Raw genomic sequence first — 72089 nt, forward strand, 5'->3', positions numbered from 1 at the left:
ATGGGGTGCACATGCTTTTAGAAAACTAGCTCATTTTAGAAAAAACACAAATGTGTCCCATTGCGTTTTTTATTCTCATTTTCTAGCAGGATAACATAGGGGTGTCTAGGAATAGTTGCGTCTGGGAAGGAAAAGACAGATTCCATAGATATCCCAACCATACCTCCATGGATATTCCACTCTGTGGCATTTGTCCAGCCAGTTCTTCTCATTTTAGCAGACAATATGGGGGAGGTAGGACAAGTTGTATTTAATAGTTGAATCTTGGACCTACTATTTATCAACAGGATACATCTCTTCTGTGTTACTTTCCCCATCTATAAAACAGGAGCCAAAACAAGATCCGACTAAGTTATTTAGACAATTAAGAGAGAACACAGTTAAAAATAACTCTGGAGTGCCTCAGTGGCTGAGATGGCTAGGCATCTGCCTTCGGCTCAGGTCATGATCCCAGAGTCCTGGAATGGGGTTCTGCATCACATTCCCTGATCAGCAGGGAGCCTGCTTCTCCCTCTCCTCCCCACTCATGCTCTCTCAGTATCTCCGTCTTTCTCTCTCTCAAATGAATAAGTGAAATCTTTAAAACAAATAACTCTGAAACCTATGAAGCTTTAAATAAATGCCAATAATAGCAAAGGCCGTGATAAATAATAATAATAAGTAATAAATCACTTGTCTTCTCACATGATCTTCACGATGACTAAAGAAACAGTTACCATGAACGCCACTTGGCACCAAGCAAGGGCTCAATAAAGATTTTTTGAAGGATTTTCAGAAGAAGAAACAGGCTTACTGGGTTTAACAATGTATCCTTTCCTTCATTCATTGAATGTTCAAATTCATGCATTTAATTTTGCAAATAAAGATTTCGCACTCCCTGAAGGAAGAAAACGAATCTCTCCAGTTCATGGGGATGCCTGGTAGATTTAAATCCGTTTAGATCAGTAGTTCTCAACGAGGGGCAATTTTGCCACCTAGGGGACATTTGGCCATGCCCAGAGACGTTTTCACTTGTCACAACTGGAGGAGGCTCCTGGTATCCAGCAGGTAGGGGGCAAGGACACTACTAAACATCCTACAGTGCACAGGACATTTCCCCTACAATAAAGAATTATCCAGCCCAGGGGTGCCTGGGTGGCTCAGTGGGTTAAAGCCTCTGCCTTCAGCTCAGGTCACGATCTCAGAGTCCTGAGATCGAGTCCCGCATTGGGCTCTCTGCTCAGCAGGGAACCTGCTTCCCCCTCTCTCTCTGCCTGCCTCTCTGCCTACTTGTGATCTCTGCTGTCAAATAAATAAATAAAAATCCTAAAAAAAAAAAAAAAGAATTATCTGGCCCAAAATGTCAGTAGTGTTGAGGTTGAAAAATCCTGATTTAGATAAAATGAAATCTAGGATGTAATACATCAGGTAAATTCTAGACATCAGAAGAGTTCAAGTTCTTTATTGTTTTCTGATTCTAGCCCTCGACATCATTCCTTCGTGCCCCTGATTCCTCCCTTTGTGTTGGAGAAACCTGCTCTCAGCAGAGATGACTGTCCTTCCTCCACTTCGATTGTAGAACAATGAACCAGGCAACCAGTGAGAAATCTTTTCTCCAAAGATGATCTCTCCCCTGCTACCTGAGCCAAAGTCTCATTAGAGACTTTAGAGACGTTAGATCTCGTTAGCCAAAATGAGAAGAGGAACCAATTTCGGCAAGTTTAAAACATGACGCGTTGCTGGTACTTTTGAAATTTCTGTCTTTATTATTCCTTTGACTCAATTTCTGATCTGCTTTTCCTTTGCTCTATCTTTCCAAATTATTCAGATTTTAAGAGCAATCCTTAATAATTTCTGCCACTAGGCAGGAAATGAGAAAATAAATAGTGAAGAGATGTATTCCAATGTAACAGTTCTCAAGCATTTTCATGGATCCACCAGCATTTCTTAGGCAGAGTTAGGAAATTTGTTTTTTTTTCTCTTAAGAATAACTAAACTAGTGTATAAAGCAACCAACAACCAGCCTATGGAACTAGGGGGGGCGGAGAGACTGGGGAGAAACCAGGGTGGATGGTGCAGAATATATTTGAGGTACTATAAATTTTTTAGGAAGAAAGGGGCGCCTGGGTGGCTCAGTCAGTTAAGCGTCTGCCTTCAGCTCAGGACATGATCTCAAAGTCTTGGGATGATCCCGTGTCAGGCTCCCTGCTCAGCAGGGAGTCTGCTTCTCCCTCTCCCTCTTCCTCTGCTCATGCTCTCTCTCTCTCTCTCTCAGAAAAATAAATAAAAAGTCTTTAAAAAAATAAATTTTTGAAGAAAAAAACTACAATTTTGATTAACAAATACAAAAATATAAATGTGCTTCAAGTACATATTATCCAAGGAAATGAGAAGATCCAAGGAAAAGAAAAAGAGGCTAGGAGAAAGAGGAAGAGAAGGAAACTACAAAGCAAATGCATAGGCATGAAAAGAGAAGGCCCAATGCATAGCCAAGGGCAACCTCCCCTGGTTACCCAGAGGCCAGTCTCAGCAATGTCATTCCCTTGTCCTGATGCTCAAAGTTTCTCTCCCCCATCAGGCGACACTTGCAGAGACTATGTGTCCAGACAGATTTATGGTGGGACTTAGGACATAGAAAATGAAAATAATCCTTTGTCACCTTTTCAGTATTTTCTTAACCTTTTATGGCCTACGGGAAGCAGGAGGGCTTTACTCCCTAATTATTTGCTGACTAGTTCCCTCACCCCACCCTCCCTCTAGAGCTACCAACAATCATCTTTCCTTTCAGAGCATGAATTGGGATGACACAAGGCCTGGCCTCCCACCATTTACAGCCTGTAAAACAAATCAACAAAACATACACACACACAGAGAAGTCAACTGAAGGGAAGTCGGAAAAAATTGTTCAAGTTTAAGCAAAAAATTTTTTTAATTCTTTTTTTTTTTTTTTGCAATATAATTATCGCTTTTCGGCAACGTTCAGTTCTTTGGGTAAAAACAGTTGGCAATTTTATGCATACCTCCCTTCACACACACACACACAAACACACACACACACACATATCAATAATTAGCTTGTTGGCTGAACCGCCCAACATTTGAATTAAAATAAATATATACATATATATACACACACATACATACACACACACATATATATATGTAGTCTGTGTGTGTGTGTGTGTGTGTGTGTATCTAGATATATAGAGATATAGATATATATAGATCTAGATATATAGAGATATAGATATCCAGTGTAGAAATTCCCAGCAAATAAATTGCTCTTCTGTGTGACTCTTGAACATTAAATATTTGATTTCCCATATTTTAACGTCAAAGACCTTTTGCAATGTGTTGTGTTTGTATCACCAAAGCAAAATGTTTTTGCCTAACCAAAGACAGGTTTAGCTCTTTCAAGTGGCTGATAATAAGCAACTCTAAAGTAAAACATAAATTCACCCTAATATTGAGTATACAATCGACAAAATAATTTCATGAAAAGATGTCACAGAAATCAAGCAATTCTTTGAGGGAAAAGAATGGTATGTGTATCTTATAATCCTGGGGTAGGAAATCTTGAAGTGCTTTGAATGAATTATTCCTACAAAGGAACGTTTTCCTATGAAGGTAAGGGTGGTTCTTTGTTCCCTTGTTCCTAATCTTCAATGATAACCTCAGGATGAACAAACCACATTACAAGACATCAGATAGAAATCTTATAAGCCACAATTATTATCTGATGTGTACCTGTGGTTACTATCTGTGACCCAGCCTCTAAAAGTGTCTCTGTGCCTTAGACAAGTAGATGGTCCAAGCCTTTGTTGGAAAAGGGTTGCCCAGGCCCTCCACGATGATTCCAGACTCTTGCTGCTGCTTTAATTTCCCATTAGGTGTTCATTATTAATCGATGCTTCAGAGAGGGCCCTACTCGCCAAAGATGTTGCATGTCAGTGATTGCTAAGATATGGAAATGTCATGACTAGTCATTCTTTCACACATTCCATAAATATTGACCGAGTGCCTCCTCACACATGTGAAGACAAATCACAATCCCCTTAAAGGGTTTGTGGATCCAGTGTTGGAAGTAAGGCAAAAACGGACTTTAAAAATTCCTAGTAGGCTACGTACTGGATGACTCCAACTACATGACTTCCTAGAAAAGGCAGTAAAAAAAAAAAAAAAAAAAAAAAATCAGTGGTTTCCAGGGATCGGGGGAGGAGGGAACACATAGGTAGAACATGGAGGAATTTTAGGGCAATGAAACTGCTCTGCAGTGGTGGGTACTTGTCATTATATATTTGTCCAAACCCATAGAGTCTACAAGGAGCTAATTCTTATTCACTATTCTTATTCTTTTGTGTTGAAGTAGGCTCATCAATTTATCAACTGGCCCACTCTGATAGGGGATGTTGATAACAAAGGAGGCTGTGCATGTGTGGGGGTGGGAGTATATGGGAAATCTCTGTGCCTTCCTCTCCATTTTGCTGGGACCCTAAAAGTGCTCAGAAAAATAAAGTCTATTTTCTAAAAAGTCTACTGGTAAAATGGAATAGATCTTAGAGAGGGCAAACCTTCCACTGGTCAGCTGTTCTGAATTCCAAGTACCCACCAGTTTATTCCGTGTTTTCCCACTGCCACTAGCAAATAGTTGGATATCTGAAGGGGCCTTGGTGAAAGAAGATTGGTGGGGGGACTTTTAGAAAGCTATCTCTTGGGTGTAGAGAGCCATCCAGAGAAAGAAGACCTAAATAGACCATCGTAGGTAGGCAGTGAGCAGGGAACATTTGTTGGAGGAGGTAGGGTTATGGGGGTGGAGGGCAACATCTGAATTTGAGTTCCACAAAAGGCAAGGTGGTTCAAAAGACAATGTGACTCAAAATGGATCAAAGACCTAAATATAAGAGCTGAAACTATAAAGCTCTTGGAAGAAAACAGAGGGGTAAATTTTCATGACCTCAGATTTGGCCATGGTTTCTTAAATATGACACCAAAAGCACAAGCAACAAAAGAAAAAAAAAATAGATAAATTGGATTTTGTTAAAACGAAAAACTTTCGGTCATGAAAAGATACCACGGAAAGAGTGAAAAGGCAACCCACAGAACAGGAGGAAACACTTGCAAATCCTACACGAGTGTCTAGTATTCAGCATAGATGAAGAACTCTTACAATACAACCATAAACAAACAACTCAAACAATGGGCATTGGTGGGGCGCCTGGGTGGCTGGCTCTGTTGGTTAAGGATTCGACTCTTGAGATGACGTCATGATCTCAGGGTCCTGGGATTGAGCCCTCCATCAGGCTCCACGCTCAGCATGGAGCCTGCTTGAGATTCTCTTTCCCTCCGCTTTTCCCTCTACCACTCCCTTCATACCATGTGCATGCTCTCGCTCTCTCTCTCTCTCTCAAAAAAAAGGGCATTGCATGAATAGAAATATTAATAGCTTACTGTTGATCAGAAGTCTTACCAATAACACATATAGTTGATGAACATACATTTGCATATTGTATATATTATATGTTTACAACAAATTAAGCTAGAGAAAAGAAAATGTTATTAAGAAAATCATAAGGAAGAGAAAATACATGTATGGTACTTACTATATTTATGGGGAAAATATCTATATAAAGGTGGACCTGTGTGGTTCAAATCCATGTTGTTCAAGATCACCTGTAGTTATCTTGTTAATCTATCACTTTGCACACGTAGAGTCTAGAATCCAGCTTAATACTTGCAGATATATAGTCTCAGCTAGAGTGTAATACTTGTATGACTCCACATATGCAGATGATCTTAAGTAGTGTTGAATAAATTAATAGAAGTAGTCCACGAAGTGCAATAAAAAATTACAATGTGATCATTTATTCTTTTGCCTGGCTTTTGACAAGGATGTTAGACAACCCAGTACTGGGGTTGCATTGAAGGAATGGCTTGCAGGTTGGAGAATTGTCTGGTTCCTTCCTGAATGGACGAATGCCTCAATCTCCAAAAGGTCCCTCTTGTCAAAAAGGCAAAGAGGAATGAGGCCATGTACCATGCTGATCTCACCTAAACCAGAAAGCCTGTCCTGGTACCTCTCTGAGAGGAAACTGCATCCTGGAAAAGCTAAGAAAGGTTTCCAGGGTCTCACTATAGAGTATGGAAGAATCAGGTTCAAGTCTATGTTTGCCCTTATCTTAAGACTTTCTGCTTCACCACGCCACTGTCCAAGCTTTTCAGGCAGATGTCCAAAGCTCTTGATAATCAAACACCACCTGTTTAAACACCTATTTTAAAACTTCAGGGACCCATTGTGATCAGACTGATCATGGCTTCATCTTATAAACCTTTTTTTAAAGATTTTATTTATTTGACAGAGAGAGAGAGAGAAAGAGCATAAGCAGGGGGAGGGGGAGAGGGAGAGGGAGAGGGAGAAGGAGACTCACGGCTGAACAGGGAGCCTGATGCGGGGCTCAGTCCCAGGACTCTGGGATCATGACCTGAGTAGAAGGCAGATGCTTAACAACTGAGCCACCCAGGCATCCCCAAACCAGGCTCCTTATCCCTGACTGAAAGCCTTATGCTATTTCCCTTCCTTACTCATACCTCACAAGTTTCAGAATGTGATTCCAGTCCCACGTCATTCGTGAAACTCTCTCTCAGCACTCCAGCTCCTGTCTAATTGACCTTCTTTAAAAAAAATAAAAATAAAAAAATTAAAAACAAAACAAAAACAAGAAAGCACTTTGACACTAATTATTTCTATAACTAATCTGGCCCCTTCACTATTGTCTGACACAAAGTTTTGGTTTTGTCCATCTCTGTTTTACTTCTTTCTGTCATAGGCTTGCTCAACCTCAGCACTATCGATATTTGGGGCCAGGTAATTTTTTGTTGTGGTAGCTGTCTTGTGTTTTAGAGGAGGGTTAGCAACGTCCCTGTCCTCCACCCACTAGATGCCTCTAGCACTCAGCCACCTCCAGTCATGACAACCAACAACGTCTCCAGACATGGCCGGATATCTCTGGGGCTAGGGAGGGGGAACAAAATCACCCCCAGTTGAGAACCAATCCTAGGGTGCCTCCCTGAACCTCAGCAGCAATACAGCTGAAAGTTACATTTCTCAGACTCTGTTGTCACTGGGACCCAGGACAGGAAATTGGTTCTGACAAGTATGTGAACTTGTGCTAGATTTCAAAGGTTACAGTGAGCAGGGAGACCATCTTCCTTTGCTTCTGGCTGTTTTCAAATGGCAAAAAAGGGAGGTGTGTGGAGATGAACAATATTTCTGTAGCAAAATTCCTTGTCCATTCTCCGGGGTGTCGAGAAGAGTCGTGTATGCGTGCAGGGGGAGAGTGGTGGTGGGAATGAGAGCTCCATGTCCCATTCTCTGGCTTTATCAATGTCAAGAGGCAGTTTCCATAATAGCACAGTGCTGGTAGCTTCTGGATTCCAGCTTCCGGATTCCTGAATGGCCATTATTCAAGTGTGTTCTTGAGTTTAACAAATCTGGTGCTGCCTTCAGATTTACTAGCTCCCGGGTGATCAGCTGTGCTGTTACGACAGTCGGTCCCAAGAGCCAGTAGAGTCAACTCTTGATAGCTTCTGCCATTTTTACAGATCTGGTTCACTTCCTCGATCTTTTTCTGAATGAAATCAGTGGTTTCTTTTTCCTGGGCTGAACTCACATTAACACCGTACCTGTGGATGATCTCTTTGGTGAATTTCCTTTCTTTCTGAATAGTTAAGTTTCCTACGGGGAGGAGTCACATTTATTTCTCTCATCTGCTTCCCATAATTTCTATCCATTGCTATCCCAATTCCTAGAGCAGGAACTAGAAAGGCCATTCAATTAATTTGTGTTTGGCATTCATTAGAAAACTTGCTTGATGAATAAAGACTTGGAAAGAAATAAAGATGAAAGAAAGAGACCTGCCCACCCTTCCAGTTTTTTGTCTTCTTCAGTGTGTTACAGATCTTGGACCTGCACATCTGATCCAGCAGAGAGAAACTACTTCTGGTGGGAAACTGATGTGAGATGTTCTTACTGATGGGCTCGATTGTACTCTCCATCCCAGGCTAATGGCCATAGAAAATACCCAAAACACATTCTCTCCCTAGAATAATACCAATCAGGCTTTTGGTTGTAGGCGTCCATTCACTGATAGCTCCTGAATTTACATCCCCATGCCTGGCCTCTTGCCCGAGCTCCAAACTTGTATGTACCAATGTCTACTTGGTGTCACCATTTGGATAACTAATACTCATATTAAATGCCACATGTGTAAAAGCAAATTCCTCTTCTCCTAGCCTGGTCTGCCCCTCTCCCTGTCTTCTGCTTCTTAGCAAATGAGGCCACCATCCACTCATTTCAAAAACCTAGAAATAATGATCAATCTCTCTTCTTCCGTCCACCTCCACTGTGAGACTAGCAGCCATCCTCCATCACCTCTCATTCCCTCACTGCCTCCACTGCTTTCACTCTTTCTCCAAAATCAGGTCATGTCTCTACTCTGTTGAGATCTAGTCTACAGCTTTTCAACAGAATAAAATCTATACCTTTTAATACAGGGAGCAGAGCCTTCTAAGATGTATCCACTGTCTGGCCCCCAAAGTCATCCTATCCCATTCTCCCCTTAACCTTATGCCCCAGCCCAGGTCTTTCTTCTGTTCCCTGAACTCCCAAGTTCTACTGCCTCAGGGCCTTTGCAACTATTTATCTCATCCATACTCTGGCTCCTTGCATGTCTACTTCTTCAAATCTTTCAGATCTTCATTCATATGTCACCTCTCAGACATGTTTTTCTTGATCATCCCATCTTCAGGAAACCCCACCTTCCAGTCATCTGCTGTCATATCACCCTGTTAATTTCCCTGAGTGCTCAACAGTATCTAAATGACCTTGTCTACTTCTCTGTTTTCTGGTTGATTTCTTGTTTAGTGTGCCCTGACAAGATGCAACCCTCATTAAGGCAAGGCCATCTATCTGTCTCACTACTCCATTCCAGCACCTGAAGCAGCAGTTGGCACACTCTAGGTCCTCAGGAACTAGTTTTTGAATGAATGAGTAGTTCTTATCCTTATTATTTTATTGTGGAAAATACATATAATCATATAAATATATATATTTATAAAAATATATAATATATAGTATATAATACATATTATATATGTAATATATAATATACAAAATACATATACATCTTAACTATTTTCAAGTATTCATTTTAGTGGCATTACATACAGTCGCATGGTTATGTACTCATCACTACCACCGATCTATAGAGCACTTTTCATTTTGAAAAATGGAAAGTCTCTACCCATTACACACTAACTCCCTGTTCTTCCCTCCCACAACCTCTGGTAACAACCACCATTCTACTTTCTTCATGAATTTGACTACTCGAGGGACCTCACCTAAGTAGAATCATGCAGTATCTGTCCTTTTGTGACTTGTTCATTTCACTTAACACAGTGTTCTCAGGGTTCAGTCATGTTGTAGCCAATGTCAGAATTTCCTTCTTTTTAAGGCTGAATAATATTTCATTGTATGTATCTACCACATTTTGTTTATTCACTCTTGTGCGTATGGATTCTTGGTTTTTTTCCACCATTTGGCTATTGTGAATAATGCTGCTAGGAACTGTAGGGGCAGATATTCCTTGAGACCCTGCTTTCAATTCTTTTGCATATATGTATATCCAGAAATGTCATTGTTGGATTACACGGTAATTCTAGTTTTAATTTTTGGGGAACCACTCTCCTGTTTTCTGGAACACTGTATCATTTTATATTCCCATCAACAGCGCACGAGGATTCCAGTTTCTTCACATCATCACCAACATTGGTTATTTTCTGTTTTGTTTGGTTTTGCTTATAGAAGTTATTCTAATGGGTTTGAGGTGATAGTTCATTGTGGTCTTGATTTACAGGTCTCTAATGATTAGTAATGTGAAACATCTTTTCATGTGCTTATTGTTCATGTGTGTATCTTCCTAGAAGAAATATCTATTCAAGTCTTTTGCCTATTTTTAAATCAGGATTGTTGCTGTTGTTGATTTGTAGGAATTCTTTGTATATTCTAGATACTAGAGCTTTATCAAATATACAATATGCAAATACTTTGTCCCATTCCATGGGTTGCCTTTCCATTCTATGGGTTGTATCCTTTGATGCACAGAGTTTCAGTTTTGATGTAGTCCAAATTACCTATTTTTGCTTTTGTTGCTTGACCTTCTTGCGTCATATCCAAGAAATCATTGCTAAATCCAATGTCATGAGGTTTTTCCCCTATGTTTTCTTCTAAGAGCTTTATACTTTTAGCTCTTGCACTTAGATCTTTGATGTACTTTGAATGGTTGTAAGATAAGGGTCCAATTCATTCTTAACATGTGGATATCATCCAGTTTTCCCAGCACCATTTGTTGAAAAGACTGTCCTTTTCCCATTGAATGATCTTGACATTAAAAAAAAATGACCGTATATATATGAGGGTTTATTATGGGCTTGGGATCTCTCTTTTATTTCATTGGTCTGTATGTGTTTATGCCAGCACAACGCTTTTTTGATCATCATGGCTTTGTAGCGAGTAACAGAATCAGAAAATGTGAGCGCTCCAACTTTGTTATTTTTCAAGATTGGTTCAGCTATTCATGGTCCCTTGAGATGCCACATGAATATCAGAACAGATTTTTCTATTTCTGAAAAAAATGTCATTGGGATTTTGACAGGGATTATACTGAACCTGTAGACCATTTGGGGTAGTACTGACATTTTAACAATATTAAGTCTGCCATTGAATTCCATTACGTAGTATTTTGTTAAGCATTTTTTCATCAGTGTTCATCAGAGATATTGGTCTGTACTTTTCTTGTAGTGTCTTTGTCTGACTCTAGTGTTAGGGTAATGCTAGCCTCTGAAAATGAGTTTTGGAGTGTTCCCTCCTCTTCAATTTTTGGAACAGTTTGAGGAGGATTGGTATAATTCTTTAAATGCCTAGTAGAATTTGCCAATAAAGCCATCTGGTTCTGGGCTTTTCTTTATTGTGAGGTCTTTGATTACTGATTTAATCTCCTTACTAGTTATAGGTCTGCTCAGATTTTCTTTTTTTTTTTAATTTTTAATTTTTTCGGTGTAACAGTATTCATTATTTTTGCACCACACCCAGTGCTCCATGCAAGCCGTGCCCTCTCCAATACCCACCACCTGGATCCCCCAACCTCCCACCCCCCGCCCCTTCAAAACCCTCAGATTGTGCTCAGATTTTCTATTTCTTCATGATTGAGTCTTGGTAGATTGTTGAATTTCTAGGAATGTGTCCATTTTATCTGGGTTATTCAATTTTTTGGCATACAAATAGCCACAATACTCTCATGATTCTTTTTTACTTCTACACAATCAGTAGTCATGACCTTTTCCATTTCTGATTTTAGGGAGTTTAGTTTTTCCTCTTGTTTTTCTTAGTCAATCTAGCTAAAGGTTTGTTTATTTTGTTTATCTTTTCAAAGAACCAATTCTTGGTTTGTTCTTCTCCATGTGTTTTAGATCTATTGCTTCAAAAGAAGGGAAAGAACAGGAAACAAATAGCTCGAATCCCTGTAAGATAATTCTAAACTTGGCTGTGTAGGGAAGGAAAAACTTGTTGAACTGAAAGTGACGTCACTGTTTGGGTAGGAACTGGCACTATTTCTGGAAAAGTTCTTTGTCATTCTTCATTGTAGCCACAGTCAAGCCTAGAAAAGAGAAACCTTGTTGTGCATTTTGTGTAAAATAGATAATAAAAAAATAACTAGCTTATATTTACATATGTACTTACTATGTGCCAGGCATTATTCTAAGCACTTTACATATATTAACTCATTTCATCTTCATAGTAATCCTAGTAATCCATAGTAATCTTCATTGTGAGGTAGGTACTATTATTAATCCCATTTCACAGATGAATAAACTGAGGCAGAGAGTTTAAATCATGGCTAGTAAATGTCAGAACTGTGATTCCCACTCAGGTGCTCTGGATTGAGAGATGCTACACTGCCTCTACTAATTAGTGCATCATTTTGATAGGTGTATTGATGAAAGAGACATGCAAATTGGTCTATCCTTTAAAGTTTGCGAGTGGAATTAGGGGCACCTGGGTGGCTCAGTTGGTTAAGCCTCTGACTCTTGATTTCCACTCAGGTCTTGATCTTGGGGTCATGAGATCGAGCTCTGGAAGTCTGCTAAAGATTCTCTGCCTCTGCCCCTCCCCTTACACTCGCTCTAAAAATAAATACATAAATCTTTAAAAAAAAATAGAGTTTGTCAGCGGGTCTGAATGCTACTTAGAATCTGCCAGTGGCTTGAAACATGCTAGCCCTGCTTACAAACCTTACTCTTAGGGCTTTGATTCCAAGGTCTTCACTATTCCAAGCCGAGCTACATGCTAGCTTTCTTCCCTGGGTCTGGGCTTCCATTTAAATCTCTGTGATGAACATATTCCCTTGCTAAGACTTTACAATGGCTGTGACTCAGCTAATGTCAGCATCATGGTCTGTGATGCCAACATGACGCCCTGCTGGGCACTTGGCTTATCTTAGGTACCTACACTTCTGCCCTCCCCTCCTCTGTGGCATCTGTCCCATTTTCAGACCTACTGTGCTCCCTGTCTATTGTTGCTCTGGGCTCACTAAGTTTTTCAAATAAAACCTGACTGCCACTAAATTAAGACTGGCCATTTGATAAGGGCCGTGTCTTAAAAGGTTAATCTCTTATTCTAGAGACCAGCGGAAGCCAAAGCAGAACAGAATCAGAGCATCCATGCCCTGGTCAGAAACTTTGCAGGGATTGGAGGAGAAAAGGGTGGATGGAAACCCTTCCTGACACGTCGCCGCCACGGATCTGATGCAATAATCTGTAAACACACACACACACACACACACACACACACACACACACACACACATATGCACCGTAGTCACAGCGTGCTTCTCCCTCCTGCCAGAATATTGAGTGGGGAAAAATATTCAGACCCTGAGCTGGGATGTTGCTAAGCGGAGGGGAGATTTCAGGTGAGAAGTAAATGTGTAGAGAGGATGCGGTGACCTTTCTTATTTGCAGTGTTTTCATTCCGCAGCTTGCACGGCGGGGACCCTGACATCAGAAGCTCTGATGGCCCGAGGCTGTGTTGGAGAGGAAATAAATGAGCCTGCCCTACTTCCAGAGGCTCTGGTAATGTGTGTGCTGCACGGAACCTGGGCGGGACACGATGCGTGTAGACAGGCGACCTCTAGTGGCCCCGAGTGGGAGTTGCATCTCCTGCTCGGCCACAGAGGGAACCCTGAGTCAAAGCACGCAGGGTCTATTGAGAAGATCTGTTTGCCCAGCACCCACCTGGACATCAGGGAAGATTCAAAGGAATGACAGGCAGGCAAACTTAAGGCGCTTATCCCCTGGCCTGGGAAAATCAAAACAGCACCTTGTTTCTTCTATTGACTTGATGCCGTGGGAGCTTCCAATCACATGGGTCAGGTTAATCATCCAGGAAGCTGAGCCAGGAAGGACAACTGGACATGAGATGAAAAGAGGAAGGGCATTCCGGGACGGAAGAACAGCACGAACCAAGCAGGCAGGAAGAAAAGTCTTGATGACAAGGAGCAGAGTTTTCTAGCGAGAAAATCTGACACTGTGTGTGTGTGTGTCGGGATGACTGAAAACTAGCCATGGGGCGGGAAGGCCAAGAACAGAAGATCCAGCCCTCCTGAGCTCTTCGTAAAGGACCCTCCTCAGGTCTCCACTGAGAGATGCTGGGCCTCTGAGGACATGATCAGGGATCGCAAACTCAAAGGCTCCCCTGGCCAGATCGTGCATGGAAATGCATGAAACAGGCTGGATGTAGGATTCTGGCATTTCAGAGATGTCAACTTTCGTTTAAAAATTTGCAGTGATATTTAGCCAGCCTGGAGTCATGAATGCAGCTGGAAGGGGGGGAGGCTATGACAGAAAGGGAAGGGTTTGGACCTTCTTACCGCGGGCAGCCGTGACTCAACACCGGCCAGTTGTTACTGTGAGGAATGTGGACCCACTTGCCAAATATTCCAAGCCCGCGTGAGAAGCCCATTATCTACCATTTTACGTGAAATCTCTCCGTGTGGAAATGTTAGATTAACTTTATAAAACACGGTACAGATGAAACAAAACATTTGGCCTTTGGGTGATCACTTGGTGAGTTGGAGCTCCATTCATCAAGTTTATTCTGAAGATGTTTTAAGACATGGAATGAAATAGACAAATTTTACTGTAATTCTCATGATTTGGCGGAAGGCCAATGACTGCTTTAATTTTTTTTTTTTTTTTTTTTTTGGTGGGAGAGAGAAGTGTTTTTTCTCTGACGAGGGCCTTGAAAGGAGCTTGCTAGGACGAGCCCTTTGCTCCTGTCTCTCTGCCCTTCATTCACAAGTCGGAGTCACCTTCCTGAGCCTCTGTTTTTTTTCCCTGGAGATAACTGACATGTAACATTACGCTAGTTTTGGGGGTACAACATAATGATTTGATATTCGCCCATATCGCAAAAGGATCACGTAACTGAACGGTAAGTTCAATTAACCCCCATCACCACACAGTAACAAATTTTTTTTCTGATGATGAGAACTTGAAAGGTTTACTCCCTTAGCCCCTTTCGAATATACAATACAGTATTATTAACAATAGTTGCCCTGCTGTCCATTATATGCCCAGGACATATTTATTTTTATAACTAGAAGCTTGTACCTTTTGACCACCTTCCCCTCGTCCCCGACTTTGGTGACCACCAATGTGTTCTCTGTATCTGCAACTTCAGTGGTTTATCTCCATGGTCTTTAGATTATATACGTAAGTGAGATCACACGGTATCTGAGGCTTTGTTTTCTCCTTAGTCAAACTGGCAATCTAATTAGAGGTCTTTTGGCTCAACAATGTAGGATTTCTAAGGTGCCCTTATAGCTAAAATTCTCTGACTCTTCTTCCAGTGTGGAAGACGATGTGTTTTCCAGCTGACCTCACCTTACAGAAAGCTTGGAGAGAGTTTCATTTGTGTACTAGGCTCCTGTCATCCTTCAGGAGAGGCAGTGAGGGGAAGCAAAGTTGTAGTTAACCTTGACCACACATTAGAATGAGCTGGAAAGTTCCACAATAAACCCAATGTCAAGCCTCATTCTGAGCCACCGAGAGAAACTGAAGGGGACTCTGGAGATGGGTCCCAGGCATGGGGATATTTCGAGGGCTCCCCGGGGTGATTCTAATGTGCAGTCCGGAATTGAGAACCACTGGTGTTAGCAGACGTGGTCTTTCAACGCAGGCTCTGGAATCCGACAAAGGGGGGGCAGGCGGCAAACCACTTCGGAGCCTGAGACCAAAAGAAAAATGTGGGCCCTTTATATGCTCATCAAAACGTCCTACCCTAGTTAGACAAAGTAGGAAAAGTTGCTAGAATCTCTACAATCAGGAATTAAGATCGTATATAAAGTCTGCATCTCTCTATCTGTTCACTATTGTCAACCTTCCTCATCGGGTTGGGGGCTCCGTGGACCCACAATTCGGGGATCCGTGGGCTGTCCTGTTCCCCACTAACGCAGGCTTCTAAAACAGACCAACAACCCCAGTCTGCTTTTACGTAAAGTCATAATAGTTCATTGATCATGGATATTTTGCATTCCTTTAGGTGTTTAAAAAACCTGGAATTCAAACATTCTTTATCTTGCTGAATTACTTGCCTTGAGTTGCTCACTGCCGCTCAGAGGAGCTCGCCATTCATTCCACCCAAACCCGGTTCTGAACCTGGGTTTAAATCCTGCTTCTGCTTGGCTAAGTTACTGATCCGATCTAAGCCTCTCTTACTCATGTGTAAGATGAGGTTAAAGCCGGCATGTCCTCTGCGGCGCGATGAGGTTCAAACGAGGTCATGTGCCAAAGTGCCTAGCACAATCTGGGAGCTCCTTCATGTGCGCTACTGTGGGTTGGATCATATCACATACAAAGATTGGGCAATACCACGATTACCATGGCTTGTATTTGTCTGCTGCTCCCAAGAAAGCTGGCTTACCTCGGGTTTGTCACTTCTTAGGTATGGGATGGGGGTTAAATTATCATCACCCAGTGTCTCCAGTCAGGGGTGTTCTTCCAAGAAACCCTGGGGATCAAAAAACAATCAGATACTATTTTTATTTTATTTTATTTATTTATTTGACAGACGGAGATCACAGAGAAGCAGGCAGAGAGAGAGGAGGAAGCAGGCTCCCTGCTGAGCAGAGGGCCCGATGCGGGGCTCGATCCCAGGACCCTGGGACCATGACCTGAGCCAAAGGCAGAGGCTTTAACCCACTGAGCCACCCAGGCGCCCCTCAGATACTATTTATAGCAGAACAAGGACACGATACATTGCCTGATGGGTGTCATTATTTTAATCTATTTTATACGTTTGGCTCTGTGGAAAGTTTATCTTAACCAATTAAAAAACGTGTTCCACAGACTTTACATGTTAGGAGGACTCCTCTTGTAGATGTTGTTTCTTGAGATTTCATGTCCATGAGATTCAGGGGGTCTTGTTGAAATTCAGATTTTGATTCAGCAGGTGTGGGGTGGGGCCTGAGATTCTGTATTTGTTGCAAGTTCCCAAGCAGGATTGGCTGTATAATTTGTGGGGTTCGGCGCAAATGAAAAATATAAGACCATCGTTCAAAGATGATGAATGATTTCAAGATGGCAGTGACAAAACATTAAACCAGGCACAGAGCCCTTCCAAGTGTGGAAGGAAGCCTGCCTAGCTCCCGGGGGATACCTGTGCCGGGGCTCACGCCATACTTTGAGTAGCAAGCAGGATCCAGCAGAACTTCCTGTGACAAAGGAGATGTTCTAAGTACGTGTTGTTCAATACAATATCCACTTAGCTTGTGGAGCTGTTGAGCCCTTGAAAAGTGGCTTGTGTGACCCCAACTAACATTTTGTTGAATTTTCATTAGATGTAAGAAGGCCCATGAGCCTAATGGCCGCCCCATTGCACAACATAATTTGGTTGTCAACTTTCTCTAGCAGGATAGTTTCCTACTCAAGCACATTGTCAGCCTCCAAGCTAACTACACAACATGAGTCAAGGGAAGTCAGACCAGATCTTCTTCTTTATGCTTTAATGCATCTATTTAATCTTTTTTTAAAAAAAATCTGACAGGTAATGCTATTCCAAATATTCTCATGACAAAGACCTGGCCTAATCTGGGAAATAATAATTTTTTTACATTAAAAAATTCTTTTTAATTTACAGTGGAAAATATTGGCAATTCATATGTTAAAAGTTTCTCATCTCTTTTCATAGGAAATGACTGACAGCCTTTAAGTGCCGTCTGCGTCTTTTAAAACTTAAGTGACTGACACTCTGCAGGCAGAATACATCTTCCCACAGCCTGGAATTATGACTTGATTTTCCTGATGCGAAGCCGGTTTTCAGGTGTCTGGGCTGCTCCTCGGGCTTTTAACCCTCTGTAGTCAGACCTCTTCTTTCTGGTAATCAGACCCAGCCTGCCCAGGAAGGAAGAATGAGCAAAAAGTCCAGCAGTGCCACCAGGCTTGCGGTTAGGAAACAAAGGGGCACTTCAGTTCTGAAGGGTACTTTTTTTTTTTTTTTTTAATTTGGGCTGAGTGAAATCTCCAAATTGCTAAATTGCTAATCTCCAGAGAGGTTTTCTGATTTCCCCATTCCATTCAAGACTTTGAACTTTCTTTTTGAAACAGGATTAATTGGGCATTCAATGGAAGAGAGAGAGAGACAGAGAAAGAGAAAGAGGTGGGGGGGGTGGGAAGAAAGGTTAGAAATCGAATTTCTTGAGTCAAAGAAATGGAAGTAGAAGATGCTAGCTGATCAGGACACATTTAAGAATAACCACCCCCAAACCGAAGCTCCATCCATGAGGAATTTCTAAGTACCAGGAAAGAACGGCCAGTGGTTTCTGTGACTGGTTTTTCTTTGGATCTGCAGTGAGTTCATGGCTCTTGACATCAAAGCATAAAGCATAGGAGGGATTAAACATTCTCCAAATGGGTCAGTTCTTGGCAGCCCCGAGATCCACTGTTGGGAAACCTAACACCTGGAATCAGACCCAGGAATCTATAAGAAATCGGTGAGTAAGAGAGTGCCAGTGGCCTAAAAGGGAGGCATTATTCAAAAGTATTAAGTCAACAGGCCAAACATTTGGGGAAAATAAATATTGCTCAAGACTTACACTCTACAACAAAATAAATCCCAGATGGATTAAGCATGTGCTAAAAATAAACCAAAACCCAAACGATAAAAGTGAGGGTAGAGGAGTGGAATTTTGGGGTCAGGAGTGTGTGTGTACTTAAATCTGAGTACAATTTACTCTCCCACTGACCATGCACGAACGGTTGCGTGTCTGCAAATCCACACCGATACTTGTTTTTGTCTGGTTTCTGGTTTCGCCATGCTACTAGGCATGAGGTTGATTTGAAACACATTTCTCAGAGTGCTTGGGTGGCTCAGTTGGTTAAGTATCTGCTTTTGGGTCAGGTCATGATCTCCGGGTCCTGGGATCGAGCCCCGCATCAGACTCTTTTCTCAGAGGGGAGTCTGCTTCTTCCTCTGCTCCTCCCCCTGCTCATTCTTTCTCTATACATACAAATAAAATAATTCATTTTATTAAATTAAAATATAAATTATAAAAATATGAAAATACAAAATATAAAAATATATAAAAATATAGAGAGAGATATATAATATAAAAATTATATAAAATATAAAAATATAAAAAATATGTTAAAATATAAATTAAAATATAAATAATAAATTTTATTAAATTAAAATATAAATTAAATAATTAAAAATAAAATCTTAAAAAATAAAAATAAAGCAAAATGCATTTCTCTGATCACTAATGAATTTGAACACCTCTTCAAATACTTGTTAATTTCTCTGGGTTTCCATTTTCCTCAAGTGCTTACATGTATTCTTTGCCCAATTTCTATTGGCGTTTCTGTATTTTTCTTCTCGATTTGAGTAGGTTTCTTGTGTGTTCTAGATATTACTCTCTTGTTAATTTAGACACTGCAAGTTCCATTTTCTCCGTGGTCATCTACTAAGTTCATTTATGTTAGTCTTTGTTGAACACAAGTCCTTCTTTTCAGTGCAGTAAGTTGCATCTCACAGGGACACCCAGTGCTGTTTGTGCCCCGAAGCGAGAGGCAGTTGGAGCGCCCCCTGCCGGGAGAGTGGACGGGTAAGATGTGCCCCCGCCAGGAGGGCTGAGCAGAAACCTTTAGAAGCAATGGACCAAACTGACACTGAACATCAAGGGTGAACCTGAAAGCTATAGTGTGCGGTAAAACAAAAAGCAGAATAAGATATATAACACCGTATCATTTATGTCCACTAAAATGGGTGAACATAATACAATACCTATTGAGCAAAACCATATGCGAATTAAAAGATACATAGTTAACCCGTTGGAATGAGGATAAGGGGGGACTGGGATAGGAAATGGGGGTAAAAGAGGATAAATAAATAAGAGAGAAGCGTAGGAAGGCTCACCCACTGAGAATGTCTTAGGAAGTGAGGGATAAAACCAGATCTGCTGCACCCCAGTATCCCACGCTCCAACAAGGAAGGAGAAAAGACGAGACATATTTTTATCACACTGGGGTAAGAAGGCCTTCTAATCATGAGGCTATGGTCAATATTTTATTGACATAAAATATTTTAACACTGTGGGGAAACAGACATAAAATCTGTCATCCTAATCACTTTTTTAAGGATTTATTTATTTATTTATTTATTTGAGAGAGTGCGAGAGCATAACCAGGGTGAGGGGTAGAGGGAGAAGCAGGCTCCTTGCTGAGCAGGAAGCCTGATATGGGACTCCATCCCAAAGACTCGGGGATCATGACCTGAGCCAAAGGTAGACACTTAACCAACTGAACCACCCAGGCACCCCCATCATAACCATGTTTAAGTGTATGGTCGGCAGTGTTGAGTACATTCATGTTGCTGTGCAACTCACCTCCAAACCTCTTTTCATCTTACAAAACTAAAACTCTGTCCTCATTAAGCAGCTCCCTCTTCCCCCTCTTCCCAGCCTCTGGCAACCCCCAACCTACTTCCTGTCTCCATGGATTTGACTCTTCTAGGTATCTCATATAAGTAGAATCACACGTTTGTCCCTTGGTGACTGGCTTATTTCACTTAACAGAATGTCCTCAAGTTTCATCCATGTGATAGCAAGTGCTAGAATTTCCTTTTATTCTAAGGTTGAATAATATTCCATTGTGTGTATAGATCATCTTGGGTTTATCCATTGATCTGTCTGTGGACACTTGGGTTGGTCCTATGTGTGAGCTGTTATGAATAATGCTGTTATATACACTAATAGACAGATACCTCTTCGAGACCTTGCTTTCCCTTCTCCTGGGTGTACATATATCCAGAAGTTGAATTGCTGAATCATATGAGTTAAAAAGAGAATTACTAATTCCATTTTTAATTTTTTTGAGGAAATACTATAGTGGTTTTCATAGTGCTATATCATTTTACGTTCCCACCAACAGTACACAAGGGTTCCAATTCCTCCACACCTTCACCAAAGCTTGTTATTTTGTTTTGTTTTTTAAATAATAGTCATCCTAATGGTTGTGGGGGGCATAAAACACTTCTTAAAAACATGAAAAACTGGGGAAAATATTTCTACCATACATGGTTTATATTTCTAATAAAGAAAGGCCTCAATAATCTATAAGAAAAAGGTGAGTAAGAATTTAACTTATTTAATTTAATTTATGACCATGGACATAAATAGCAACTTAACCAGAGGAGACCACAGGTAATTAATAAACCCACATGCATGTTCCTCCCTTTCAGTAATTAGAGCAATATAAATAATAACATGACACCATTTATCACATGTCAGTTGTCAAAAATGGGGAAAATGATAATAGTGATGGTGAAGATGTAGAGAATCAGATGCTCTCATACAACATCAGCTGAAGAAGAGAAGAAAAAGTCTAGCTGTCTTCCATGGTTCGTTGTTCCTGAGTTTCTTTGGTAAAGATTATTTTTTATGTGACTTGGTTTTGGCTGATGAGCTGTATGTAAGTGGAAGGGTTGTGTCAGAAATCTGGGAAGATTCCTTACAAGAAAGGAGAAGAGTGTTCATGTTTGCTCTTCTGCTTCTTCTTTCAGCTTTAATGGAATATCGCTGTGATGGCCGGCACCCCAGTAGCCATCCTGGACCACAAGATAACTTTGACTATGGAAATAGCATGATGCTGGTGCTGCTAAAACCGGAACTTGAATAACTTTAGATGACTGACACTTGGCTTCCGAGCTCCTAATATAGTCTCCCGTGGCTCAAGCCAACGTTTTATATTCGGCCTCAGACTGGCAGTGGAAAATTCCCATTGTGTGCAGGTGAGCAGGGAGTCACACAGCTCTAAGGGACCTCCATCCCCTCTGAAAATAGTCAGGGTGGCCCGAAACAAAGATTACAATAAAAATATATTATTAAAAGTTGATTTCACAACACATGTAAATTCAAATCATCATGCTGTATGCCTTGAACCTACACAGTAAGGTAGGTCAGTTATTTCTCAATAAAATTGGTTGAAAAATTTATAAAATGTAATAAGTATAATGGAAATTTAAATAATTTAAGTTTCCAGTAGTATTCTTTGTAAGATTTTAGCAAAATATGCTTCTTAAGTTATTAAAACTTAAAGCCCACTGAAACTTCTGGAACACTTAGGGTCACTTTAGCTCCTTGCACGCATGTGTTGGTGACACACTTTCCATTTTTTCTTGAAGCCACCTTGCCTCTTTTAATTGGTACTTTATGTATGAATACAACTGCTCATGGGAGCTCATGGGAGCTCATTCCCTGTTCCCCAAAGCCATGCAATTTCCAGGAAGTTATAAAAGAGGTAGTTGCATCAAAGCAAAAGCATTGGGATAGGTTTCAAAATGGGGGAACTGGGGCCATTCAGCCTGGAAAGGAAGAAACTCTGGGCAGGATAGCTACCTTTAACCACCTGAGGGCCTCAAGAAGCAGACATAGGGCAGGCTTCCTGGAATGACAGCTGTCCATCAGTAAGCCCAACTCCCCCAAAAGTAGTGAGTTCCCCATCCCTCAAATCGTTTCTCCTGTAGAGAACATTGCTCCCATAGGTGGCACCAAGTCAAGGTCCTGTGATGCTCTGGGGTTTTGTGACTGACTAAACATACAATTGCTTTATCTACTGATGAAAAGAAGGCCTGGGTGTGTGAGGAGGAGGCTTTTAGGACACACACCTGGCAGTGTGTGGAGAGTTCAGTTTCCTTAAAATGTCCTGCCTTCTAGTTGACCATCAGCTCCAGCCATCCTGCTCTACCCACTGTCTCCAGGTCCGAACTAACTGCCTTCCTCTGCCCACTCAACCCTAACCATTTTTCCACACCTCTCTTCCTCCAGAACCTTCTCTTAACCCTTCATTTTGCAATTCTTCCTGAGTCCCTTAATGCACGTCTACTCTGACATCGCTGATAGAGACCCCAAGGCTCCACACACCTGCCACTCACTGGACAGCAGTAAGACATTCAAGTTAAGAGAATGGTCTTGGGAGTCAGACCGGAGTTAAAATTCAGGTCCTGCCAATAACTACTTACTACTGCAGCTCAGCTTGGGTTTCTTTATCTGTCCATTGAGGAGGAGGATGCAAGTGGCAGCTGATGTTTGCACCAGACACTGAGCACCTAGGACAGATCATCTCTCCTAAGAGGTGGGTACCCTGTGTTTTCTTCCCTTACCCACTTGTAGGACTGCTCTGAGGCAAGTGAGATGCTTCCCCCCAGGCCGGGCCCACCATAAGCATTATATAAATGCTACCTGTTATTCCTATAAGGTGGGTCATGGGATCGCCGGCCATTCTGGCCATGGAAGCCCCAGCTCCATTCCTGTCTCCCTACTGCCATGGCGTCCTACTGGGATGTGAGACCAAAGTTGAGAAGAACCTGTCTATACACGAATCTGGCACTCATTCATATTCCTCATGGACTATTCCTAGGTCACTCCTGTATTGATGAGTGTCTGGAGGCTGAGAACCCTTGGTGACACTTCTGGGCACCTCCCGCAGAGAGTGATAAGCCTCCCAAGTCCGCGGGGTCGCCGTGAATGGAGAAGGTGTGTTGGGAGATGCTGAATCCTAGCTGGGCATTTCCTCCCCATCAAGCTGGGAAGGGAGCCTTTCCCAGGTGCCAAGCCGTGCCTTGGAGAAAAATGACAGGCTGTGGGTGGGACCTCAGATACAGCAAAGAACTCAGGGGCCTCACAGCCTCCAAGCTCGCCTTGGCAACAGCTCTTCTCCCTGTTCCCTTTTTGAAAGGGAATTATGTGACTGCTGGCACTAGGCAATTATCATTTGTGAACATTTTTTTTTTCTTGTGTCATGTCAGAGAAAGACACACACACACACCTTGCCTATGAGCAGTACATTCAGGAATTACAGGCATAAGCCCATCTGGTTTTAAAAATGATGTTGCCATCTAAATTCTATTAACCCTACAATGCAATCTCCCCTAGACCCAAGTATTGCAATTTCCTTCTCTTTTCACTTTCTTTTCCCCCAATTTAATTTGATTTTTGCTCCTTTAGAGGATACACAGTAATCAGCTTAGGCCATCGTCATGTCAGTGCTGCCCTTAGAGCTCCTGCCCGTTCTATTTCAGCCTGTTCTTTACTTCTTCCTTAATCCACTTTCTGCCTAGTGAATCTCCCAAGAAGAACTGGACAGAGATAAATCATTTTGCCTTGGAAACGTATCAGGTTGAAAAAAAATAAACAAGCGGCTGCCCTCCAAAACTCAGAAAATCACGTTAGCCTAGGGTACCCAGTCTGTTTATTTTCCTTTATCTGAGGGATAGATTTCATTATGAAAGGTGGGCCTGCCTGAATGGCCGAAGGGGTCCCTGACACTAAGGAAGTGTCAGCCGTTATAAATGAACGTGCTTGTTATTGCCGTAGTCCAATCTGGATTTCAGAAAGGGTGATATTTGTGGGGTGGGTTTTTTTTTTTTGAGGGGAAGTGAATAATATAAGTTTTAAATAATAATTCTGCAACTTCAGCTCTTTTTTGAGGGCATGCAGAATTGCTTGCCAACTCCTGAAAGCCCAGACAGTAATTGATTCAACAAGACTGAAGCAATATTGCTTTTTATGCAGCTAAAGGTGTAAACAAATATTTCCTCTTAACACATTTCTAATGTTTGGTATAATAACAGTCATCAAATTAGATGAAACAGACACAACTTTTTAAAAAAAAATCCTGTCTCCCTTTGTCCCGTCTCTTTTTATATCCAGGAAAATGAACAACAGAATAATAAACTAGCATTAGCTAGGGCAAGTCATGAAGGCCAGGTGACTTGTTTATTCCTTTCTGATAAATTTTAGTTCCATGTTGCCTTGAAAAGAAGGAAAGGGGCTCTCTGCCCAGACGGTCTCATCCAAAAGTGCCTTTTTATTGTTGGGGAAAGGAAAAGGAAGAAGTCATAGCGCTAGGATAGCATTCCCATCTCAGCAAGGGGCCCCCGTGGACGGTCCGTTCGCGTACTGCGGAAAATGTGGGGTGTGGAACCATAAGAGAAGAATCTTTGACAATCAGGACGGCCCTCGGCTCCTCAAGGGAAAACTCAGGCACCCTCGAAACTAACGTAACATTGCGTGTCATCTGTACTGCAAAAGCAAGCAATCAAGAAAACCCCTCGGGCATCCTCACCTCCTTGCTGGCTCCCATGCTGTGGTCAGCCGCGCTGCCCGCCTCGGACCGGCCTCACACCCTGGCATGCTAGCACGTGAAGACTCTGCCATCCTGAGACAAGACATATTTGATGTTGGGATGAGCTTCAAAGGTATCTTGCCGGTAACAAGCCCACCAGGTTATAGACTTCCTTGGTGGCAGCTCAGAGATGTGGCCTGGAAAATTCCTCAATCAGGAAGACTGAACATAGGGGTGCCCGGGTGGCTCAGTGGGTTAAGCCTCTGCTTTCTGCTCAGGTCGTGATCTCAGGGTCCTGGGATCGAGCCCCGCATCCCTGCTCAGCGGGGAGCCTGCTTCCCCCTCTCACTCCGCCTGCTTCTCTGCCTACTTGTGATCTCTCTCTCTGTCAAATAAATAAATAAAATCTTAAAAGAAAAAACAAGGAAGACTGAGCGTGAAGGAGTGGGAGGTTTCTACAGTGTGAAGGGAGCGTCCATACTCCTCCAAAGGAGAAGACAAGTCATGTCCTCCACAGGGGCAAGGAAACGACACAGAAAGACCCCTTAGCAAAATCTTGGTCTTTTTGTCAAACTTAGAATCGGACCAGTCACTGATGAAGAGATGAATGGATCTGCCTAGATATAAATAAACATAAACGGACATGACTATGTCTATCTGTCTACCTGTCTGTCTCCCTCTCTATTATGACATATAGTCTCATTTATCATGTTTTGCTAATATTAATTGTCTTAGACAATGGTCTTAGATGACTTATCTTGGCCCAGGTAATGTCATGCTGTTTACTCTCCCTTTTTGAAATGAACAAATTTGGGACACATGGGTGGCTCAGTCGGTTGGGCATCTGCCTTCGGCTCGGGTCGTGATCCCAGGTCCTGGGATCGAGTCCTGCATCGGGCTCCTTGCTTGGCAGGGAGCCTGCTTCTCCCTCTCCCTCTGCCTGCCTTTCCCCTGATTGTGCGTGTGCTCTCTTTCTCCCTGACAAATGAATAAATAGAATCTTAAAAAAAAAAAAAAAAGATAGGAGCAAAATGGAAAGAAGCTTGTCCTTAGGTAATGCAGCAGGAAAAAGTCTGTTATCAGATCATCTTCAGTGACTCTGAGCAGGCTGGAGAGAAGACCCTTGAAAGGAAAATTGAGGGGCTCTTGGGTGGCTCAGTTGGTTAAGCATCTGACTCTTGATTTCACCTCAGGTCATGATCCTGGGGTCCTGGAATCAAGCCCCCTTCGGGCTCCCTACTCAGTATGGAGTTTGCTTCTCCCTCTCACTCTGCCCCTCCCCCCACTCGTGTGCATGTGCTCTCTCTCTCTCTCTCTTAAAAAAATAAATAAATCTTTAAAAAAATGAAAATTGATGGGAAAAGTAGGCTTGTACCCTTCGCGAAGCAGACACGAACGCAATTACAATTTGCTTCAAACTGCAGGCAATGTACCTTCGGATTGATGTCAAACAGGGAAAATTTTAGCCTGAGGACACTTTAAAAAAAAAAAACGAACTGATCAGTTTTGGAAAACAGAAGAAACAGAGAGAACTGGGATGGGCGTGTTAATGGAAATGCCATCTGAGTCCTGCCTGAGCTTTACTGTGAGCGTGGCAGGGGAATGAGTATCGTTGAAGCAGATAAACCTTCCGGAGCCTTCACCCCACCATGCAGCCTGCCAACCTGTCATGATTCTAAAGTAGGAATTTTCTTCCTCCTTTCTGTTTTTAGTTGGCAATTATAGCCGAACACTGAGGGCCTGCCATAATGTACCAGGAAAATGTCCTGGAAGGGAGGCATAACCCACCAAGGCCCATAACCACAAAGAATACTGGAGGATTTTTGGTATTATTAGAAGCACAGCAGAAAACATACCTCAAAGCAACTTTATCAGGACTGGCTTTATTTGTCAATTGTCAAGCTTATCATGATTGGCTACCTTTGTGTAATAACTGTCCGCCTAGTCACTTACTCAAATGGAAATGATGTGTCATTAAAGTTACCTGAAACTGGGGGCCTCTGGGTGGCTCAGTCAGTTAAGCATGGGACGCTTGATTTCGGCTCAGGTCGTGATCTCAGGGTCGGGGGATTGAGCCTCGTGTTGGGCTCTGCGCTCAGCACAGAGTCTGCTTGTCCCTCTCCCTCTGCTCCTGCCCCTGATGGCTTACTTTCTCCCTCTCTCTCTCTCAAAAATAAATACATAAATAAAATCTTTAAAAAAAAAAAGATTCTCTCTCTCTCCATCTCTCTCTGATCTTCCTTCTGTGTTCACATGCTCTGTATAAAATAAAAATTTTACCTGAGACTGATGTAACTCATTCAAGGGTCCCTGCTGAATCTTCTTACCATTATCCATCTCCGTTGTCCAGGAAAGGCCTGGATCATGATGCCACCTGCTATTCCAACAAACGAGCCAAAGGAAGGGCCTTGGGTTAGGTGCTATGACAGGGTACTTTAAGAGACACATCTTGGACCCAGAACTGAGCCTCCCTTTTCAGCTCCTGGGTTGAGCAGAAGCACACACATTGACATCGGCTCATCCCTCCTCCCTTTTTTAAGGAAGAAGTCCTATAGTATGGAAAGTCCAGCTGGGAAAAGAAAACGAAAAAGCGATAGGGTCATGGGATTCTACCTGGGGTTCTTCTCAATCCAATCTCCTTCCTCGGAAGCTGTTTCTGTTGTAGTGGGTGGATGGCTCTTCTCTTGGCTTCCAGTTCATTTCAGTCCATTCCACTCCAATTTAATTTCTCAACCCCCTACACACACCCACTTGCCTTCATTTCCACACAGGGATGAAAAGGAAGAGTAACTGGGGTGAGCTAGGCAAACAGGGGACAAGGACAGAGGCAAAGGAAGCAGATGGGGTTTGGAACCATGACTTCGAGAAGTGCTGGGGAGGGTGAAAGCATGTCACAGCCATTTTCTCTGCCCAACGCGGGATCTCACTCCATACCTCAGCGGGACTCTCGCATATGTACTAGGGTGAGGAGGAGGGGAAGCTGGGTTTGGAGTGGCAGGAAAAGGGATATATGAGAAGAGGCAAGAACTGAGGCGGGGGAAGGGAAGGACGGAGAACAGTTCCCTTGAGTCTCCACTTTCTTGACTTTGCCTCTAGGTTTACCCTGCATAGTGTGTGGTTACAAAAGCAAAGACTGCAGATTCAGCAGCTGAGGCATGAAAATTAAAATTACTCACCTTTGAAGAAGGACACGTTTGTGATCGGGTAAATGGAATGACTGTGTTCATTCATCAGAGGCTGCTATGCAATGAATTTCCAACTGGTTAACTAAATAACAGGACTTAACTCTCATGAAGGCTGAAAGTACTTGAGTTTGGTTCTTACACTGTAAAAAGCATCAGGATTTGCACTTATTTCAAACTTGGTAGGAAGCTCTTGATATAAAGAAATAGCAATTCCTGACCAGTGGCTCTTTATCTGTGTGGGCAAATATCTGAGAAATCAATGGCTGAACATGAAAAGATTATGGCACAAAGAGAAAGAAAAGTCATAGACACAAACTTTGGTAAGGTGTATCGAAGCGCCACTTAGAGGAGAAGGTGCTCTGAGGCCGATGGGAGCTGGGTCCGCATCTCAGGGAGGGATATATCCACCTATCAGAATTTGATGCCATTAAACATTCTAGCCCAATTCTGATGCCGCACCCACCAATACCCCTATGATGATCTAGTTTCCAAGAGAGCTTGCCAAAAAGGGACAGAGGACAATGATCAAATCAGTGCAGATTTCTGAGCTACCCAGAGTTATATATCCTATTGTCAATTAATATGCTTACATGTTATGCATTTATTTTAATAATCTAATTGCAATTCAAAGTGAGTATTCAAACTTGTATTCACACTGAGTCCAAAATGACAATTTGCAAACCTCCTTCAGAGCCATAGGGAGGGGTCACTATCAAGATCAGCAATTGTTTCTAAATGTGCAGCTCCCAAAATCAATGGAGCTGGCATCTACAAGGAAATCAAATTGTAAAAGGTTACTCTGTTTCGAAGGCATCTAAAGTGAGTCATTTCGCAGGGCTGGCTCAATTGGTTATATATTGGCTTTGAATTTACATACTTTACTTCCCATTACTAATTTCTTTTTTTTTTAAGATTTTATTTATTTATTTGACAGAGAGAAATCACGAGTAGGCAGAGAGGCAGGCAGAGAGAGAGGGGGGGAAGCAGGCTCCCCGCTGAGAAGAGCCCAATGTGGGGCTCGATCCCAGGACCCCGAGATCATGACCTGAGCCAAAGGCAGAGGCTCAACCCCCTGAGCCACCCAGGCACCCCCCCATTACTAATTTCATTGTGCTTTTTAGCCGCATTTATGCCGATGGCACAAAATGTATGAGCTTTTCATCCCTTCTAGCTGAAAGACATCTCCTTGGTGTTATTATCCAGTCTTTCAGGATTTCTGTCCCTGTTTTGTTGATGGGGCCATCCTTTGGGTCTTTTCAGAATTTATAGTGGTGTTTCTTGGCTCACCTGTTCTTTTGGGCATCACCCTTATGGCTCTGAGCCTGGTCATTGCCTTTGGAGTTGAGGTCCCCATCCTCTGCCGTCTCCTCATCCCAATCCCAGTCTTCTTACAGTCAACCAAATCTCTAAGACTATCTGGAGCTGCTGAGGAGTGTCTGATTCTTGGACGGACACCATCCCCTCAGTTGTCGGTCTTGTACCCTTCCCCACCATTATAGCGCCATGCCTCTCAGATCAGCTTTGATTCCAATTCAAGATGAGAATGATCTTTCAAAAACTCAGATTTTTTATTTCATCACCCCTTCTCACAAAGTTTTTAAGGGCTCACCATTGCTTTTGAAACAAAATTTCCTAACAAAGCCGGTGGAGTTCTGCATGGGTTGCTTCTTCCCTATTCTGCCCTCATCAGTCTCCATATTCTCTCTGACCCTGACCCCTGCTCCAGCCTCACCAGCTCTCCTTGGGGCTGCACTTCTGTTCGCCCTTCAAATCTCAATTCAACCATTAAATATTCAATGGATGAATGTGTGGCAAGTTAATAGCCATATCCTTTTCATGCTAAGAATTTTAAACCTATTGTTAGCAGCTATCATCTTCTTTCCTAGTGAAACACAAGCTGAGGATTCAAACTCTGCCCCTGGCCCCCACTTTGGTTTTAAGCATCACCTTAGACCCCAGGACTCTGACAACCATAGTGTGAAAACCACTGATTCAAATAATAGCGTTTTAAAGAAGAGGCGGGTGTGATGACATCCATGCTTTAGGAAGATCGCTCTCGCAAATGTGCGAGTTTTATCAGAGCGGGTATCATACACTTGTCTTGAACCACGTCAGATCTTTCCAGACTCTTTTTCTCTCATTCCAGCTGTAGCCATGGCAAACAAATCAACATGGGTTCTGACTCAGTCGAAGAAGGAATATCCTGAGAGTTGTTTGCTTCTCTCTGAGACCACATACCACTGGCCTCCCACCATGGGGTCTCCTTGGTGATAACAAGGTGGGGGACTTCATAGGATCCCGCATGGCACTCACAAATGCTCACCTTGTCCATCCAGGACCTTACCACTCTGTAGGGATGATTTCTCTCTCTTTCTTCCTAAAAGGATGATCCCCAAGATGGAACATACATGGTTTTTTAAAGGATGGTTTTCCAGGGTCCAATAATCATCGGCATGGACTGGGGGGTGAGGTGGGGTGAATAAAGAATAACTATGGAAAAGGAAGGTGAAGTCTGAGACCTATGAACACAAATCAGGTGGCATCTAGTTTATCATGTGAGAAAATAACTTCCAACACATTTTTACACAAGGAAATGGAGGATTTTAGAAACAAAGGCGAAGAACTTGGTCGACACAAAATGGACATAGTAACTCCCAGCTTGCCTTGAGATGTGTAGGTACTAGTCCACATCATATGGTCACCACACTGTAAATCACTTTCAAACTCTGAAACTGGGAAGATTAAACAGTATGACCTCTGCAGAAACCATAGTATTTGGGGGAACAAAATGACTGCTTAAGGGGCGGGGGGAATTAAGCTGCTGACATCAATGAAAATTCGATTTTAGGAAACTAATGCAGGGATTCCTTGGCTCCATCTGTGCTCCAACGTCCATTTGGAGAACAGGAGGCATAATTCCTCAATTCCTCAGTCTCTTTCTTATCTTTATATCTGCATTCAGAAACATAAAATACACATTTAAAGACAAACAGCCAGCGTACTTGTAGAGTTTTTAATGGTGATTTCCAAAAGTGGCTATTATAGACTTCTGGGGAAAAAAAATCTATTTTAATCATGTATTCTGGAACCAACTCAAAATATAAAAGCAAAGTGATCATTTATTAATCCATTTAGATAAGTTTAATAAAAGACAAACTGAAACTAATCTATTGTTATATGTCATTCAGATACATTTATATCTCAATTTTAAAAGAGTAAAAAAGGAATATAGTTTAAAAAACAAATTTAGCTTTCTTTGTCTCTGACATTGGCCATGGCAACATTTTTCTACCTATGTCTCCTGAGGCAAGGGAAAGAAAACAAAAATGAACTACTGGGACTGAATCAAAATGAAAAGCTTCTGCACAGCAAAGGAAACGATCTACAAAACTAAAAAACAATCTTCAGAATAGGAGAAGATATTTGCAAATGACATTTTGATAAAGGGTTAGTATCCAAAATATATAAAGAACTGATATAACTCAACATCTAAAAAACAAACAATCCAATTAAAAAATAGGCTGAAGACATGAACAGACATTTCTAGAGAAGACACCGAGATGGCCAACAGACACATGAAAAGATGCTCAACATTGTTCATCATCAGGGAAATGCAAATCAAAACCACAATGAGCTATCACCTCCCGTCTGTCAGAATTGCTAAAATTAAAAACACAAGAAACAAGTGTTCACGAGGATGTGGAGAAAAACCACTCACGCACTGTGGGTGGGCATGTAAACTGTTGCAGACACTATGGAAAAGACTACGGAGGTCCCTCAAAAAGCTAAAAATAGAACTACCTTGTTTTTTGTAGCAATCGCACTACTAGGTATTTAACGAAAAGATACAAAAGGTCTGATTTGAAGGGTCCGATATCTATAGCTGCATTATCAACAACAGACAAATTATAGACATAGCCCAAGTGGCCATCATCAGATGGATGGATAAATAAGTGGTTTATAGACACAGTGGAATATTACTCAGCCATCAAAAGAAGGAGATCTCGCCATTTGTAACAATGGTTGGATCTAGAGGGTATAATGCTAATGAAATAAGTCAGTCAGAGAAAGATAAGTATCCCATGATTTCACCCATATGGGGAATTGAGGAGACAAAACAAACAAACAAAGAAAAAGAGACAAACAAAAAAACAGACTCCTGAATATGACTCTTAACTAGAGAACAAGCTGAGGGTTACCAGAGGGGAGGTTGGGGGGTGGAGGAGAAATCAGATGGGGATTAAAGAGTACACTGATCATGGTGAGCGCTGAGGAATATACAGAATTGCCAAATCTCTGTATCGTACACTTGAAACTAATATAACACTGTGTATCCATGACACTCGGCTTAAAATTTTTAAAAAAGAAATTTAGCTTTAAAATACATGAATGCAAATTTCTGTGTACCATTTATATTACTTATTATTTTAATTTTCTTTAAAAATTCATAATTTAAAAAATATGCTTGAAATTCTTTCACTTTCCAATATATGTTTCTACCAGCACAATTGGTACAGATGTATGTGTGTGTGTATGTGTGTGTGTGTGTGTGTGTCTATGCATGTATGTATATATATGAAATAAAATTCTACTTTTCACAGAATAAGGGTAGTTTCAGCTTCTGGCATACTCCAAGCCATTCTGTTTTCTGAAGTAGTGAATCATACTATTAAGGTCTAAAACCTCATTGCTCTAATTAAGTGATAAACATCTCCATATTTGTCCACTAATTTAAGACGAATGAGCTTATTTCTGAGTAGAGCCATTGTAAAGATGGTGACAAATAGATCTTGGCCTGCTATCAATAGACCATAGACCAAACCATTAGTAGTGGGCAAGTGGCTGCTAAGACACAACCAGATTTCTCAGTTAAGCTTAACCAATGGGGTAACTACTTCGAGGTACCCATGTCACATCAGATTTTTGACAAATGTGTAGTTTTTTAAAATGACATTTCAGGATGAATTTGGTGGAATAAGATATATTTGGCCACATTTTTCTCCCTGGCTCACATTAGGGTTGCAACATCACAGTGACTACAAGGGAGTTGGAACAAATGACAAGCAGTATACAGCTTTTGTTTTTCTAAGAAGGTTGAGTTATAAGAACTTTACATACCTGGGCAGAGGGCTTTTGATATAGATCCAACTGGGGGAAAAAAAAACCCTAGAGAAGGTTCCATTGAGCACGGTGAGCTCACCTAGGACAAACTCCCTTCTGGCCCATAACTCTGCTTAGGTCACAGCTGCTGAGTGGGTAAGCAGGTTGGCTTGTTGGTTGGAAAAATGCTGTAAAAGCAGATGTGAAACCACAGTATGCATGCATGCACACACACACGCACACATACACACACACAGACACTTGTTATGCACACATACAGATACAAGGTTACGATTACTGAGCCACAAAGAAGAGACGCAGATTTCCTTGCCAATTGAAAATGAATAAAGCTACATGCCTTGGTATCTATTACTGTCATCCAAATGGTATGCAGGCATCAACTGGGGGCATTTGTTAGCTACGGTAGATTTCAAGGTCAACTCAACATTAACAACCAGGAGTAGGAATGTTAGCAAATGACAGAGTACCCCAAAGGAAAATGCAACCTCAAGATCTGGGTCCCTTCGAGAACTCCCACCCTCCAACACCCTTGCTTGACTTGTAGTTTTAGAGACATTGTGCCACCGTGGGTGGTCTCCTCAACTCTAACCAGTGGGCAAGCACCGTTCCTTGGAGAGCCAATGCTCCAGCAATTTCTAGCGGCCATTCTGACTAAACAGCACCACTGCCAACAGGCCAATGAAATAGCTCTAGTTTCTCGGTGTGGATAGATGCATGTTTGGGTGTGCGTGTTCGATCAATCCTGATTTTTTTCTTTTCTCTTTTTGAAATGTAAGCTTTCATATCTTAGTAGGAAAGCTTTTCTTGGAAAAAGATTTAGAACACATGGAGCGGAGTCTGCACAAGGGGAAAGGACATTGATGTGAATTCAGTAATGTGGGAGATACCCTTGCAATAGCTTACCCTAGGAACCCCCTTGCATCTATTCCACAACAGTACGAATGCATTGCCACAAGTCAGAGATGTTACTGCTGAGTTTTTCAATTAGTAGTAGATGCTTCTGCTTGGTTGCTCTGACATCAAGATATAAGTGACTTTAGGGCCTTGGAAATTAATTATTGGGCCTATTGAGCCCAAGGATGGCAATGTTTTGGGGTCACAACTCTTTCTTCTATAAAATCACTCCCCCTCCCTTTACTCCATTTGTAAGTCTCATTATGCTAGTTTCTTCTACACACTATTTCCAGATTGGTTTTCCTAATGATAGCTCTGTTCTTGGCCTTGTCCGGTACACAGGCAGCTCTCTACCCTTAAAGTGAGGTAGACATTTTCATCTGCTATTGGGACCTACAAAATTCCAACGAATGATTGAGTCATTTTTTTCCCTCTGATCTCCCTACTTCTTTTGAGCCAACGTGGGCTACTTTCTGTTCTCTGTCAATCTTCATTGTTCTATCTTCATTGTTCTCTCCCCAGTCTCAATCTTTAAATGTTGTTTTTATCCCCTAAAAGCCATTTCGATTCCCGTCTCTTTAAAGAAAATGTTTCCTGGGTCCCCGAACTGTATGCGGCATTACCTTACGGTAGTAGCCGCCCTTGTATTTCTCCTTGGAACGTGTGTATTTACTCACCCGAAAGCTTCAGCTAGACTGTGAGCTCCTCCAAGGGAGTCCGCACATTCTCATCTCATCTTTGTGCCACAGCCCAATCCCTACCACACAGCTTCTTGCTCCAGATGGGTACCAATGGGAAGGACCTGAATCAACATAATTTCTATTTGTTTATAAATAAGCAAAGGCATGTCAAATACCAAATGGGGCTATGGAGGGGGACTGTTAGATGAGAAGCGTCCATGGAATCCTTGTTGTATTTCTTCCCTTTAGAAAAGAAAGCCCATCTTTTCACCCAGTCCTTGTACTAACCCATTAGGATCCCACGTCGTGACTATTCCAATGTGGTCAAGAAAGAGCAAAAGAGAAGAATGGGACTTCTGATGTCATGGTGCCTTGGGAATGGAAGGACCCTCCCTTGCCCCCCATCTTAGAGAGTATGAAGGGTGCAGGGAGGGGGAGGGTGTTAGAGCGAAAGGGAGAGATCTGGGAGGCTCCTTACCGCTAACAAAAAGCAGGGATGGGGTGGTGAGTGTGGAACAGGGCGACAGAAAGAAAAATGAGCTTCTCAACTGGAGATAAAAGACCGTCCTAGTGGTTGAGACTGGGGGCTGCTGAGGGCCCGCCACACAACTCTTCTGTTCTTCTATCTTCATCTCCCTCCTTGCCTCCTCTTGGGTGGAATTCCACAGAGGTAATGAGCGCCCAAAGCCCTAGAAGATTCTTGACTTAAAAGGCACTAGGTAAAGACAAAACATTAGCATTATTATAAGGAACCTGTCATAGACAGAAACAGACACCACAATGCATAATTTTTTAAAAATAAATACCATGCTGTCAGATTGGAGAGTGGCTGTTAGATAATTTGGCAACCGCAGTGGAGCAAATGTTCAGGAGAGGTGAGTATTTTTCCGCTATTCCAGAAGGCTGAGAGCATAAACAGCAACAATTTCTGCATCAATCTTTCTGCTGTGTCCATCAAATTAGGCTTTCAAGTTTAATGCTGAATAAAATACCCTAAAAACAGCGGCGAGCAAGCCCAGACTGAACATCTTGACAGTGGTAAGCTGAGAGGGAGCGCGTGCCCACGCCACGTGAGCGTTTCGCAGTGTCAGAAAATGCAGCACGTTACAAAAAGCACTCTGTGGTTTTCTTGCGCGCCTTCCCTTTTACCGGTCCCGAGGGAATTCGTGCTGTAACGGCACGGGCGTGCTGTCACGGAAGTCTAGGCGGCGTGGATGGCATCAGAATGGGGGCGCCGCTAGCTGGACACCCTGTCCTCTGCAACAAAGTAGGACACGCCAGGAAGCAGAGAGAACATTCACGAGAGGTGCCCCCCCCCCAGCCCCACTCAGGCCAGCTCTTCGTGCCAACCATGGCACAAGGGGCACTGAGATCAGCCCTGTGTGTCTGGATCTAGGACCAAGGGCATGGTGGAGGGGGTGGGAGGGCGTGGGAGGGTGGAGAGACAGCCTTGCCCAGGAGCAAAGGGATTGGCTAATAATAGTTGTGTTGATACCAGGGAGAATTGAAGCCATAGCAGAAGGGGAAACTAAAGACATTAAATTTTAGTAGAGCTAATTTTGGAAGAGAGGGGAAAGTGCTGAGGGAAATGAAAACAGGATAAAGCTGTTGAAGAGAAAGCCACGAAGGAAATGGAAAGTATTCAAAGATAAATTAATGCATGACCAAAATCACTACAAGCTACCCAGTCATAAATATTCCAACCAGGGGAAAAAAAAAAAAAGCCAAGGTGGATTAAAAGTGAGAATCAATGGTAAGAGGAACAGACACGCTGCATAATAAGAATTTGTGGAAGTATGGGAAACCAAGGACGGGCCAAGAGGCAACTCCTGAATGGAGAGGAAATGGGGAGAGGTAATTCTTCCGTTGGACAAGTACCTCTGTTTACTCCTCTGTACATTTCTTCCCCGTTCCGTTTCTGCCATCCTACGAATACTGCCATTTGCGCTCTTCTGTGTGGCAGCCACTGCAAGTCCCCTGATTCAGCTCAGGTTTACACCCGTGTGTCCTTGGCTGAAGGTGGGGAGGCAGTCTATCTGCAGATGGGGGAAACCCAGCTCCGAGAAAATGCTGAGGACTGGGACAGCAGCCGTCCAGCGTGTTGCATAAGGAGACTTCCCTCCACGTCAGAACAACAGGTGGGGGAAAGGCTTCTGAGGAAAGCAGTGAATGAGTGAAGGTGTTGGCCGTAGATATATGGACCCCCAGCTTGTGATCAAGAACAGAGGGTCACTGAAGAAAGGGCCATCACAGTTCCCTGATAGACGTTCCTCTGGTGTCAGGGGGAAGAAGGCGCACCTGTCTCCATGTAGCTCAGCACGAGGGTAAAGAAGGCACAGGGGACCTACAGATTGTAAGCCTTAATTCCCTCATAAGTAGGTCAAGTGGAAGTCTGTAAATTAAAAATGGAAATCAGGAAAGGGCAAAAATCATACCTCATGGCTAAATTGTCAGCAAATGACTATAACTGGGTATGGAAAAAGAAGAAAATAATAATAATAATATTAATAATAGTAATAGGAGTAGTAGTAATAGTAATAATAATAATAAGTCCTGGGATCTCTGGAAACAAATATACTTATCAGCAAACACACATACTCTGCAATCCAAAATTACATGAGTTTCTAATATTTCAGTTTAAGGGAACTTGGGGGGTCTCAGGTGGGTGAGTAGCTTGCATTTGGTACAAAGACTCTGAAAAAATCTTCTAGATACTAGTAGTTACTGCTTAGAGGAAAGCACCTCTGACCCTTTTCTAGAGCCTTGCCTCTCCACCCCACTGGGGGTTGGCTACATGTCAGTTTTCTCCAAGCTACATCTTTGTGGGAGCTACACTCGGAGGAGAGCAGACATGGCCTAGACCTTTTACAGTAGAGAGAGAAACATTTCCTCACTAGGAAATCTGGTGGGAAAGAGTCCCAGAAAATGGAATGGGGGGCTGGAGGCAGCTTAAAGACTAGAGAGAGTGGGCTGGCTCCGGACACTGGGGAAGGCTGGGGAGCGAGAGGTCATGCTTGGCTACACTAATGTCCTAGTACACACAGAGTACATTTATAACAGGAAATACAGAGAGGGCTGTCCTGGGCTGACTAGAGTCCCCCCAAATGTATGGTCTTCCCAAACCTCAGAATGTGTCCTTATTTGGAAATAGGGGTGTTGCAGTTGTAATTGGTTAAGATGAGTCATATTGGAGTTGGGTTGGCCCTGAATTCAATGGCTGCTCTCTTCCTAAGACAGATCTAGACAGATCTGTACCTAGACACACACGTGCACGAGGAAGATGGCCATACGCACATGGAGTCAAGATTTGAGTAACTCAACTACAAACCAAGGGAGGCCAAGGATTGCAGGTAACCACCAGAAGCCAGGAAGAGACAAGGAAGAACTCTTCCCTGGCACCTGCAGAGAAAGTATGCTCCTACTGACACCTTGATCTTGGACTTCTAACCTCTAGATGTGAGAGAATAAATTTCTATTGTTTAAACCATTCAATTTGTCGTACTTTGTTATGAAAGCTCGAAGACGCCGGCCCAAGAGCTATCCAAGAAGTAAATGACAAAAAGAGGGAAGAAACAGAATAACTACCAAAAACTGACCCACGGACATAAAAGCACAGACTCTGAGGATCCTTTACCATGGAGGAAACAACTCAGAGCAGCCCACACATGGGGTGGAGGGTAGCAGGGAAAGGCAGAGGAAATTCTCAAGATCAACTCTCAGGACAGTTTCTATGTGCAGAAGAGTAACACTTAAACCCCCACCAGCCAAATACTTCAAAAGGGACAGTGGGCAGGGACAGAAAAGAAAGCATCTTTTGTTTGCAAGGGGCAGTGTTTTAGCTGCTTCCTCCTGGATGCTCTTCCTTCCCACCTCAACACATAGGGGAAGGATAAATGATTGGGCATTTATAATTTATTTTATTATAAATGATATGACTCGTGGGCTGGCTGCAAGGAGACACCAGGGGGGTTTCTGGAATCTGGATAGTAGGCAATTCAGGCACTTGGCATCAACCATGGAAGTCAGGCGGGGCAGATGCATGGGGCACTAGTTTCTCTGGTATTCTTCTACATGCCCATGGTCGGTTCCTTCTTCCCATCCTCAAGGTGTGGTTCCAAGTCTTCAAGACTTTTCCTGAGGCCCCCAGCCTCCTCCTTCCATTCTCTTCTTTCTTGGCTTTGCACATCCAAGTGCTGCCCTTCACAGAGGACATTCAGGCCATCCACCATGCATTCCTCGAGCGCCTCCCCCCTTTGCTCCAAGTGCCGTTCCCTCCTGTCCTGGAAGAATCAGATACCTCCCTCATGCCCAAAGTCAACTCCTCCATCTGTTCTCTGCCTCTTCTATGCTTCTCAGGGGACTTGATCCACCAGGAATCTCCTCCTTCGTGTCCCAGCCTCCTCTTGTCACTTCACTAGAAAATATATTCAGTCTTTCTCAATGTAGGAACCTCTCTCTGGCTTCTGCGATAGCTCCCATCCCCCTCAGGAATGATGCTCTTCTACTCCTTCCCTTTTTGAAGCTTCTTGGAAGAACACACTGCATTCAACAGGTGTATTGCTTCACACCATCTTCCTACAAGCCTGGCTTTGGTCCCACCATTACACCATGACGCTGAACCCTAGCCAGAGTGGTTGCCGGATTAGTGAACATCCTTATCTAGTTGATATCTCTGTGCTATTTGGCATTGGCCTCCTTGAAATTCTACTCTTCTTCGACTCTGATGACATTATTCCCTTGTCTGCCTCCTACCTCTCTGGAAACTCTGCTTCTATCCCCTGTCTTGCTCTCTTTTCATTTCTAGGTTACCTTAGAATTGTCTTCCAATACCCCCCCTTTATTCTGAGCCCTCTCTGTGCTACTCCAAGAGGAAAATGCTTAGAAACACGTTGCCCACAGAACATCATCCACACCTGTACCTTAACACATTCCAATGAATCCCACATCTATATCCAAGGCTCTGTTCTTTCTCTTTATATTCATATCCCACAGGCCCTCCCAGTTCAACATGTTCAAAGTTAAACAAATCATCCTGCTTGGTTACTCCTTTGCTCACTGCACCCTCTAGTCAAAACCCCTTGTTCTTCCCCTCAGCTTCTTCTATTCGCTACTGATAATTCCACTAAGGTTTCTCGAAGTACCAAGTATCTAGGCGCTTGGTCCTGAGCTTGCAGAGATAAATGAGATCTCAGAGAACAGTAGGAGAGAAAGTCAAGCAAACACGTAAGTTGTAATCTAACAATAGAAGCAAGACTAGAAATCATGTACAAGATTTAGAGGTAGCATGGAAGAGAGAATGATTATCTGGATCAGACTAGAGGGGGACTAGATCCACAGTGCCAGAGAATGTTTTTAACAGGAGATGAGATAGTTTCTTCCCTCAAGAGCTGCTGATCTGTCCCAGTTAACGCTCACCACCAACAGTCCACCACCTGAGCCTGAATCCTGGGAGTGTTCCTGGAATGGCCTTCTACATCTCATCAATTTTGATCAGTTACACATGCAAAGATCTCTCAAAACTTAGACAAATTCAATTTATCTCCTAATTGCCTCAATTGACATTTCACCCTCCATCTATCTTTATGAGAGCAAGGAATTTGTCCCGCTTTGGTCAGTTCTCTGTCATATATGATTAGATAAATCTCTGTATATAGTGGGTACTTAATAATGCCAGATTGCTTCAGAAGGATGTTCCTAAAAGCTAGATATTATCGCACCACTTTACAAATCTTCAGCACTCCTCATTGTAATCAAAGTAAAGTTGACAATGGGCTGGGCAAACAAATATACTCTTATATTCCAGTCTCTGCAAATTTCATCAGCAGACAAATCATTCTATCAGGCTTCTGTGTCTTTAAGCATACTCTGGCCTCCGTTCGAATAAATTTGACTTGCTGCTCCTTAAGATGGATTTCTCTCTCTCTCTCTCTCTCTCTTTTTTTTTTAAAGTTTATTTATTTATTTGTTTCGTAATCTCTAGACACAACACAGGGCTCAAACTCACGGCCCTGAGATCAAGAGTCCCATGCTTTTCCAACTGAGCCAGCCAGGCACCCCAAGAAGGACTTCTCAACTTTAAAAATTCAAGCATCTTCTTTTTATTTCTCTCATTCATTTGTCCTGACCAAATAAGACCATGACTTGCCCTTGACCCTCTATGTTCTTAGATGCTCACAGCATTTATCACTAATTATCTCTTTGATGCCTTTCCATAGCCACTTCCCCCAGTAAAGTCATGAGTTCCTTGAAGACGACCTGGGACTCAGAACAACAACAACAGCAACGACAAATCAACCTAATTAACATGCAATGGTGTCACTCTTGGGTCAAAGAGAAAACCACAAGAACAAACAAATACGGGCTGATTTGTGATGCTCCTTCTATTATCCACACTTTGCCATCTCCCTGGGTGAAATTATACTGCCTTGATATAAGAAGGCAATCAAGTGTGTAATATATTTAGAAAGAATTCTATCAAAACGGTTCAGATTTTTTAAAATATTTGGGAGCTTGCGGAGGATAAGCTTTAATTATCTAAAGACTCATTGATATGGAACACTTCACTGCCTTCCAAACCTAGCTAAACAGATCTATGCGAAGGTCACAAAACATGCAGCCACATCTTCAGAGCTGATGATACGATCCGCACCGTGGAGCCCCAAAGGAAAAACTAGAAAGACTGTGGATAAAAGCCACAAAACTAGAGAGACCATGACACATTCAGCAGGAGAAAAGAGGGAAATGATGCTGCAGGAGGGGCAGTGTTCTACGGGCCTTAAAGAGAACTTTCTTCTTTGAGACATGCAGGGAGACTACGGCTTAGCATGTGTTTTCCAAATCATGATATTCGGCACGCCTTTGACTCTCTTGATTTGCAGAGCATGATCATGAATATTAACTAATTGATCAACCTGCAAACCACTCTTTGGAAATCAGTAATACTGGATCCCAGGGAAGGAGCAGGAAACAGGCCTGCAGGAGTCACGTAACATTTTATGGTCGGCTCAGAATCCTCAGTAGCAGCGAGGTCAACCATGGCAGTTGGAACCTGGTCAGGGCTTAGCCCTGGGCCAATGCTTCCCAAGTTCTGGAAATTTCATTGATGACTTAATTGGTAAAGGACACTTTTTCCCCCAGCTTTATTGAGAAGGAGGACACACATTTTTAATTTTTTATTGTTGATTATTTTAACGTGTCTTGGGAAACTATATAAGTATAGCATCTTGGGGCCCCTGGTGAAGCAGTTGGCTAAGCGTCCGACTCGTGGTTTCAGCTCAGGTCGTGATGTCAGGGTCGTGAGATCAAGCCCCGAGTTGGGCTCCACACTCAGCATGGAGTCTGCTTGAGATTTTCTCTCCCTCTCCTTCTGCCCCTCCCACTCTTGCTTTCTTTCTAAAATAGATATATGAATCTCTAAGAAAATAAATACAGCATCTTATTGATGATTTCATAATGCTGAAGATGAGTAAAAAATGAAACAAGAAGTAAATAAGAAAAAATAAAGAAAAATAATAATAGTATGACACCACGTTTTTATAGGAAAAGCCACCAAGGTGACCTGTGGATGACTGGCGTTTGGGGAAATGCTGAGTCAGGAACATATTCACTTCCATTGTTTCGAATTCGTGCCTGCTTCATCTTCATGTTTATAACTAAGTGATTCTAAATTCGTGGAGTTTTATTTCTGATGGGGAGTCAAAGGAAAGGGCTAGACATGAGGGTGCTGTTCGAGGATAAAGGAAGCAAGAAGGAGAGACTTGCCTGCAAGTTCTCAACGCCAGCTAAAGACAACAAGCAGAAAGAAGTCCTTGGAATACAGTGTACAAAAGAGTTTTCATGAAGAGGTGGCTCTATTTTATTTAGAACTTGGCTCTCTTGAGTGCCCTGGGGAGACAGGCTTCTCATGTTCTAGAGGGGTCCAGAGCAACAGCACTCACTTGGCATTCTCCTTGCCAGCATCTCGCACAAACAGCACGCAGCAGAGACTCAATCTAACAACAGAAAATGCTCAGAGCCCAGCTTCCTTAGTAGAGACAAGGCTCCTGCAGGTGTTGACCAAAAAGAGAAAATGGAGTGGATGGGTTTGGGTGTTTTTCTTTTTTTTCAAACTTTCCTTTTCCTTTTTTTTCTTTTCAAATTACCCCTTTTAATTTTATGCTTGTAGTTGATAAGAATTTAACAGAAGAAACCAGACTGAGAAATGTAAGGGAAGACGTATCATAGAGGCATACCCCTTCCGTAGAGAGGACTGAAGCAGAGTCGGGGACCAGATCTGCCAGCGTGAAGGCCTGCGGCATCACTCGTCAATAACCAAGGGATGCTCTGTGGGGTCCTAAGCAAGGGTCTAGCCTCCGGCCCTAGGACATTTCTCTGCCCCATCTCTGATCGCTCCTGCTCAAATAGCCCATTCTCTCAGCCTGGTTGGTGCCTCTTTGTTTTTCAAGACGCAACCCAACCTCACTTCTTTCTGAAGACCTCCTTGGTTCTTGTGTTCTGAATTAGATCCAAATGCTCTGGGCTCCCATGGTGCCCCTGCCTCCCTCCTTGCTTCCCCCCACTCCCTTATCAGATCCTTAGCAGATGTTTACTGAGTACCTAGCTATGCTCCAATGACACTTCTAAACACTAGAGCTATGAGGGCAGTGGTCCTATTTTTGTGGCATGTATGTGGGGAGAGGTGGGTGTGGGGAAAAACAAGCACCCCCGCCCACAAACACCCCAAATCATAAACAACATAATTTTTTATTACAAAATTTCTGTGACGCCAACAAAAAGTTATGTTGCAGTGACCTGAGAAGGGCTGTTTTCTCTAGATTGGGTAGACAGAGAAAGTCTCTCTGAAGAGATCACTTTAAGCTAAGGCCTTAGTGACATACACAAAAGTCATAAATGGAAAGATCTGGAAGGTCTGGGGCAACAGCATAGGAAGAAGTTCTAAGAAGACGAAGAGCTTTTGGGGAGTTCCAGGCATAGAAACAAGGCCTGTGGGGTTTGACTGGAATGAGTGAAGCAGGGTCAAGATGAGGCCTTGAGGTAGGTAGAGGCCAGGATTACAGGGCTTTTTAGGCCATGGGAAGGCATGTAGATTTTATTCCAAGGGGAATAGGAGGCCACCTACGTAAGCAGTTGTCAACCAGGCTGCGGTAGGAGAATCTTATTAAAATCACTGGAGGAGCGATTTTTGGGGGACTCACCTCTTGGCCAGACTTTCTGATTCCTCAGGTCTGGGGTAGACCGGGCATCACGTCTGGTGAACCGTTGACCAAGATGCTCTGTAGACACTCCCCAGACTTGACATGTTCCAGACAAGCTCATCTTCCCTTCACTCGCCCTTCACTTCACTCCACCCAACCAGAGCGCTCCTGTTGGGTCCCATCTGTGACAATGGCCATCTTTCATCACTGAAGTTGGAAATCAGAACCTTCCTTAATCCCTCCTTCGCCTTCTCTGAATCCTATTCATTTCTCATCAAAATGAAATGATGGGATTCCCATGGCCAAGTGCATTAGTTTAGACTTTCCTTGTCTCTCATCTGACACTCAGGCATCCCTCCTACTTCCCATGGTCTGTGCAGACAGAGCATCCTTCATTCCACCATCAGCCTTCTCTTTCCAAAGCAAGGAACATGATCGCGGTGCGTAAGTCTGTCTGAGAGGAAGTCTACCAACATCTGCTTTCCAGGTATTGCTGACTTCCTTGCTTGTGAAACATCACTGATAACTCTGTGTGCTTACAGAATAAATCTTAAGTCCTTACTATGATGTATCAGACTGTTAGGAATCCGCCTCAACTTATGTCCTCATGCCCCCCTGACATTCTATCTCCTGCCATCACTTCTTGCTTCTAGAACATTCCCTGCCTCTTCATTCCTGTCTTCTCACAAACTCTTCCCTCTGTCAAGAGTGCTCTTCTCCTCATGCAAACTTCACTTATTTTTAAGTTCCAGCTCACAGGAATCCTCCTCCCTAAGTGTAGGTGTCCCACATACACCACTTAACACTTTGTATTTTCAGGACTTCTCATTTCGGTTATAAATATTTGAATCCCCACGAGCCTCTCAAGAGCAGAGATTGGGTCTTATTTATTGCTTTATTTCTAGCACCAAGTATGGTATCTATCTGGCACAAAGTGCTCAAAAAGATGTTCATTGACTGGATAAACCAGGGGATTACCTTTGGTCCCTCACCCCCATTTACTGCACGCTTTGACATCTGACCCTCCTTTACAAGCAAGCAAGACCAAACCCACAAGGTCCCGAATTCCAAGCCAGTTCTTTTCAATCGCCCCTATGAATACATCCTCACTCACAGCTTTAAATAATATAAGGTGATGCTAAATTGGAATTATCTTGGCACGGTGATTGCATCTGAGATTTAACTGAGTTTAGGCCAAAAGATTTCATTTTTCAAGTGGTTTGCCAAAATGGCTAAAACAGAAACAAGCAGGCACTGCTTTAAATAGAGTTTGCTTCCTCTTCTGTTCGGGGAGTTACTGGCCCACTTTGAAACTGGTGAAAGCTCTCCAGGGAAGAAAAGCAGCGATCGTTCCTTTTAGTTTAACTACAGGTAGGACAGCCACTCAAAGACACTGGAGTGTTTGAATTATTTGTCCTGGCACTTTTATTTGGGTTTACCTGATATAGTGCTCCGCTAAGAACTTGCTAATGAAAAAGTGGTGTTATTAACATTTGGCTGTGCTCAGAAGTCTAGGCAAGAAGGTCAGCAAGATCTAGAAAGAAGATGTCAGTATATCTCCCTTAGAGGCATCCCCACCGCAGTCACAAAGAGCGCAGAAAGCACAGGCAGCTCAAATGCTGAGCTAGAAGACTTTTGATGCACAATCGCATTGAAACACAACCAGAGCCTAGGGACTAGGGGTCCTCCATTGTAACAGAGAAGACCTCTTCTTTGGCTCCTTTGGATTGTTCAGTCATATTCATCCTTGTCTGGACAATGGCAAGATGCTTCCCAGAGCTGTGCTCCCATTCTATACAATAAACTTGCCCAACTTGAGGCCGAAGTCAGTTTTCCATTCCCTCATCGATCAAATATGGGAATTCAGGTCTAGGAGCTGGAGATCACTGACAAGGAGGTATGTCCCATGTTAGAGAAAGCTGCATAAAAAACACTGAATGGGACCTGGAAAAATGCACAAGATGTAGAGGTCAAGAGCAGAGGAGAGCACTGTACTGAAGGCAGAGACAGGAAAGGGGGAAGCATGTCCGGGGGACTGCTAGTTCATTACCTTAGTAGGACAGCTAACTCCACGCCCCACCCTCATATCTGTCATTTAAATCTTTTATCTGCTAACAGCAATCAAGGGCCCTCTCTGTGCTGAGCACTGTACTCAGGACCAGGGAAGGAAGAAATTGAGGTATGTCCTCAAATAACTCATAATCTAATGGAGGAAACACACTTGTAAACAAGTTCAGAATGATGTGGTGGATGCTGTGGTAAAAGACATAAACAAATGTGTTGGAACAACACAGCGAGGATGGTCTGATCATCTGGAGGAGTCACGGAAGCCTTCCTGGAGGTGACGCCATTTGGATTGGGTCTTAAACATAAGTAGGAGCTTGCTAAGCTAAGAAAGGCAGAAGAGAGCCCAGGCAAAGAGAAGGAGATCTTTCTAAGCCTTGCCTCCTGTTAGGCCTCAGCATGAACCCTCAAGCACTTCCAATTTCCTTAATGTTCCTCACGTATGCCAGACTCATTTTCAGCCCACTCTTTCTGCTCATTATCTGTTGCGCGTGCCAAGCCTGGGATGCCCGTTCCTAAATGCCAGGGCCCAGCACCCCCCCCCCCGGAAGCTTTCCACATGGTCTCCCCAGCTATAGTTAGCTGGAGAGATGGTACTAATGCAGAGACATCTCAGATATCTGGAGATGCAACAAGACAGTAGATAGCAGTGTAAGAGCTGGCATAAACTACCAAAGCATTGCTCATTGGGGTCCTTCTACTCCTGTTCCCAAAAACATCTCAGGAAAATGTAATGCCAAGTCGACAAATGGCTGCCACTATTCCAGCCTACAATGTTCTCTCCCTGCTTTGAAATTCTAAAACACTCTTAGTTTGTACTGCCAACTTAGAATATATAAATGTATCATTTTAAAAATAAATTCATCATTTTAATTGTTTCTCATGTGTCACTAACTAGACAATAGTTAGTGGTATCTCACTAACTTGACAATAAGCTCTTTCATGACAGGAACAAACTCTTAAATTCTTCTCTAAGGAATTAGCGTGACCCTATGCCCCGGGGCACCAGGAACAGTCCCAGTTACACCAGTTATGAGCGTGTCTCATTAGAAGCCTTCCGATAGCCAGCCTTGCATAGGAGACATCCATCCGTTCAACTGGAGGCACATGGAAAATATCTAATGAATTGATTTTCCCCAAATTTTCACCAACCACCTGGTCCTAAAGACAAAATGTCTCAGAGCATTGCCCAGCCTGTTTGAGCTGTTCTAAAGTCTCTGCTGGATCCAAGACCACCACCATTTTGTGCAAATGATTCCGTGAGATACAGCTCTAGCCCTGAGATGGAGGGTTCTTTTCAAGATTCCCATTGCCTTCTCACCCCGGACACTCAACCTGACTTTGTCCAGAACTCAGTCTCACCACCTCATCCTGAAACCTGCTTTCTCTTTCTTTCCCTCTCTTGGTGAATGGCATCCACTCTGTTGCTCAAACCAAAACCCTGGGAGACATCTTTTACTTTTAACTAGAATAACCATAAATTTGCCGTAAGAACAGTCGGACTCAAGAGAGGGAAAAGATGCTCATAGCAATTGCTCTGATACAAAGAGGACTGTTCTGGCTAAAACAGAATGTACAGCCACTCTTCTTCCTCATTTCACCACTTCCCGACTTTGATGATCAATCAATTAATCAACAGACAAGCCCTATCAATTCCACCTCCTCAGTATCTCTCAGGCCCTCGTGCCTGCATTTCTGTCACCATAATTTCTTGCTTAGATTACTTTGACAACTCCTAAACACATTTCCCTGCTCACAGTCTTGCAAGTTTCCAGTCTACTTTCCACTGAACAGAGGGATCTTTCTAAAACATACATTTAATCATCTCACTCCGTGCTTAAAATCTCTTCAGTGGTTACATTTATTTTAAGAAAAAAATTCAGGTTCCTCAATATGATCCCCACTGACAAATTTCAACATCTTCTCTCATTACCTTCATCTCTTAATTACCCTTAAAATTCATGTTATAGCCAGATTGATGTACTCTAGGTTCCCTGAAAATGCTGTCTCATCATGCAGTCTTTACACATGCTCTGCCCAGTGCCCCCAAGCCCTTCTCTTCTCTTACAGCTTTCAGGTGGTGAACTCTTCTTTATCCTGCAGTACCCATTCAACCATACCCAGAAGGCCTACCACTACCCACCACCCAGCAACTGAAATGACTCCGCTGAAACACAACTCAAACCAGTTCACGTCACTAATTAAACAATTCAGTGACTTCTAATCTACAGCAGAAAATCCAAGCTCCTTGGTAGATCTCTGCAAACATTCATTTCTCACTGCTCTGTCTTTGTTTTTACCATTCCTTGTGCCTAGAATGATCCTCCATAGTTTTTAGAGAGTGCTGGATTTGAATTTCGGTTCTAACACTTTTTTGGGTGGATTGGGCAAATTTTTAACTTATCCCTGTGTTAATTTTATCTTTGGTACAACAGGGATAATAGTAGTAGTTTTCTCAACATTTTTGTGAAGATGACATGAATGAGTATTTTAAACAGTGCACACAATGAAACTTGCAACAAATCTTAGCTATCATCATTAGTATCCTTATTATTACTGATGTCCTACACCTCATCTCCTTCAAGAAATTTTTGTTCAACTTCCAGGTTTCATGCGTTCACTCAAAACCTACATTTGAAGCCCCTACGGTCTACCAGAGACTCCCTAGACACTAAGAAGTAAAGATGGCCAACATACTCACTACTTTCAAGAATATCATAGTCTACTCCTCCTCCTACATCACTAGTGGGAATTGCACCACTTTACAATAATGTACCAATAACATCTATTCATGTATTACCTTTTCCATGAGACTATATGATCTTCAGAGGCAAAAAGGGATATATTCGCTCTTGGTCCCACAGTGTCGTGTATGCTTCCTGGCACAGAGTAGTAGTAGGTTCTCAGTGAATGTTTGTTGGGCTGAACAAATACCACATTTCATCAGCGGGTCTTACACAACTCTTGAAAAATATTCTGCAGTGCAAGTCTCAAATTCATAAAAACCAGTTTGTACCTGTTCTAAAATTTCCTTTCTTGATTTTGCTGTGCTGGGGGGAAAAAAGTGTTACTGTATTATTTTTCTGTTAATGTCTGATAATTTCAGAAGTCTGCAGACTTTAGATGCAAAATGTGCTAGAGCCTGTTATAAGTTGTGGATAGAAATAAAACAATACGTATTTTGTCCAATTTTTCTCAGTAAGCTCCATAAAAATAATCATTGGGTACATTTCCAAAGCATCAGTAACAGTCCTGTACTGTGGACAAATCTCAGGAATGACTATCCAAACTTCAGGCCGTCTGTTCATTCCTCTTTCCTTCCTTCCATCCATCCATCCATCCATCCATCCATCCATCCACTCACAGATTTATTCACCAGTCAGTATCAATTAAGCTTAAACTCTATGACCAGAATAGTGTGAAGGTACTAAAGTCTTTCACATTTCAGTATTTCTTATATTACTTTCAAGAGTAATCAAGAGTAAAAGTAGGAGTAATGGAGAAGACAATAAGACATCTAATTTCTCCTTAACACACTTATATTGATGGTTTTGTTTAATAATATGCGCTTTTATCAGAGTTTATGATAAACATGCCATGTTTTGCAAAAAGTTACCTTTCTAAGAAAGCAAACTATTTTTTAAGTTGTTTTGAGAAAGCAAGTATGAGTGAACAGGTAAAAGTTCTGAGAATTTATTTAATAGAGCTAGAACCTCAAGGCCTAATGAATAAATGGAAAGAGAGAGTCACGTGGTTCTAAGTTAAACAGTGAAGTCCCTGGTGCTCACTTGGCAAATTGTAATCATTACCAATGCCAAGTGTGCTAATAACATTAATAAATCCAATCTCCCAAAGCAAATTTAATTGACCTGGAGTAATTGCAAAGAACACCAGTCAGAGTAAAAGGGAAAATGCTTCCCATGAACTTTCTGTGGCTGCACACTTAGAAGCAATGCATCAGGCAACAGGTTCTTCTAAGAAAATCCTACAAGAGCCCTTCGATCACCCTAGTCCATGACATCTCACACTTTCCAAAGATTCTGGTCTCTTTTGAGTCAAAAGAGAAAGATCTCCAGGCTCAGATATGGCATTTTCTGCAGAGTTACAAAGCAAGGCATGAATGGCACCCCAAAGTCAGGAAATCTCAAGGATGGTAAAAAGATTGGACCAGATCAGTGACAAGGAAGAATTCACACATGTAGTCTTGTGAGAAGACCTCCTTTTCAGGAGCCCTGAACATGCCAACTTTCAACCAAGCTCCGTTAACTTCATTAAACATCAACAAGCAAAGGTTGTATATTACCTTGCACAGTCTATTCCCTGTGGGGATAATTAGGAAGTTGGAAGAATTCAGGGCAATTCCCAAGCTTACCTGTCTTCCTTCTGCTGTACATGGAGACCTTCAGTTCCTAATCCTATATCAAACCAAGACATGCATAACTAACTATGATTAACTGATGATGACATTCCAGAAAAGTGGGGTTTTTCTCTCTGTTTCAAAATCACTGCTATATTTTCCAGGTGTTTCCCTCGAGTGGACCAGAGTATGCAGCTCTTCTGCAGCAAACCGCCAGCTCAATAGCAATATTTGAAGTCGTTTTCTTCCTTGAGGTCATTTTGTAACGTGTGTCTCATCTTGAAATCTGAAGATTCTGGCAAGTAGGAGTTCCTCCATAGAGGAGCATAGAGAGACATTCTGCCAAAGAACAGCAGACCCTCTGATCTCATTGTCTGAAAGATCCTCATTCCTTATTAGAAACTAGTCATTGTTTCTTTGGATTTCTTAAGGCTTTCTAGTTATTTTTTTAAAAATGTGAATACTGTCTCTTATATATTATCTATGGACTTCGTTCCTTGAACTTGAATTGGATTTTGCTGGTTACTTACTTATTCTAGAATCATCTAATGAAATCATCAGCTCAGTAGTTGGATGCGCCTCCTCTCCTGTCACCAAGAAGCATCCCTCTGCCTGGAGGCAATCAACTACAAGGGACAGACTCATGGACAAGGACCATGGAAAGCCTCTGAGACACCATGCAAATCAGGGGCCCTTTCCAAGTACTGAAGTGAACCTGCAGGAGCCTTTCAGACAAAGGTATATTTTGGGACATCAATGTTGCATGTTTAAAGTTAAATCCTCTGTTATACATTGTATTTCTCATTCTCTCGTCCCTTCCCCTCCCTTCCCTTCTTTGTCCATCCTCTCTTTCTTCCTTCCTCTCTTCCTTTCCCTTTCTTCCTCCCTCCCTTCCTCCTTCCTTCCTTCCTTCTTCTTTCTTTCTCTGTCTCTCTTTCTTTCTCTCTCTCTCTCTCTCTTCCCATCTCCCCACAGAGACACATAGATACAGTCTGTTTGTTTCTCCCTGTGTCTGATTGCCTCTTCCTGTATCTTTATCTGTAACTTTCCACTTTGTTTTTTTCCTCTGTGACTATCTCTTTATGTCTCTCTTTACCCACTGACTTCTCCAATATGATTTTACCCAATGTATGCCTTTCATTGAAACAAGAAAGTCCTTTTGTTCAATGGCTGCCACTAATCAGTCACATGAGCCAGTGTGACTGACCCCACTTTTAGGTTATTCTTATACTATAAGACCTGAGAGGATAATGTTTTTCCAGAGAAGAAGAAATTGATGCTTTTATATTCCCACTATTTGGATGCTTAATAATGGCCTAGCAGTTTGTCAAAAGATATATAGAGTGCCCATAGGGGGTGCCCATCTTCTAATGGTCCCCAGCCAATACAGGAACTTGATAACTTCATAAGAAGTGATAAGGAGCTGAAGCCCAAGTCGCATGTTGTCAAGATTCATATTAAGGCTCTTCTGATGGTTTTCAAACCTTCCACTTTAGGAAACTGATGGTTTTCAAGCCTTACTATAGATATACTATATAGCTATATCTATATCTTTATCTATATCTATAGAGAAATACTATATATTTCAAACCAGGCTTCTACAAGTTTCTGATAGAATTAAAAGCAATCTCTTAGATCCATCCCTTCTCCACAATTCTATCCAGCAACCACATCAATGTCTGGTGGATATTCTGAATGGAACCTTAACCAATCTTCACAAATGGGAGAAGGAAATTAGAGTGTTAGTAAGAAAGAGTAAGAAAGATAATCAGAGTAGACAACACCATTGTGGGAAAGTACCTTTTAAAACTTGGAATAAATATATTCCAAATTAGGGAATAGGCTACTAAAATATATAAAACTTAACTAAGTTTACTCATTTCTAAAGAGTAGATCCAATAGGAGTGTTTTCCACATACTAAATTAGCATAGATTCTAAACTGAGAATACCCACTCAGAGAATATGGTGGAAAAGGCACTTAGGGTACTCATTACAGGATATAAAGGTTCTGGAAATCAGTCTGATAGAATGTCAAAATCCTTAAAACTTTTCATATCCATTGACACAGTAATATAGAATTCTGGGTAGAATTCTAAGAATATATTCTGAAATAGATTTAAAAAAAAATAATGCACAGAAATGTTTGTTACAGCATTATTCATCATTGCATAAAGAAAGGAAAACTGTAAGCAATTTAAATACCCACAATTAGGGAAATAGTTGAGGAAAAATAGTTCTCAGATCATTTTAAATATAGAGATATGCTTATGATAAAATGTTAGGAGAAAAAGAGCAAGATATAAAATAAACTATGATGATATGAGTAAGAAAAACAGAATGTGGAATTTTAAGTATTTTTATCCTTCTGATTTTTTTAAGGCCTTACAAAACCTCTACAATATGCAAATATTGCTTTAACAATCATTCTCAGAAATCTGTAGACTCAAAGGCAGAAATTCAAACACTCATATAAACCTCTGACTGGACTCACCAAACTATTCCTTGAAGCATGACTCCCTGAGAAAAGAAACTGTATAAATGTTTCCTTCTGAGATTCTTAGGCTCTTTGATAGCTTTCTAAATTTATCCTTTATTGAATTAAAATAACCACAGCCCTGATTACCCACCCACATGCAAGATTTTCAAAAATCTTTTGGAGCAGCTTCTCAAATTCTCCAGGGTTTTCTGTAGTTGCAAAATTCAGAGGGTTTAACTAAACTGGATATTGCATGAAAATATAGTGTTGCAAGTTGGCTTACAAAAGTTTCTGGTAAGATTTTAGTAACCATATTTGGGTGAATAAATGAAATCACAAGACTAATTGGATCATGTTCTGAGATTTCTTTGTCTGAGAAAGGCTACTCTTGTTTAGAAAATTTCCCCTGGGCTAGCTCCAGGGTACCGTAAGACTGTCAACAGTACCTACTTCCATCTAAATTTAGTAGGCTCTCACAGAAACTGTTGGTCTAATAATTCAATCTTGTTTTTGATTTGTGTATTCTAGATACATATATTTGTCAGATACATATGCTGGGAATATTTCTTAACAATGACTTTTTAAATTTTTAATGTGATCCAATTTGTTACTTTTTTCTTTTTGTTTTAATGTTCTTTCTAAGAAATATTTTGCCCCAAGATCAGAAAGATACTCTTCTCTGTTTTCTCCTAGAATCTTTATAGTGCTAGCTTTTACGTATAGATCTATGATCCATCCTGAATTAAATTTTTTGAAGTGTGTAGGTTTCATAGTTGGTTTTCCTCTAGCATTTGTTAAATTTTCCCAGAACTATTTTATTAGTAAACATTTCTTTCCTCATGGAATTCTTTTTACATATTTGTTGAAAATCAATTGACCATACACATGTGGTCTTATGGCTAGACCCTATTGAATTCCTCTGCTCTATGTGCATATCTTAAAATCAATAATACACTGTTTTGATTACTGAAATTTATATTGAGTCTTTAAATCATACATTGTAGGCCTTCCAACTTGATTCTTTCTTTGTTTCTTTCTTTCTTTCTTTCTTTTGCATTTCTGGATAAATTTTAGGATGAACTCTTCACTTTTGACAAGTTTCCTGTTGTGATTTTGACTAAGAGTGTATTAAATCTACAGATAAATATGAGGACCATCAACATATTAAAAATATTGGATTATCTTATCCCTGAACATGGTATGTCTTTCCATTTATTTGGATCTTCTTTAATTTCTCACAAGAATATTTTATAGTCATCAACAGAGAGTTCTTGCATGTCTTTAATTAAATTCATTCCTTAGAGTTTTGTGATTTTTAAATTCTGTTTTAAAAGAATTTAAACAATTTTTATTCTCCTGTTCTTTACTATTAGTTTATAGAAATGCAAATATTTAGGCATATTGATCATGTATCCTGTGATCTTGCTTAATTTACTTATTTGAGTAGTTGTTTTGTAGAATATTTAGCATTTTCTATATAAATCATTATGTTAGGTAACATAACAAGTAAGGACCATTTTACTTCTTCATTTCCAATCTGTATGTCTTTTTTTCTTACACTTTAACATAAAATCGTCATACAAGAAATAGAACATGCTTAATGTGTACAATTTGATATGTTTTGACATATATAGACCCATAAAACCATTGCCATAATAAAGGCAGTGAATACATCCGTTAAACCCAAGTTTCCTCATGACATTATGTACTCACTCCTTTCTATCTTTCCCCATCTAAATGCTTTTATTGCTTTTACTCACCTTATTGCCTTTGCTAGAGCCCCAAATTACAAATATCAGGAATAAAAGAGAGAACATTACCATGGACCCTACAGTTATTAAAAGGATAATAAAAGAATATTATGAATACCAATATTCAATGACTTAGATAAACTAGACCAAATTTTTTATACTATAACTGAAATTAAACTGAAACTAAAAGAAATAAAAAATCTGAATTAACCTATACCTATTAAGGAAGTTGAATTCATTTTGTTTCCTTATTTTCAAAAAATCCTTCCACATTCCCAGTTATCCCATTTGTTTTAATGAGCACCTTTACCCTGCTACATTCCAAATTTCTATTTTTAACCCAGACCTCATCCTTGAGCCCCAGATCTTATATCCATTTGCCTATTTTACTTCTCCACTTGAGTGTTCAAGTTTGACATGCCTCAAGCTGAGCTCATTATACTGGCTTCCCACCTCCTCCCTGCCTCATTCTTCCTGTTCCTTATTACATGGCAATGGGAAGTTGGGTTGTTCACATAAGAATCCTGGGAGATATCCTTGACTCCTCTTCTTCTTCAATCCCCCCACATTCAATCAGCCACCATTTTACCAGCTGAATTTCATAAATAGCTCATGAAACCACCCAAGCCCTCCCAAACACATTATATTAGTTTAGTGCAACACACCACCAATTCTCACTTTGATTCCACATTCATGTTCTGTTGCCTTTGCTCTCAGTCTTTTCTTTCTCCAACTCATTGGAGAAAGAAACTGCACACTGCAGCAAAATTGGTATTGTCAAACCGGAATCTTATGATAACCTCCTCCTGCTTAAAACCAGTGGACAGTCCAATTGTCTTAATGTTCCTGTGGACCCTGCATAATCTTATTGGTAATCAGCCATTCAGCATCCTGAACTTCCTCTGCCATAACACTAATTGCATGATAATATCTTGAAATATCAGTGTTTGTGTCTTTCTTTCCCCAGCATTCTAGTGCTTGCGTGACTTACATTTGTCAAAGGCATTTACTTTGCCTGGAGGAAAAGTAGGATTTGTTAAAGCAGGAATTTAAAAAGCAGGAAACAGTCAATGTTCGGTATTTCTTTCTTTCCTTTTTTTTAAACTCTAAACAGGCTTTTGAATATTTGAAAAGACATCCTGAGGGAATCAGAGAACAGAGTTTAGACCATAAAAATAGAAATAGAAGATAAAAGAAAAATGAAGCATTGCCTCTCCACCAGCTACATATGAATGGAGTGTACCTTGGGGTGAGGAGCAGGAGTGGGGTGGAGGATGGGCATGGCCCTAGAAGAGGTGGGAGCTGGGAATGAGAGGTCTGATCAGGCGGGACAAAGACAGAGAAGTGAGATCAGCAACAGGAGAATTGCTAATGATAGAGAATAGCACCTGAGATTCTTGTTGAAGCTGAACCAATGAATGTCCTTCTTGGGCATACCACAGTATCCCCAAATGGGAAAGCCATGTCAGTTGTTCATCTTGTCCTTGACAGCTTCCACTATAATAGTTCCATAGTTCATTGTTTTCTGCCTGAAATATAGGGGCAGTCACTGCTCCCCTCCATTTATTAAGAGGTTGGGATACTCATAAATTCTTCCCAACAGGTGATAGGGTCCTTACACCCAGAAATGAGATGGCAATATGAAAGGGACAGTCCTTGTTCTAAGAGGCAGGTAAAACTGGATAATAGTGAAAAACATTCCTTTCATACACTTACTACACAGTATTATAATGACTTCCTTACTTTTCCTACCTCCACCAGACTGTAAGCTTCTGAGGTCAAAGACCATTTCAGTCTTGTTCAGCCTTAGGCTCCAGTGCCCAGTGTAGTACCTGGCATGTTTCAGGGGCTTAGTGAACACTGGCTGGTTAAATCAATGATGTAATAAAGAATAACTGATTTTAAATATACGATTTTAGTGGTTTCTTTAAACAAGGAGAATATAAATACGTCAATGCCCATTCATCCTAAGCTTGGAAGGCCTAACACTTTAAAAAAACTATGTTAAGGAACTAAAATACTAATAACTTTTAAGTAATTTTAAACTTTCATGTTTTGTTGTTAAAACTTTTCAACCTTGGAGGCCTGTTTACAGTCTCCTGTACTCATCCTCTGGGGTCTGGTATAGATTTGGTTTCGGGGGTAACGTCATTGAGAGCATGGCACCCAGAAAATTAGGACAAGCATGCATGTTACTGTGAACAAACTCCATTCATTCCATTTGCAAGGCATAGTTTGATGTACAGAAAATTATTACATTATAATCTTTTCTTTGGTACTTGTGGGCCTCCAAAATGTCCATGTGCTAACTCTTGGAACCTGTCACCTTATATGGCAAAAGGGACTTTGCAAATGTGAGTAAGTTTGGGATTTTGAGAAGTAGAGATTATCCTGGATTCTCCAAATGGGCCCAATATAATCACAAGTGTAAGGGAGAGGCAAGAAGGTCAAAGTCAGAGGAGATGCGATGATGGAAACGAAGTCGGAGGAAGCTTTTTTAAAAGATTTTATTTATTTATTTATTTATTTATTTATTTATTTATTTATTTGAGAGCGATCCTGAGAGAGAGCATGAGAGGGGAGAAGGTCAGAGGGAGAAGCAGACTCCATGGGGGAGCTGGGACCCTGATGCGGGACTCGATTCTGGGACTCCTGGGTCATGACCTGAGCTGAAGGCAGTTGCTCAAGCAACTGAGCCCCCCAGGCGTCCTCAGAGGGAGATTTGAAGATGCTCAGTTGCTGGTTCTGAGGAAGGCAAGCAGCTGCTGGAGGCTACAGAAATCAGGGAAGTGGACTCTCCCACTAAAGATTCCAGAGGGAACACAGCCCTGTGACACTTTGGTCTTAAGATTCCTGACCTCTGGAATTATAGGATAATAAAATTTGCTTCATTTAAGCCATTAAGTTTCTGGTCAATTGTTACACAACAGTAGGAAACAAAGGCAGTTCTATAAACTTTATCGGTTACATTAGGCATATTTGGAATGCTAGCTGAGAGAAGGTGTTTGAGAAGAACTTTGAGGTGATGCTCAATTGGGACAGAAAGGGAATTCTATAAACAGATCGGGTGAGGCTAAGGAACTTAAATTATTCATTTATGTATGAATTGCCTTCTGAATATTTATAATCATATGTCTGAATATTATAAACCTATCCAGATTATATATATATATATATATATATATATATATATATATATATATACACACACACACACAGACATACACACACACACACACACACACACACATACATACACACACATATATATACACACACACACATTACACACAAATACACACATATACACCATCTTGGGAGAGGTGTAAACAGAAGAGTGTGATATAAGACTACCTAATCCACTTTTAAGTTACACATACCTTACCCAGATTTTTCACATATGATACTATACATTCCTGGAAAAATAGTATTGTAAGAGTTAGTTTGAGAGATGAAAGACAGAGTTGTGTGTGTGGGGGTAAATGAATTGATAATTAGAATGAGTTGTATTAAATTATACAATGACATGTTGGTGTTTCATGGTGAAACAGCTATTAATTTCACAGGGTTTTCTCTGAGAACTTGAAAAATCCGCATCTTTGGGCAAAGGTGAAAAATAGTTTAAGTCTGTTTATATTATAAAGCACCGGGGTGAGGTTAAGTGTATAAACAGAGGCCATGAGTTGTGCCAACTTCTCAACCTGAATTCTACCTCAATTACCCCAATGTTTTAAGAGGTACCAATGAGACTCTCATGGCCAAAATACTCTCCACCTTCACATAATCCCTGGAATTCAATGAGTAGCAATTTGCTCAGTTGTGTCAGGAAGACCTTTAGTCTCAGTCTTCTCTTGAAACGTCAACATTCACAGGATAGGGAAGCTCTCCTGGTGGTTACCACCACTTACCTCAGCAGAAATAATTAGCGTAGATTCCTTTTTTTAGGGGAGTAGGAGGTGGAAAGGGAGGGGAATACTAAAAACGGGAGGAAAGAGGATACCAGAATCTGCCTAAGGCTGGTCACCGCCAGTCTAAAAACTCTGTACTTAAAATGTTACCAAACTTAGCTGGAAGCAAAACTGAAATATAAGAATTGCTCCCTGCGTTAACTGCTATTCTGCTTTGTCCCTCCAGCAACCCTGTTCATTAGGTGGGTAACAGGACTCGAAAGGCTCAGGTGTAGGAAAGTGAGGTCTGGAGCTGGAAGTGAAAGAGTCGGGACTAAGGGCCAAGTCTGAGGGACCCATTACCAGGCCTCCATTCCTCCCGGAAGCTTCTCATGGGCCGCAGCCTTTTCCTCTGCTGCCCCTGACTTTCCATCTCAGACGCTCTGGGCCCCTGCTGTCATTCAAGCCCTCCCACTCCAGAGCCCCCATTCTGATGGGCTTCAGACTCCTAGCCAGGCCTCCCCACCATGGTAGAGCTGGAGTTGTTCAACTTGAGGAGGGCTACAGAGGGAAATGAGACACTTTGACAGGCCTATCATGGGCTTAAGAAGAAGTCCTGGGAAATAGAAAGTTAGTACCGTGCTGACTCTGTGGTAAGCAGTGGCCATAACCGTACCTGCATTTATTCAATGGCCAATGATGGCCTCCTCTTTGTAGGCTGCCATGGTTGGCTACCTGAAGACTGAAGTCAGAGTCGGGGAAGTCCACGAACATGCACGGGCACAACCACCCGGCTGGGAGTTCAGAAGCAAGACTTCAGTGGAGGAGAGATAAAACACAAAAGAGGGTTTTGCCCTGGGGCCTCAAATCACGATCCAGTATTAGAACTGGAGTGTAAGAGACAAAACAAGAACCTGATGGCTACGTTGGACTCAAGGTGAAACTCAGCAGAGAAGCAAGTGTGCCTTGACCTTCAACTACTCGCCTGAGAGGCTGGGTTTCTGCTGGCTTCCTAGGGCTCAGGCTGCCGTGGATGGTCACGTAGGCTGAGCCACTGTTTCTCAAACGGCAGGTCAGGACCTGTCAGCGGTCACAAAATGGGTTTAGTTGGGGGGGTAGAGGGCACTCTTTACAATAAATAAAATTGATTAGAATGGATTAGGGAAAAGAAGATAATGAAGTGCCCTACGCTTAGTAATGATTTCAGGTTTAGGTATCTGTGTGATGTTGTGACATGTGGCTCAACACTGCAGTCAAAAGAAGTCTAAAAATGTCTTGTTTGAAACCGGAGGATATCGAGCAAGAAGCCAGGTTCCTCGTTATGCTTAAAATATTTTCTGTTTTGTCTGAATGCCTGTGAAATACCATAATAAGCCAACCCAGGCTGTGGTGTGGCTGGGTAGGAGTGAATTAAATATCACCACCCCTTTCGTGCAGGTTTTCCACAGGGAGACTTGCTTGAGAAAAAAATCGGGAAATACGGATGGAGAACTTCAAAAACTAAATGAACTATTAGTTAGTTATTAGTCGTTTCCATACCTGCTGGATTCCTTTACATATTAACAAAGGTATCACACGGATCACAGGCTTAGTAGCCACTGGACTACTCTGTGTCCCCAGAGCGAGACCAGGAATGGGGACCAGCTCTGAGGAACTCCTTCCAGCCAGCATGGAGATGGCCTTCTGTGGTTCAGTCATGAGTTTTGGACTCTCAGTTCAGCTCCACAACTAACATCAATGAATCTGAAATCTGGATCCCAGAGCTTACCTTTGTCAACAGTTTCACTTCAGATCTCCTTCCCCCATCCAGTCTTACCCAAAAATTCTGTGTCCTGTAGCCAACCAAGCCACATCTGTTCTTTCTTCTGTCTTTGTCAATGGCACCAACACCCTTTCAATCACTCACATTTTAAAGTTTGGAATCGTGTTGAATTCATCTCCACCAATTTATTTAACAAACACTTAAATTGTATGTGTTCTTCCCAAGAGCTGTTCTAAATGCTTTAAAAATATTAACTCTTTAACCCATATAAAAGCCCTGGGAAGCAGATAATATTATTATCTCTCATTTTATACATGAGAAAACTTGGGCCCAGAGAGGCGTATTAACCTTAAAAAAAAAATGCCGAAATTCATGCAGCTCATCTGTTTCCCAGGATGGTCGTGTTGGCTCCACACACAATGTTTCCCCCATGTGGGATGCCCTCCACATATGTGGCAATTATAAAGATCGTACTCAGCCCTCAAAGCCCACTTTCCAGCATTCTCTCTTTTCCATGACAACTTATCTTTCTTGAAGACTCCAGGGTTCTTAACAGTTATCTTTTGATTTCTGTAGTACTCACAGTATTCCACTTGTAAGCTGGCTGTTGATAATTTGGTCATGATACAGCTGTCTTGTATCTCCCTAGTGTTCCATGTACAGTAGTCCTATCTTGGAGGCAAGGACCACGGTATAGAGACATTCAGCCTCCCTCCCCCTTACTGCTTTCATTCTTTGACATTTTTATTCCTCCTCCCTTCTCCCTCCTCATGTAAGCCTTGAAAACATGGAGTCCATGAAAGATATTCTTACAGGTTATGTATTGACATCAGAACTCATCATTTCACAAGGGGAGTGGGGAGGCCTGGCATGTTCGTTTAGGACCTCTGAGGAGTAGCTCACAAGACAAAATGAGACATGCAAGAGGTTTATTGGGCTTAATGTCTGTGTGGGAAAAAGAAGCAAGAGCTAAGGGAGGCAGGGAAAGTCTGCAAAACACGATACAGGGCTGAACTCTCTGAAGGAGAGGAGAAAGGTAGACGAGCTGGCTGAGGAGAAGCTCAGGCTGTGTGCAGTACCGTTCTAAGAAAATCTTGGTCAGGCAGCTCTGGAGTCTGCAAGCTAAAGTAGCCAGAAGGATCACCCCCCCTACCCCACCCCATCTCTCACTAGGCTACTTCAGGACTCTGGTGAGCTGGGTCATTGCCTGGAGTGACCCAGGGGAAGCATGTGTGAGCATGAACGCAAGGTCAACATGGAGCCAGCGCTTGCGACCATCAGTCCGGTATGCTTCCTACAGCAGGAGCTCTGAGTGTCACGTTTTCATGGACATTACTCCCAGGATATCAGCCAAAACACTGGATTCTGAATCAGGAATCCTACATTCACATCTTAGATGTATCTCTTCCTGACTCTGCATCCTCACTGAACCTCACCATTGTCCCTTCATTTGTAAAATGGAAGTAGCCAATAATTCAAGAGGGCTACTGTGAGGGCCACACATTCTGGCCAGGTATCCTGTGAGAAAGGCAAGACAACCATTCCTGGCCACCTCCCCTACCCCATAGGCTCTCTGAGGGATAGAATGACTGGAGAGAATGCCAACGTGCGGAATTAAAATGGGAACAGGGGCGCCTGGGTGGCTCCCTCAGTTGAGTGTCCAACTTTGATCTCAGCTCAGATCTTGATCTCAGGGTCATGAGTTCAAGGCCTGCATTGGGCTTCATACTGGGTGTGGGGTCTACTTAAAAAAAATGGGGACAGGACACAGAGCCCACTTGTAGGTAGGACCTGGTTAAACCCATGCAGGAAAAGAATCAATTCCAGAAGAAAAAAATATGTGTGAAAGGATCTAGTAGGCCCTTGTGACCCAGAGAGAAAATACAGCTGGCCTAGAGCATCCGCTCAACTTTGAGGCAAGCTGGCTGGGTCCAGAATCTAGAACGTCGCAGGGAAGAGTTCCACCTGCAAACCTGAGACACAGGAAGTGAGCTCTGATCCCAGGACAGACATTGATTGACTGACTGACTCACACATCCCCCTCAAATACAGGTTGAAAGGGTGTGTATAGGTATGTGTGGCAGATCTGGGAGTGAAGGAGGCTTCTGTCCCTGAAGATAAGGTAGCTACCGTGGGAAACTCAAAACCAACATCAGCTGAGTATCTCCCTCCTTCCCTTATGGGTCCTGGCCCTCAAGACTTGTGTCAAGTAAATAGTCACTTCTCTTTAGTGAGCAGCCTGCAGAGTTCAAAGCTGGGAGCAAGGAAAGCTTTGCACTTTCCAGTGTCATCCCGGATTCAGAGAATGTCAAGAACATCCATAATCGCACTCCAGGGACACAAGCAGCAACAGCAGATTTGGAAAAAGCATGACCAGTAACGGGCTAGAGGTTGCACATGCGCGGATACTGGAATCAGAAAAGACATTAAACCCTGGCCCTGGTCTGGGTTGAGCTATGCTCCCCACCAACAAAAGATCTGTTGGAGTCCTAACCCCCAATACCTCATCAAATGTGACCTGACTCAGAAAAAGTCGTTACAGAGATAATCGAGTTAAAATGAGGTCACTGGGGTGGGTCCTCATGGAATACAACTAGTGTTCTCATAAAAAGGGGAAATCTGGACCCGGTCACGCACACACAGGGAGAACCCCACATGAAAATGAAGGCAGATTTTGGCTGATGTGTCTACAAGCCAGGGACGACCAAAGATAGCCAACAAACCACCAAAAACTAGGACAGGGGTTTGGGCAGATTCTCCTTCACCGCCCTCAGACCCAGCCTTACTGACACTTCCAGTTCCAACACAATAAGACAATCCATTTCTGCTGTGTAAGCCCCCCACTGGGTGCTCCTTTGTCATGGCAGCCGTAGTCAACCAATGTAGGTTATACAAGAGCACGACCAAAATAGCGTTCATGCCGGAGGAGGAATGGAACTCGACCTGATGCCACTTCTTTACTTCTGGACAAGGACAAGAGGGACCTTCTCTGCCCTCTTCTCTTCCTCCTCACTGCCGCCCACCCCGCCAGCCTGCCAGCCCCCGAGATTTAGCCTGCATGGATCTGGGGCTACGGTGGGGTTGAGGAGTGGTCAGCATGGGTGGCTGGAGGGGGCAGGGGGTGTAGGTTTTTGCTGTTCCCTTTTGCCTACTTCCCTTCCTGCCTGGAAATTGAAACACAACAAAATAAGCCAAATACCATTGATCAAACCTAACGCCAGCTTCTAAGGTGAGGGGGAGCAGTAGCACTCAGGAGTCCGGAGTCTTTGAGAACAAAGAGGCCTTCCCCCACCCCCACTGATCTTCATTAGCACAAAGGGCCTCCTTTCGGTAATCAGGGGAGGAAAAAGCAGATCTGTGGAAGGCAAGGCAAGGAAATCCGTGATCGCTGCCTAAAAACAGACCCGAGGCCTGACCACCTAGGAGACGAAGGCGCCAGCCCCTGCTGGCCCTGCAAGCCTTTGCCTCATGCATTTGCTGGGAGCAGGGGATCTGCAGTGTAGACCCAAATTGCTCCAGCTTCCAATGCTGCTGCGACCAGTCTTAAATGGGATTGCTGTCTGTGTTAACTTTTGACGAGAGCTGGCAAGCTGAACTTTTCTTTGAAATGTAGACGGGGGCGTTGCATTTGCTCTCACAGGAGGGGCATGGCTTTCCAGCATGTGTGAGCTACAGGGTTTGCCCATCATGGGGAGGGAAAATTGCCTGGAGGTAAATTACCAAGTGGGGGAGATGGGTGTCCAAATCTCCATTGCAGAACTGCATTGGGAAGCTCCAAGATTCTGAGAGAAGAAACCATTTTGACATGTCATGTTGTGCAAGCTACAGCATGTCTGTTACACAAAAAAAGCTCCAATTTTAAACGATGAGAAAGCCGTGAAACACAATTTGAGAATTATGTCATGCCCTGCTTTGCCTTCCCCTCAAGGCAAGTAAAAGTCTTGAAATTAAAAAAAAAAAAAAAGTTTCCACTTATTTTCAAATCTTTGCATGGGTTGCACCTTTAGTCATACATTCTCTCGACTATTACTCACGAGCCGCTGAAATGAAAGTTATTAGCATGAATGAACGCTCATTCTTAATGGGTGGATTCCGGATAAAGTCGGCGACGCAGCCCAAACTGTCCAATGAAGACAAGCGATGAATGGGACTTGCCTCCATCAAAAAGAACCTCAGATTGTTTGCACCGTGGCATGTTGAGGGAAATGAACACGATGGTTGATTATGGGGAGGAAAATAGACTGAATCCTGCCCAGGGTAAGTTCACAAATGCACTTGAAGTGGAAAGCCCACGTCCACCACCTCGAGGATGCACAAACGGATCACAGATCATGAGACAAGATTTGGCTCAGTGCCTAGAAGCTGATGAGGTCACAAATCTCATTACTCAGAAAAATAAGCCGTGGGCTCCACTCGCCTTTGATTACATTTCACCGAAGAGCAGAGATCCCCTCGTCTCCCCTCCTGCCCTCACCTCCCATCCTGGGAAGCAAAATGTGACTCCCGGGTGCTTCAGTTCGGGAATCTTCCCGAGATTCAACACGTGCTTTCCTCCCGCAGCCTGATTTGAGCCGGGGCTCTTCTTGCTCTGTCTGGAGGCATCTCAGCAGTTAATGGGAGTGATTCAAATGATCCTACTCCAGTTCCTGCTATTTTAAGACACTTAGCTTTTCTTAGCTATGGATTTCTTCTGTCTAAATCTGCCCGACTGACTTGGAAGCTGCCCAGAATCATCTTCTTTGGAAATTACATTTGTGCATTGAGGGTATATTTGTCGTCCCGCCCACGCTCAAGCCACTTTTTGAGAAGTGCAGAGCAAGTCATGTGACAGTCATCAGTGTATTTGCACCCTTTTTTGTTTAAAAACATAATCTGCATTACAAATTGCACCAATTCCTGTATGTAGTAAGTCATCATTCAATAAAAAGCGCAAATGTATGCCTGTCACATTCAACATAATAAACTGCAAGTAAATACATCTTTTCTTAGTCCAAATCAGTCAGTAAATGATGTCTTTATTTTCTCTGTTAGGCACCAAGTTTGCAATCAGCTTTATTCTTGATTCTCTCAGGCCAAGCCCGCACAGCCTCCGAGCAGAGGAAGAGCGTCCTTTTGTCAGGCGCGTTTGGACACACGAGGACAGGAGCGCAGCTGAAGGCGTCCGTCTGTTCTACATCATCGTCATCGCTTCAAAGCCATCATCGTCTTCATCAGAGCACCCGCCGAAAGATTTGTTGCACCGCGTCTGCGTCTGTAGGCGATACTCTAATAGAGACCAGACACCCTTCCCTGCCGGCTTCGGATGCGTTTGCAACTGACAAAGGAGGGTAGAAGAGACGCCTTGTGCTTTGAAGTCAGGCAGGACTGGGTTAGAACCACAGCTGAGGTCGGTGGTATTACCCCCTGAGAGCTTGAGTTTCTCATCAACAGAATGGGGGTGGTAGGTCCCTTCCAGGCCAGATGTGATGACTGGGATGGTGTGTGCGCTGTGCGTGGTAGACAGTAGCTGCTCAGTTCAAAATTAACCCGTAACACGGACATGTTCTTATGGGAAAAGGCAAGAGAGCCAGGCTCTGTTTACTGTGGATGTGGTATTTATAGCCGCGATTGTGACAATGCTATTGCTTTCGTTCTATAACAAGTGGGTAAGGTTGGGGGTGTCATTTCCTTTTTATAGACCAAGAAACTGATTCTGATAGTAAACCAGATTTTTCTGCTTTACATTGGGATTCCTTGTTCATGACCATCGTGACCACCCCACTGTTCCCTTCCTGTCACTCGAAAAACTCAAGCTCATTTCTGCCTTCAGATCCTTGTACTAGCTGATTTCTGGGCTTGGAAAATTCTACCCTCAGTTTCTACATATCTGATGATGAGACTTGACTTCTCATTACTTGGGTTTTTTTTTTTTTAACTAAATATTTTATTTATTTAATTGAGAGAGAGAGGGAGAGCATGAGAGGGGAGAAGGTCAGAGGGAGAAGCAGACTCCCCGTGGAGCTGGGAGCCCGATGCAGGACTTGATCCCGGCATTCTGGGATCATGACCTGAGCCGAAGGCAGTCGCTTAACCAACTGAGCCACCCAGGTGCCCTACTTGGGTTTTAACTGAAGGCATTTCAGAGCTCTGAGAGGTCTTCCTTGACCGCTCTACTCAACACAGGCTCTTCATCCCAGCCTTAGTCCACCCAGCACCTGACACCCTTATATGGACCTCTGGTGCACGTAGCCCTGCAGAAATCCATGTTACGAAATGCATAGGATGTGGCTTCACAATTAGATGGTCTGTATTTAAATTTTAGTTTTACCACTTACTGGCACGTGGCCCTGGACAGTGACCTCACCTTCCTTTCTGTGCCTTGGTCTTCTCACCTATAAAATGGGGATGATAATATTGTCACTAGCAGCATCCAAGTGCTGAGGGGATTAGATCGACTAATACCCATAGAGCATGTAAATCAATGCTAGACATAGAGTAAACCCTCAATAAACATGGATTGAACTTTTCGGTTGCACGGCACACATCCGTCACCTTCTGACTTTAATTCCACTGTTTGTGTTGGTTTATAGTTGTTCTCGTCCCCAATGAAGGCTTTGAGCCTGCCTGTCCTGCCCCCCATTCTACACCTAGCATCTAGCATGGCACAGAGTAGGGATCCATAAATGTGTATTGTTGATGAATGAAAGAACATTAGGTAGGTGTATACTATCCATTTTACTGGTGGCGGTGATTACAGTAATGCTATCATGGAAGACCAGTAGGCAAAGATGTGATAAGGAAAGGGTGAGGACGTCATTGCTACATATTTAGGTACGTGGGTTCCTGAGACCTTTCTGCTTCTATCTCACTGTATACGATCCATTTCTTCTCCCAGCACCTTCTGGGGCCCTCTGTTCCCTCCATTTCCCCCTTTGTGAATCTCATCTCACCAGCAGACATGTGCTCATGACCCATGGGTATAACTTTATAAACACTTACGACTCAGGAAAGACAAGTCATGTTGAACCCTCTAGAAATAATAACAGATTCTATGCCTACTCAAGAAAGGCAAGCAGTAAGCACACTCTATAAAAAAATCAGCATCCCCATAAAAAAATACAGCAGTATCCAGAAAGCGTGCAAAGAAGGAGGGGCGTTGACCAAATCCACTTCTGCCACGGCCCCTCACACCGTCACACAGTCTCGCACCACAAAGCAGAGACTCTCGCATACCACCCACAATCACAACCTTGATGGGGCAGTGCTTTTCCATCAGTGACAGGAATCAGGCTCATGGAGGTCATCCAGCTCGGTTGCTCATCCAGTGCATGAAGCCCTGCCTCATGGTCATTGCACCTCGGCCCCCATGTCTCCAACCACATGGGCACGGCCTCTGTCTGCATTCCTCATGCACCACGATTTCAGTTACCTGCGTTCTTCTGGTGGCTCTCCTTTGTCCATTCCAGTGTGGTTATGACTAGGATGACGTATGTCCCTGTTTGTCCAGGACAGACCCCGTTTACACACATTATTGTCAAGTAATTACCAGTGACGCTCCTTTTTGAAAGTGTCCCAGCTTGGACGCTCCATGCTATGGCCCCCTAATTATACCAACTTCAACAAAGAGGTTCAGGAAGTGCAGAAATCCCCATGGGGGTCATCACTAGTGCTCCCCAAAAGGGTCCTGCAAAAAATCCACCAACTCTTCTAAATCGAGATTAAGCTAATCATCCTTGGCTGCTCCGTTTCTAAACGAACAGCAAAGGAATAGAAGAATGTTAAGGTATCAGGATTATGGGACATAGTCAGAAGGCAGATGAACTAGGTAATAAAATGTAATGAATTATAACAGAATAGAGAAATTGGAGTCTTCCTTCCTTTAGCTTCTTTATGCTAAATAAGTAAGTAGGTGTGCTCTGCCATTTGAAAGAGGTACAACCCTGAAAAGCTGCCTGTGAAATAAATTTCTGTTTCCGATAGCTTGTGGTTCCTGTAGAATTGCAATTTAAAATACGTTGCTCAAGTGCTTATATGTTCTCCTGGAATGAAGGTGCTGAAAAGTCTTATGAACTTTCCTTTACGTTTGGCTGGGGTGAATGTCCACGTAGTCTGGGTTACAACAAATGTGTATCAGTTCTCCCCCAAAGGGCACACCCTTGCCCCATGGCATACTTATTTACACACTCATTGTCCAGAAGATCAGTCTAGCACTCTCCAAGGCCTTTCCATTTGCGTTCTCATCTCCTAAATTAAGATTCTAATTGTCTGAAGCAAGAAACAAGCTTTATAGTTTTCTGACTTTTAATTCAACTTATCTTTTTACATGAATAATACATGAATGATACATGAATACATTCTCAATGTAAAATAGCCAAGTAATACTTTGTACTTCTCTTGTGTACCTCCAAATGTCCTGCACATACTGGGTATAACATAGGTGTTTAAGAAAATGTTACTTTAGGGCGCCTGGGTGGCTCAGGGGGTTAAGCCTCTGCCTTCAGCTCAGGTCATGATCTCGGGGTCCTGGGATCGAGCCCTGCATTGGGCTCTCGGCTCAGCGGGGAGCCTGTTTCCCCTTCTCCCTCTGCCTGCCTCTCTGCCTACTTGTGATTTTTCTCTCTGTCAAATAAATAAAAACAATATTTAAAAAAAAGAAGAAGAAAATGTTAGTTTTATAAGTAATACATAGGTGTTCAGTGTATTTGAAAATGGCCTGGATAATGTGTAATTTAAAGGGTTCCCCCCCACCCCACTGGGACCTAGATCATACATACAAAAGAGTATCTAAAACATATGTGTTGAGTATAAACTATACTGATAATGTATATAGAGTTTAAACTATATTAACAATATGAATACTTAAATACTTATCATCCAGCTTAAGAAACGGACATTACCAGTCCTTAGAACTCACTTTCTCGAAAAATTTTACATAAAATCCTATTGAAATTTTTTTGGCTCAATATCTACATACATTTTTGTTGTTAACATATATATCCAGAAAACCATACGAGTAAATAGCCTAGTGAATGATTATAAGGTAAAGAAATAAAAGGTGGCCAGTCACCTTAAAATCTCCTCCACATAGTACATCCCCAATACAACTCCCCTCCACTCAGAAAGCAGCCACCATCTTCTGTTTTATACTCATGATTTCCTTGAGGTTCTTTATAATCCAAGGTTCGTCTTCTCTATTTTTTTTAATTTGCATACTGTACAATTAACTTTCTGAGAGTACAGTTCATTGAGTTTCAACACATACATCAATTCAACTATGACCACCATTAGCATCCAGACCAGTCCCCTCGCTTCCAAAATCCTCTCCTGCTACTCCTTTGTAGTCAAACCCTCCCCCAGTCGTGAGTCCGTTCAGCCACTGATCTCCATCCTTGTAGCTCTGTCCTTTCCAGAATGTAATAGAAAGGGAGCAATATAACATGTAGCCCCGAGCCCGACTTCTTTTACTCAGCACGATGCATTTGTGATTCATCTGCATAGCTGGTATCTTTTTATGGTGAATAGTAATCCGCTGTTTGGATCACCTGTTTTATGAATCCATTCACCACCGAAGGACACTGAGGTTGTTGCCTGCCTGGAGTGATTATGAAGAAAGCTTCCGTAAACATTCATTGACAGGCTTTTGTGAGAACCTGTGTTTTCATTTATCTAGGTTAAGTACTTAGGAGCGGGATTGCTGGGTCAGACTATAAGGGTACGTTTTGTTGTTTAAAAAACCATCAAACCCTTTCCTGGAATGATTGGCCATTTCCCACCAGCAATGCCTGGAAGTTTTAGTTGCTCTGCTTCCTAACCATCACTTGGAATTGCAAGCTTTATACATTTATTTTTGTTTTAGTCATTTTTACAGACATGTCGTGGTAGCCCATCACGGCTTTAATTTGCCTTTCCTTGAGGAGTAATGGGGTTGAACATCTTTTCATGCACTTGGTTGATATGACTACACTTTAGGAAGTATCTAGTCAGATGCCATCTTTAAACTGGGTTATTTGTGGGGCTCCTGGGTGGTACAGTTGGTTGAGTGACCCACCCTTGGTTTCAGCTCAGGTCGTGATCTCAGGATCGTGAGATCAAGCTCCACATTGGGGCTCAGTGCTCCATGCAGAGTCTCCTGAAGACTCTCTCTCCCTCTGCCCCCCTTTTCTAAAATAAATAAAAATAAATCTCAATAAAAAATAAAATAAAATAAATTGGGTTATTTGTTAAGCTTTGAGTGTTCTTAATAAATCTTGGATCCACGTCCTTTGATGAATATGAGATTTGAAGATATTTGACCTGGTTTGATGGTTTGTGTTTTCATTCTCTTGCCATTGTCCTTCAGAGAGGAAAATGTTTTCATTTTTAAATCTTGATAGTTTCCGCATGATCTTTTCACTTTTACAGATTATGTTTTCTGTTGTTATATCAAAGAACTCTGCCTGACCTAAGATTTTACATAAAAACTTTTCCTTTGTTTTCTTCTAAAAGCTTATAATTAAAAAAATAGTCTTAAATATAAAGTCTAAGTGAAATTTTGTATAAGATGTGAGGTTTAGAGATGACCAATTGCTTTAGGGCCATTTGTTAAGAAGACTATCCTTTCTCTGTTGAATTATCTTTGTACCTCTGTCAAAAATAAGTTGACCATATTTGTGTGGGTCTATTTCTGAATTGCATTTTCTATTTCATTGAACTATACGTACATCCTTATGTAAAAATCACACTACCTTGATAACTATATGTCATAAAATCTGATAATGTGTGTTCTTTTGTTCTTCTACAAAATAGTTTTGGCGATTGTTGTTCCTTTGATGTTTCATGCAAATTTTAGGTTAAGTTTGCCTGTTTCCACACACACACGCAAATCTGCTAGGATTTTTTTTTTTTTTTTTTTTTTTTTTTTACTGGAATCACATTGAGTGTATAGATCAATTGATGATTATTGGCATCTTGACTCTATTGAATTTTCCAGTACATTAACAAAGTAAGGCCATTTATTTGGAAATATTTCCCTTCTGGACCTGTGATTGATCCCTTAATGTAGGGAGCTAGGGGTGGGGGGGGGAGGTGATGGCAGGGCAGTCTTATTTGACTGAGCCCTTAACCTGTGGAGTCTGACAGTAGCTCCTGGTAGACAGTGTCAGAATCGAGTTGAGTTGTAGTACACCCAGCTGGTATCCAAGAATTTCCTGGTGGTGCGGGGAACACCCCCAGTCTACCCTCTCCAAACACACACACACGTGCTGGAAATAGTACTACCGTTGTTTTAATTAACTATAGTCTTTGGACACTTGGAACAAAGTAGTCTTCCTAGGTAAAATGTACTGCCTTATGACCCCAGATAGGACTGGTCTTATTTGGATGTAGTTCGCAATTGGGATCAATTATGTCCATATGAAGTGCTGGACATTTTGTCTGCCCCATTACATCTCTCAGCAGACTGACTCAGTGTCTGGAATCTCCCCCATGACCTTGCCAAGAATAACTAAGGTAGCAGGGATATAGCTGGGACTGGAATCCAAATCGTTCTCACTCTGATGACAAAACCTTCAGCATTCTGCTCTACCCAGTGTTTCCACATAGTTGTAGGCACACATCAGAACTGTAGTATCTGGACGGGGCATGTCTTTCCAGCCTATCTTGGAGAAAAACCACACATTTGTTCCAAGCACTTTGCCTTCAGTTCCTGTTACCGATCTTAACAGTCAGTTCTAGTGGTGCTTGACTTTGCAACAACATGTACTCTCTTAGCGTGAGCTATATTAAACCTGTAGGAATCAATCCCACAGATGCCAGCAAGCTTCTGCCTGTGTTCCCACTTTTGCCTTCATCCTATCCTGCTGCTTTGCTCCAACACAAAGAGCCCTCTTGAACATTTTCCTTGCCAGGTTGGCTGGACTGCAAAGAATGTTACCCAGCATTCTGTCGCCAGGCAGCATTGTTTGGTGCTATGGTCTAGTGTTTACTTAGAACAAAGGTGGGGACGTTTCTCTGTAAAAGGTCACTGACCATGGGAAAAAGGTGTTT

The sequence above is a fragment of the Enhydra lutris genome, unplaced genomic scaffold (assembly GCF_002288905.1).
Source record: "Enhydra lutris kenyoni isolate GAN:26980312 unplaced genomic scaffold, ASM228890v2 scaffoldscaffold48, whole genome shotgun sequence".
Classification (NCBI taxonomy): Eukaryota; Metazoa; Chordata; class Mammalia; order Carnivora; family Mustelidae; genus Enhydra; species Enhydra lutris.